General features: G+C 43.5%; 5 protein-coding genes, 1 long non-coding RNA gene and 1 pseudogene across 17 annotated transcripts; 4 read left to right on the top strand and 3 right to left on the bottom strand.

Annotated features, from left to right (window-relative positions):
* The first annotated feature begins 1,866 nt into the window (after positions 1 to 1,866).
* Positions 1,867 to 4,466, top strand: LOC136476125 (uncharacterized; annotated as a pseudogene).
* On the top strand, positions 4,465 to 6,290 carry LOC136476126 (uncharacterized). Its single transcript, XM_066473840.1, has 2 exons — positions 4,465 to 5,695; positions 5,989 to 6,290. The coding sequence occupies exon 1, from the start codon at positions 4,612 to 4,614 to the stop codon at positions 5,686 to 5,688; it is 1,077 nt and encodes a 358-aa protein (XP_066329937.1). The 5' UTR covers positions 4,465 to 4,611; the 3' UTR covers positions 5,689 to 5,695; positions 5,989 to 6,290.
* A 2,409-nt stretch (positions 6,291 to 8,699) lies between these two features.
* LOC136471507 (citrate synthase, glyoxysomal-like) lies at positions 8,700 to 13,251 on the bottom strand. The gene is made up of 13 exons (XM_066469236.1): positions 12,898 to 13,251; positions 12,364 to 12,544; positions 12,192 to 12,277; positions 11,993 to 12,097; positions 11,786 to 11,848; positions 11,522 to 11,631; positions 11,259 to 11,378; positions 11,112 to 11,187; positions 10,473 to 10,546; positions 10,247 to 10,367; positions 9,552 to 9,649; positions 9,340 to 9,463; positions 8,700 to 9,104 (listed from the first exon to the last, which is right to left on the bottom strand). The coding sequence occupies exons 1-13, from the start codon at positions 13,123 to 13,125 to the stop codon at positions 8,973 to 8,975; spliced, it is 1,518 nt and encodes a 505-aa protein (XP_066325333.1). The 5' UTR covers positions 13,126 to 13,251; the 3' UTR covers positions 8,700 to 8,972.
* Positions 13,252 to 30,962: 17,711 nt separating this feature from the next.
* LOC136468819 (protein FLOWERING LOCUS T-like) lies at positions 30,963 to 32,434 on the bottom strand. Its single transcript, XM_066467244.1, has 4 exons — positions 32,243 to 32,434; positions 32,010 to 32,071; positions 31,659 to 31,699; positions 30,963 to 31,219 (listed from the first exon to the last, which is right to left on the bottom strand). The coding sequence occupies exons 1-4, from the start codon at positions 32,432 to 32,434 to the stop codon at positions 30,963 to 30,965; spliced, it is 552 nt and encodes a 183-aa protein (XP_066323341.1).
* Positions 32,435 to 49,059: 16,625 nt separating this feature from the next.
* LOC136476123 (E3 ubiquitin-protein ligase CCNB1IP1 homolog) lies at positions 49,060 to 56,493 on the top strand. 9 transcript variants are annotated; one of them, XR_010763435.1, is made up of 10 exons: positions 49,060 to 49,267; positions 51,810 to 51,922; positions 52,038 to 52,113; positions 52,376 to 52,421; positions 52,508 to 52,538; positions 52,805 to 53,060; positions 53,157 to 53,320; positions 53,528 to 53,795; positions 53,912 to 53,998; positions 56,362 to 56,493. XR_010763435.1 is itself a non-coding variant. In XM_066473832.1 (9 exons), the coding sequence occupies exons 2-9, from the start codon at positions 51,853 to 51,855 to the stop codon at positions 53,916 to 53,918; spliced, it is 915 nt and encodes a 304-aa protein (XP_066329929.1). In that variant the 5' UTR covers positions 49,060 to 49,267; positions 51,846 to 51,852; the 3' UTR covers positions 53,919 to 54,233. The 9 variants fall into 9 exon arrangements, 8 of the variants coding, with proteins under 8 accessions (XP_066329929.1, XP_066329927.1, XP_066329928.1 ...); XM_066473832.1 differs by lacking the exon at positions 56,362 to 56,493 and having other exon boundaries at positions 51,846 to 51,922; positions 52,041 to 52,113; positions 53,912 to 54,233; XM_066473830.1 differs by lacking the exon at positions 56,362 to 56,493 and having other exon boundaries at positions 51,846 to 51,922; positions 53,912 to 54,233.
* Positions 56,494 to 56,897: 404 nt separating this feature from the next.
* Positions 56,898 to 58,500, bottom strand: LOC136476124 (heat stress transcription factor C-2a-like). Of its 2 annotated transcripts, none has more exons than XM_066473838.1 (2): positions 58,026 to 58,500; positions 56,898 to 57,927 (listed from the first exon to the last, which is right to left on the bottom strand). In XM_066473838.1, exons 1-2 carry the CDS (start codon positions 58,275 to 58,277, stop codon positions 57,370 to 57,372), a joined length of 810 nt encoding a protein of 269 aa, XP_066329935.1. In that variant the 5' UTR covers positions 58,278 to 58,500; the 3' UTR covers positions 56,898 to 57,369. The 2 variants fall into 2 exon arrangements, with proteins under 2 accessions (XP_066329935.1, XP_066329936.1); XM_066473839.1 differs by having other exon boundaries at positions 58,035 to 58,500.
* Positions 58,501 to 64,793: 6,293 nt separating this feature from the next.
* LOC136471506 (uncharacterized) lies at positions 64,794 to 68,173 on the top strand. Of its 3 annotated transcripts, none has more exons than XR_010762056.1 (5): positions 64,794 to 65,430; positions 65,547 to 65,653; positions 66,172 to 66,261; positions 67,228 to 67,343; positions 67,772 to 68,173. It is a non-coding gene; the product is annotated as an uncharacterized lncRNA (long non-coding RNA). The 3 variants fall into 3 exon arrangements; XR_010762055.1 differs by lacking the exon at positions 65,547 to 65,653 and having other exon boundaries at positions 64,798 to 65,215; positions 65,301 to 65,430; XR_010762054.1 differs by lacking the exon at positions 65,547 to 65,653 and having other exon boundaries at positions 64,806 to 65,430.
* The last annotated feature ends 2,060 nt before the right edge of the window (positions 68,174 to 70,233 follow it).

The raw sequence follows: 70,233 nt of genomic DNA, 5'->3' as shown, positions 1-70,233 counted from the left end.
TGAAATAGCCCAATCTTTCCGGTAATTCTCTACTATCTACGTAGGTAAATCTGACGGCTAATCTGCTCGTTCTCACTGTCCATCCAATCTAGTCAGCAAAGAGAGTAGCCCACCGCCAGCCACCAAGAAGATGATGGAGGATTCCGGATGGCCGTAATCGTTGCTGCAAGAAGCAACAATAAATGTGAAATGGATGAAAACGATAAAAATGGCCCACAAGCACAAGATTGTACTGTATGGAAAGGGCTAGTGGGCCAGTGCAGGGGCCCACATGGCTGCGATAAGGAACCTACTACCGCAAAACATACAATTATAGTACAATATCATATTTCAGTATCTTAGGTTTAACTAATTATAGATAAAAAAATATCAATATTTACGATATCAAATAAATATTATTAGATTAATTATGAAATATATTTTCATAATAAATTAATTTAGAGCCATAAATATGAATATTATTCGCTAGATTTTTATCAAACATGTATTTTTTCTGACACGTAACTCATAATTGCATATTTTCATGGACAAAGGAGTAGCTCACAAACAGACATTACTTCCCCTTTTGCGGGAGACATTACTTGTCTTCTTGTCTTCACTAAAATACGTCGTCCAATTGGAAACAGATGGATGCGTCTCACAGTCGAATTAGAGAAATATCTCGCATTGCAGGTTGTGGTGCACACGTGAGCCACAAACTCTCATAGCGTGTTTGGCAACAACTAGCTCGGGAAGAGGTATGAAAATTATTGATGAAAGTTGCTGAAGAGAGTTAAATAAAAATTTAACTTTTACTCTCAGTCTTTTATTTGATTCGTGGAGGGAACTAAAAAAGAAGTTAAAAAGTGAATTCATATACCCTATTTGGTGTGCGAGTATTTAATTTTCGTTAAGGCATAATTCTCGCTCATCCTCTACGGAATCGGTGGGAGTTGACCCTGTAAATTCATACTATTCGCATTCCCCTTCGCACAAAAACTCTCACACTCATAAAACAAATAAAAAATTTCTAAACTTCTACCTCTAAACTCTCGCTCTCTCCCTCAACAAAACGTGCTGCTGCAGTGTGTTTATTTTGAATTCTTTTTTTCCCTTTGAGTATAAAAAAACAGGTTTTAAATCTCCGGCTATAGCTGTTTGAGAATGATTTAGCTAAGTTTTTTCATGTACAAGTTAGCCTTTAGCTGCTGCTATTGTCAGTTATAGCCTGTTTTAGGACATAGAAAGCTAAATGGCTTAGCCAGCTATTTAAAACCTTGAAAAACCCGTTAAAGGAAGCCTTCCTACCCTTCTAATCTCTTCTGTACGACTAACAAATGTCAATCAAAATAATAGAATCCCACAAACTCCTGCCTCTAGACTCGTATTACCCTGCAGGACGAAAAGGGTTCCACCTTCGAGCGATTCATTGCTCGGCACTTCCACCTCGCTCGAAGTAGGGGAAAAAATCACGGAAGCACCCGCATGGAAGGCAGGAAAAAAAATCATGAAATCCCCACTACCCCACTAATTACACGGTATCAAGGCATTATTAATATGACCCATCACCGCAGTATGTGGACGAGAATCCTGATTCCTGAATGACAACCGGCAAAGCTACTTTCAAAAAATCAAAACAAAGTAGAAGCATTGCATAAATGGCAAAACCAGCCCATGGGCCCAGGCAGGGTCGACCAGCCCATCAGCTGGTGACCGTCTGGTCCGTCCAGTAATGTGGGGCTCAGTCAGTCCAGCAGCAGCGTTCTTGGCCGTCCTTGTACTAGCACCTTGGCTGATTTTCACCCTGCTACGCGCCCAACCAAAGACCGACGCGCGGCCCCCACCAAACCGACTCGAAGTCACGGGCCCACAATCCGAATATCAACCCAGCCGCTTTCTCACCCCGCACGTCGTCTCCCCGACTCGAATTGGGGATCTGACGCGCGAGCACAAAGCCGCGGCCCCAACCCGACCAAAACCTAGCCAGAGGCTTCCGCCGCCGCCGACCCAGCCGGCGTCTCCACGCCCGCCGGCCGCGATGTACAACGGCATCGGGCTGCAGACCGCGCGGGGGTCGGGCACCAACGGGTACGTGCAGACCAACAAGTTCTTCATCAAGCCCCGCTCCACCTCCGGCGGGGGGCCGCCGGGCGGGCCACACAGGCCGCCGCTCCCCGACGCCGCCGATGGCGGCGGCGGGCTCGGCGGGATGCGCAAGCCCAACAGGGAGATCCTCGAGCACGACCGCAAGCGCCAGGTCGAGCTCAAGCTGCTCGTGCTCAGGGACGCGCTCGAGGAGCAGGGCTACACCGACGGCGAGATCGAGGAGCGCGTCGATGAGGCGCGCAAGGCCGCGGAGGCAGAGGCCGCCGCGGCCGCGGCGGCGGAGGAGGCAGGGAGCGGGCCCGGCGCCGGGCGACCACCTCTACCCGGCGGCAGAGGGTATGGATTTGCTGGCGTCTTGTTGGTTTTGGTCAGTTGACAATTTTCGTGTTAGGTTTCGGTGTCTCGTCATAGGTTTTGGTCAGCTGTCTATTTTCGTGTTTTGGTTCAGAATTGCTGCAGATAAGGCCACATGTCAATTATCTAGCAAGACCTACATATAGTGGCTTCAATATTAGTTTTGGGAGACTTCTTCATATTTGAAGTGTGAAAGATAGCACTTAAAGTGCGATCCCATATTCGAATTTCACGTTCTGTTTATATGTGCTTGCATTTGTCCATCGTTAGGACCGTATAATCATTAATCAGTCCCTAGCTTTGCACATATGGAAAGTCTGGCTTTCTAGACTTGTTTTACTTTCTGTCTATTATACGTTCACCACCATAGAATTGCATATTGATGGAGTGGATAGATGGTAAGATTCTTGCTGTTCTCCTTTAAAAAAAAGATTCTTGCTGTTCTTTCGTGTAGTTTGTTTTAGATAGATGGATGCCTACACTTGGTTTTTCATGAGTTTGTCCTCTTTCAGAAACAAAATTATTGCTTGCAGCTGGTTCTGTATGCGAATTGAATATTAATGGGTTTGTCCTGTGCATGGTGTGATACATCAGTTTCCAGCTTTGGATGTCGAGAGTTTGCTGCATGCCATGATTTCATCCATTCCTGTGCAGATGTGGGAAAGTTTGTCGTTTTATAACGGTTGATTTTCTGTCCATTAGACCTTTTTCTGTTGGATGGCATATTAATGCAGATGATAGACAATAGAAGCTGACCCGCGTACTTTCATGTAGCCTTTTCTTTTTAGTTGGATGCCTCCATTTAGTCTCTGAGATTGTATAGCCATTTGAAAATGAAATTATTGTTTTTGATTAACATTTAGTCTCTTGAGTGTTTTTTTTTTGGTATCTAAATTCTGATCATAAGTTGCCATATTTTCTCAGGTTTACAGACACACAGAGCCACCATGTTGCGGCACGGAAGGAGAAACAACTTGAGACTCTAAGGGCTGCTTTAGGGCTGGATGTTGAGGATGCAAAGAAGAAGGGGGATGTAGAAAGCGATGTAGAATCTGGGGAGCTTGTTCCTGGCAAGTATTATGAGGAACTGGATACTGCTGGGCAAAAGGATAGCAAGGATTCAAAGGATGCTAAGAAGAGCAAGAAGAAAAAAGAGAATGACAAAAAGAGTCAACACAGAAGTTCAAGAAAGAGCAAGTACGACTCAGACTCAGATCACGATCATGACACTAAAACGAAGAAGAAGGGTTCTCGCCATGATTCAGAAGATGGTTCAGAGACTGATTATGATGAGAAGAAGGAAAAGAAATACAAGAAACCTCGTCTTGGTTCAGATGATGATTTTGAAATGAAACGATCGGAAGAAAGCCAAGCGTGGAAAGAATTCTCGTCATGATTCTGAGTCTGATACGGATAGTGGCTATGGCAAGAAGAAAACCAAACATGCAAAGAATGATCAAGGTGAAAGAAAGAAGATACCAGTGAAGAACTCTCGTCATGATTCCGAGTCTGATACAGATAGTGGCTATGGCAAGAAGAAAACAGAACATGCAAGGAATGATAGGGGTGAGAGAAAGAAGATACCAGTAAAGAATTCTCGTCATGATTCCGAATCTGATACAGATAGTGGATATGGCAAGAAGAATGCGGAGCATGCAAAGAGTGAACGCGATGAGAGAAAGAAGGTACCAGTGAAGAGCTCTCGTCATGATTCCGACTCTGATACAGATAGTGGCTATGGCAAGAAGAAAACAGAACATGCAAGGAATGATAGGGGTGAGAGAAAGAAGATACCAGTAAAGAATTCTCGTCATGATTCCGAAGCGGATACAGATAGTGGGTATGGCAAGAAGAAAACGGAGCATGCAAAGAGTGAACGCGATGAGAGAAAGAAGGTACCAGTGAAGAGCTGTCGTCATGATTCCGACTCTGATACAGATAGTGGCTATGGCAAGAAGAAAATGGAACATGCAAAGAATGAACGTGATGAGAGAAAGAAGATACCGTTGAAGAGCTCTCAGTCATGATTCGGAGTCTGATACAGATAGTGGGTATGGCAAGAAGAAAACGGAGCATGCAAAGAGTGAACGCGATGAGAGAAAGAAGGTACCAGTGAAGAGCTCTCGTCATGATTCCGACTCTGATACCGATAGTGGCTATGGCAAGAAGAAAATGGAACATGCAAAGAATGAACGTGATGAGAGAAAGAAGATACCGTTGAAGAGCTCTCGTCATGATTCGGAGTCTGATACAGATAGTGGCCATGGCAAGAACAAAATGGAACATGCAAAGAATGAACGTGATGAGAGAAAGAAGGTACCAGTGAAGAGCTCTCGTCATAATTCTGAGACTGATACAGATATTGACTATAGGAAGAAGAAAATAGAACATGCGAAGGGCATTCGCGACGAGAGAAAGAAGATGCCAGTGGGAAGCTCTCGTCACGATTCTGACTCTGATACAGATGGTGCCTATAGGAAGAAAGTAGTGGAATATGCAAACATTCATAATGGGAAAAACAAGATACCAGTGCAAAGCTCTCGTCAGGATGAGAAGCCTAGAAAATACAAGGAAAGTTTTCGCCATGACTCATATTCAGATGGTCTTTCCCGTGATAAGGAAAGACAACTGAATGCTGCAGTGTTAAAAAAGGACGTGCAAGAGAAAAGGAAACTAGCTAGCTCAAGTGAGAGTTCAGATTACAGCAGCAGCCTCAGCAGCAGTGATTCTGACATGAGTGCAGATAGCTATGAGGAACAAAAAAGGAGTCAAGCTGAAGGGAGAAGAAATGAGCTGACTACACAAAGGCAGAAAGAGGAGGAAAGAAAAGAGCTTGAGAAGCAACAGCAGAGCGAGGTAGAGAGGAAAGAGTTGGAGAAACAAAAGCAAAGGGAGGAAGAGCGGATAGAGATGGAGAAGAAAAGGCAGCGAGAGAGGGAGGAAGAGAGACAAAGGGAGAGAGAGCAATATGGAAGGAAATTCGGAAATGATGTGGAGAGAGACAACAAAAGGAAACTGATAGATGATCGGTATGATCCAAATTCAAGTAGAGTTAGAGAAGAGGGATACAAAGACCGTCAGAACAGAGATGACAATAGATGGCAGGAAGAGCATGGTCGACACAGTAGATATATGGATAGTCATGATTCCAAGAGGTCAAGGCGTGATGATGACTCGCATTACCATTCAAGGGGAGATTATGAACAGCGCTATTCTAGAGATGAACATAGAGACAGAAGGCGTCACTAAATGTAAGGTATATCAACCACCCCACTGTAACTCCCATTGACATACGTGGTGCCTGCATTGTTGTAGATAAGCTCATGTTTTTTGTTATATTATTTCCAAATCATACAACCAGTCTACATTGAGCTGTAGGCTGTAGGTTTTAGAAGCTGTGTGCATATCTGTGTATGTTATGAACTCCTAATATGTTTTGGATGCTACATGCCTACATTTTGGTACACCATCCTTTTGCTCGTATCAAATTGATTGCTTATTATGCAAATATATACATTTATCTCACCATACTCTATGCCTTATGTGCAGCCATATTGGTAATCCTTGTAAAGGAAGAGAGCAGCGCATCTTGAAGAATACCCATTCTAGGTGGACTTATTCTCAGTTCTCACCCATAAGTTTCAGTCCTAGATCTTTTCCGCGGCAGCAAGACCACCAATCAGTACCCCCGCCGCAGCATTAAGCTTTGTTTTTGTTTGTATCAATACTTTTGTTTTATTACGCAAAGAGTAAAGTCTCCAATATGTAATGTGTTGTGGCACGGACATGAATGGCAGAATTTTTTTTGTTGGAAATTGTGGTATGCCTGTTGCCGATCATCACTATGAAAAGTTGTCTTTAGCTTATATTTGATGAGCTCCAGGTTTTTCAAAATTTTGGTGCGCCTGTTGAGGGTTCATCTCATGTTTCATATGTACTCCTCCGGTTCTCTAAAACAAGTCGTTTTGGACATCGACACGGTCTTTAAGAAACGACTTTGACTGTAACTTTTTGCTATAAAATATTTATAAAATATAGTCAATATATACTTTTATGAAACTACATTTCAAGATGAATCTACTTATGTCACTTTTATATTTTTAAACTCAACCCAAAAAAAGTTATTTGTAGTCAAAGTTTAAAATATTTGACTTAAGACAACCTTAAAACGACTTGTTTTAGAGAACCGGAGGGAGTACTGCTCAAGCCTTTTAAGGTTTAGATAAGCCTTGATGTTTGCAGGCTACTTTAGATTAGAAAAACAGCATCAAGTTTAATACTCCCTCCGTTCTTTAATATAAGCCATATAGTTTTTAACACTAATATTAACGTACGACTTAGAGAAGGATGTGAGACCGAGAAAAAAAGGAAAATCAGGCAATCTTTTTTCTCCAAATCAGATTGCTTCCTAAATCTAAGGGATTGGTTGGGGCATGCGGTGGGAATGTTTCTAAACTAATCGGTGTGGAGCTGATATATACCTATATTTTGGAATTTTCTTTAGAAATTTATATGGCTTATATTAAGGAACGGAGTGAGTACGTCCTACTAGATTGTAAGTGGGAACCAAGCATAAAAAAGCTGAAAGGAGAAATTATCAAAAAAAAATTGCTGAAAGGAGAATGCCTACGTTCCTTTGTATAGTCTTAACTCCTAAATAATAATAAAAAGTTATTTTTGTCTTTGTGCACTGCTTGTGCACGATCGATTTTCTCAATCCCGACTGCATGGTGCACGATGTTACGGCTGAACATGAATGAACAGTAAGGACGTGGTGGACGTGAATGAACAGCATAGACGTGGTGTGCAAAAACACCAAGAGACGTTTCCGGTGATTTAGCAATATATACTCCCCCATTTCAAAATAAAAGACACTTTAGCTAGCTATGAATCTGCATTTCAAAATAACGACACTTCAGCTAGCTATGAATCTGCACGATCTAAATTCATATCGTCATCTATTTTAGGAAAGACAAGGGAGCACGGACGTCCGATCCCAGCAGCGCTTCCAGACGCAGCTCTCCATCTGTACGATACGATTCACAGGAGCTCGTTCAATGCGAGCGACTTGCCCCAGCCTTCCCACAACACGCGGCTCACCGTAGCACAGCACGTCCGTCCACAAGCGTGGCGCGTGCCAGCCCCCAACCCGCCCCGTCGGCAACCCCCGCCCCGCCGCACTGCCTCGTCCGCAGCCCCCAGGGCGCCACGCGCCCCATCTCCCTGGCGCTCGGGCCGTGCCCCGTGTCTCTAAAATATGAAATACTTGCGACATGAAAATACTTGAATGCAACATATTTTTTGAAGAAGATAAAGATACACATGCAACATATGTGTGAAACATATACAACATTTAGATTAAACACTTGCAACATGAAAACTCTAACTGCAGCATAAGACTGAAACAATTAAAACATTTGGAATATACTATTACAGCATATGTGTGAAACATATGCAACATTCAGATCAGAACGTTTGCAACATACGTCTGGAACAGATAAAACATTTTGAACAAACACTTGCAACGTACCTCTGAAACACTTGCAACATATGCAACATGTGTAAATATCCCCAATCTACTTTTGCAACATCCATATGAAACAATTGCAACATATCTCTAAAACGTTTGAAACACTTGAAACATGCATTTGGAACATAGGGGAGGAGAGGCCTAGGGTGGGAGTCGGCGGCAAGCGGCGGCACGCTACCACCACCAGCATCTAGCCGTGCTCGTGGGTGCCCTAGGCTCGGCCGGGGACGACCCGAGGCGCCCCGACACATGCGCCCGACGACCATCAGTTGGGGCGACGGCGACGAGTCATCCCAGCGGCGTTGGGGTTCGGGGAAGAGGTCGGGGAGGCACTATGCTGTCAGTGGACGCGAGATAGAGAGCGAAAGATGGGGAGAGCAGAGGCAGCGCCCGGGATGGGGGCGCGGCGAGGGATGGGCGCGACAGGCAGGCCGCGCGATGCGAGGTCGAATCCTCGCAGACCGGGCGCGCGACGGGCAGGGCGAGCAACAAGAGGGAGCAACTGCGGGCAAGCCGCACGTCGTAGGAGGGAGCTAGCAACATGGGCAGAAGTGGCGAGCCGAAAGGTGGCGCGCAGCGTCTGTCCGGACGGATGCCCACATGGGAGCATTATCGCAAAATTAAATATGTTTGTATATCCATGACACAAATATGCCAACAACGTATTTTTGTTTTCACTTATCTCCATGCAAACGAGCAACAAAAAAATCACCAAAACGAGCACATGGTGTCAAGGCAAGAACCCAGGAACTTGATCGTACCTCTTCATTCATCTTAAGTAAGTAAGTCATAGAGAACGCATGGGGTGTACACCAGCAAGTCATGGCTCATGACAGTTTTACATTGTAACGGTGTGGTGTTCTCACGGCATTATTGCCTATATTATACTTTGACAGCAGAAGGCCTACAACTCCAACCAAAGCTAAGCATCTGTGGCCTTTTCAAGCAAAAAAGTGGTCGCTGTTTATTGAGTATGCCGGTGTGTTTATATGCAGCAGATATTCTACAGGGCAGAACCAGCACGGCGGCGCCTAGTTGCGTTTGAGGTGGCAATCTGGCCGAGTTCCTCACTCTGGCTTGGCAACACTCGTTCTCTGACTGGAGTATAATGCCTCAGCCAGACGCCGGTGTATACCTGGAGAAATAACAGAACATTGTCAGCCGAAGAAATGGTATGGTCGTATGGAAGTAGGCAAAAATCTGGTCTCAGGCCATTTGTACCACAAATTTTCTTACAACCAGCATGGCAGCATAGATGTTGAGCGGGAATATTCGCTCTAATAATTTTGAAATATATGACAAAAATAAAGTTAAATGGAGAGAACAGTAACAGTACTAGATAATATGTTCCCTTTCTAGTTTCTACTGACCTGTTGGGGCCTCATAATCTTAGTGTCGGGATCATCGAGTGACTCTTTCCAATGCGCTAGCCAGCCAGCCATGCGAGGAATGGCAAACAGCACAGGGAAAAATTCTGTAGGGAATCCCATCGCCCTGGAAACCAATACAGTAACAATAAAACTACCATAATACCAAGGGGAGGAAAAGAAAGGAAATCAGGTGTCGCTCCCAACCAAAGTACCTATAAATTAGCCCAGAGTAGAAGTCCACATTTGGATATAGCTTCCTCTTGATAAAATATTCATCTGACAGTGCTGCCTTTTCTAGAGCAATGGCCACCTGACATGGCATAAGGAAAAATAACATGTAAGACGAACCCAGTTAGTTTTGCCAAGGCACTCTTGTAGTTGCACAGCCAGATTGCCTATTATCCCCATTTTACTGCAGAATTCTTGGAATTATCTTTTCCTTGAGCAGAATTTTTCATTTATGAGATGGAAAATAATTAAGTAGCAAAATGGCCAATTGTAACCACTTAAGAGTATACCAGCATTGCTTGTGGCCGGTATACTGTTGTGAATGGTTCTATCATTTTGAAACCATGAACATACAGCCATCTATTAGACACTAGGGAAACTAGGGGACATAAAATGTTCAACAGTTTTCTATTTTAGAGCTTCAATGCAAAGTAATTTACAATATATCTTACTCATTCTATAAGTTCAATTTCCTATCTTAGAAAAAAGCTTTATATTGCATCGTCTGCAAGATTACAGACGACAAAGTAACTGTTTACCACCCTATGTACAGTCAGAAACTCTTAACTGGTTACTACACATTGCCAGAAATCTCAAACCACAATACAACTAACTCTAAAAAAAGGTTAAATCCAGAAAACATTTACTGTCTACGATCAAAGCACATGGGAAAGCTAACCTCAATAAGTGGATCCCGTCCAACAATTGAGAACACCTCCTCTGCCAATTTTCTGATGACTTTAGCACGAGGGTCATAGTTCTTGTACACACGGTGCCCAAAACCTGACATCTTCCTCTTCCTAGAAAATGAACAGAATCCTGTAAGAACGCAAAAGCGTATAAAAGGGCAACAACAAACTTAGTATCTCCACCTGAATATAGATCAGGTGGAAGCTATATGTTACCTGTTCTTTACTCCTTCAATGAAATCTGGAATATTTTCCACACTTCCAATCTCATTTAACATTTTAAGTACTGCCTGGCCATACAGCATAACATTTTCTTAGTGAACAGCTTAAGCAAGAACTCCTTATAATCTCTAAAAGCAACAGCTAGTCAAATGTCACCCTATTGCTAGGATGTTGGGTCTTTTCATTTTGACAAAGGACGTAAGAAGATTACCATGCTTGATTATACAAAAGGGGGGAGAGGTATAAATTAGCTCAAAAAGAATAATCCCTCTGTTTCAAATTAGTTGTCGTTTTAGATTGTCCTAAGTTCGTTTCTATCTCTGGCCATCAATTCCTATAAATTCGTATAGTCTAACAAACATGCAAATTATAAGTATTTCCCATGGTGAATCTAAAAACATAAATCTTATGATGTAAGCTATATGAATTTCTCGTTGATGGTCAAAGATAGAAAGGCTTGATTTTGGACAAAGCAAGAGTGACAACTAATATGAAACAGAGGGATATTCATCATCCGACTAAAGGTACTCCCTCTGTTTCATATTAGTTGTCACTCTCGTTTTGTCCAAAGTCAACCTAAACAGATGAAGTAAATTAAGTAATTTCTTAGCTTTTATGCTCACTATGACTTACCTCATTTGCACCACCATGCAGAGGACCATATAGAGCTCCAACACCACCAGAAAGGGCAGTGAAGACATCCACACCACTACAGACATAATATAGCTCATTAGGAAATTGTTCCTTACTATTTGGAGGTCAAGTTAGGAAATGATTTACCTTGAAGCAAGGTGCCTAACAGCAGCTGTAGAGCAGTTCATTTCATGTTCAGCATGCAGAATAAATAGGATATCTAGAGCTCGAGCAAGTCGAGGATTTGGTTTATATGATTTGTTACCCCTGCCAAATTGATTTTCTTTAGAAAACATAAATCAACGTACAGTCACAGAATTGAACTGTTTGTTTAGTTGAATGGATGAAAATAATCATACTTGGCATAATCAAAACATAGAGTTCATAGTATTCAAGGTGAAACAACTTACAAAGAGTCCAGCATGTACAAGAAGTTCTCTGAATAAGATAGAGTATTTGAAGGAAGGATGGGAGGCCTTCCTGCTAATCTCAAGTAGGCAGCAGCTGCTATTGTTGGTGCCTGAACAAGCCAAGTGCATATAAAAATCAAGGTACCATCATTTTAAGTTTGCAAGTTCTCCAGTTGTTTGCTACAATGGAACATATATTACTCGATTGGATAAATATCCTAAGAATTATAGCATTAACTAAAGGAACTAGATAATAAGGCATACCTTCCCAAGTACTCGCACAATTTGTTTATCCCTCACCTGCTTTGACTTATAAAGATCTTGACCCTAAATGAGCAGAATATGTGTTCAAAACATTAAATTCAAATATAAAAATCTGGCTGAGTTCAAATTTCTGGTTAATTGTGTCACAGAAAGTTGATCTAGTTGAATAATCATCTCGCTCAATTGGTGCATTTAGGCGGTACTTACTCTAAGAGCAGGGTTTGCATCTGGATGGAAGACAGAAAGGGTGCTCATTGCACTGGCAAGGACACCCATGGGGTGAGCATCATGGGGCATTGATTGTATGATATCCTGAACACATTAAAAATAATACGAAAATTTACATTTCAATCCATGCCAAACTCAAAAAACTGTCTTGATAGGGAAAATTGGTAATAATTCATACCAGCAGTCCTTGAGGAACAGCAGAATGCTGAGAAATAGCGAATTCCCATTCTGCCAATTGGCTCTGAGTAGGCAGATTCCCATACACTGAATACAATATGTAAGTTAATAAACCAAACAATTTCAATCGGTTACGATGATAAATAACAGGACAGCAAAGTCATATCACTTACTTAAAAGGTACGCCACCTCAACAAACGAACTGCTTTCAGCCAACTCTTCGATTGGATATCCCCTGTAGCGAAGGATTCCCTCGTCCCCATCGATGTAGCAGATGGTCGAGCGAACAGGGGCAGTGTTAAGATAACCAGGATCATAAATCTTAAGACCCTTGTCATCCTTTCCAGTGGTAATCTGCAGCATATTTCAGAGAAGATAAACACCTTAGTTTCTAGCCGGTCCTCTATCATCTCAAACGAAGCGTTGCGGAAAGTAAAGTGTTTTTCTTAGGTTTCTACGTTACAGGCTAGTAGGCTAGTACAGGGCAAATTCAGGCAGACCTAAAAATTCAGCACCAAATTCAACGAACTTGGGTCATCAATCATGATTCCTACAAATTGACAATTCGCACAGCCTGTTCCGACAGCAACCGAGCCTACGACAACAGCAATCGCCTCCTAGAATAGAAGGCTAGAACGCCGAGACCCCCGCGGATCACGGCACGGCGCGACCGCCGGAACCGTCAATTCGCGCTCGCTGCTCAGTACCTTCTTGAAGTCGGTGGCGCGCACGGTGCCGTCCTCGGAGACCTTGACCTCGTGCCGCTTCCGGGTCCTCCCGTCCACCACGGCGAGCGCGCCGGCGCGGGGCCCTGGCGCCGCCGCGGACACCGGCGACCTCTCCAGCCCCGCCGCCTCCCCGGCCCCTGCGCCACCGGCGCGAAGGTGGGAGGAGAGCACGGCGAGGCGGCCCTGCGTGGGGTCGGCGCGATCCATGGCGCGGAGGCGCGGGATCGAGTTGGTCGGTGGGAGAAGGGAGCAGCAGACCGAGCAGAGGGCAGGAAGAGCAGAAGTGGTGGTTGCTTGGACGCTTTGGCTTCGCGCAATTCGATGAGTTTGCTCGTTTATTGACGTATCATGATTTGCTGCTTGGAGTCGGGCGGAGGTGAGACTCGTGCGTGTGGGTTTATCTTCCACGTCACGCGTGGGTTAGCTTCCGATTCGAAGTTTGGATTTTGAAGGGATGGCCCCAAATTGGAGTTTTATGGCCTGTTTGGTTGGGCTCTCGCACGTAGTGACACTCGAAGTTTGGATTTTGAAGGGATGGCCCCAAATTGAAGTTTTATGGCCCGTTTAGTTGGGCTCCTGCACGTAGTGACACTGTAGCTAAAGCTAGAGAAGTAAAAAACGAGCTTCTCCTCTCACAACGGCTCTGCGAGAGAGAAAACAAAGAGAGAAAACCGGCTCTGATGAACAGTGTCCGTACATGACGTAAACAGTGTCGCAGCAGATGGAGCCGGAGCCGCCCGGAGTTGCACCAAAGAGGGCCTTAGTCACGCTTGGATTCATTAACTGCTAAAATAGTTCATCATATAAGGGTTTAAAATTTCTAACCATGCGAAGGTAGCTAATAGCTCATAGTTAAATATTAGTTGTTATTAGCTGATTTAGCAACTAGTGAGATAATTGTTAGTCTAACATTCAGCTAGTAATTAACAGCTAGATCCATTTGGATCCAAAGGAGCTAACTATTAGTTTTATGGATCCAAATATGGTCTTAGACTAATTGACTAGGCTTGGAATGCTATGCTTGATTTCAAAATTTGTGAACCGGACACATCAAACGGGAAGATTACTGCATCTGGCATAATAACGAGCTATGGCTCTGGTACTCAAAGATGTAGATGCTTTTGCCTTTGGTTCATCATCGCTTTGGAGTACCGGTATTGTTCGATAAGGAGTCTATTTTACAATCATCTCTCTACCCGTTCTACTCACTTGATGGTACGCTTCTCAAGTAGGGAATTAGGTTTCGTGGTTACTTGGTTTAACAAAGGACAAGGTTGATTACAAGTTTACAACCCCGAGATGAAAGCATAGTGTGGGTTGTTTGGATAAGCCCAAGCCTGCTAAGTCAATATTTGGCCAATCCAACAAAAATTGGCTAGTACTTGTTTCAAGGCTAATAAATATGGTAGCGCTTCATCAATTTTGGCCATGTTTGCTAACCTGGCCATTCAATTTCCCTAATCACCCACCATAGTCGTTGAAAGCAAAAGCTTATCATATACCTTTGCCTTGCATTTCTTTCAACTCCATCCATCATCTCCATCTTCAAATGTTGAGCACTTGCACATCCATGATCTTTGCCATCACCACCCATCATTCTCATCGCTACAATATACTAAGCTATGATCGATGTATCTAGGCAGGAGGTCAAGTGTAGCCGCACCGGCGAAGGAGCTCGTTGGGGGTCACCAGGGAGGGGCCGCCCAGGGGAGAGGAAAGTAGTTGGGATCTTGTCAGGTGACGGGGTCGACGTTGGGAGCTGATCTCACTAGGGACGGGACCTCCCCAAGGGGACGGCAAGCCAACGGGCATCACCATGGAGCCATGTTGGGTAGAGGGGTCTCGTCGATTGATGGGGCGGGCTAGGAACAAGGATCTCGTCGGGACATGACCTCCCCGAGAGATAGGACGATGGGTCGATGGGCCTCGCACGTGGAGCCATGCTAGGCAAAGGGGTTTCTTGCCAGGGGGGCGTCGTGGGGAAGGGTGAGGAGCTATGCGGATGGAAGGGCCTCGCCGCTGATGGTGGAGTAGGAGGCGCGATATCTAGGCGGGTGCGATTCCACGAGCACGTGAGGGGAGGAACAATTGCAACTGTCGTGGGAGGGTCTGAAGCAGGATCCCTAGGAATGGGAGCTGAGGAGGAGATTTGAGGGGCCTATCATTTTTAGGCTCTAGTAAAGTTCCTACTAGAGCTTGGTTTTTTAGTTTGAGCCCTCAAATTTAATTTTGAGGGTTGAAGTAGCAGTTCTACTTGAGTTTACTCTGTCATGTTTATAATCCTAGCTTTAGCCGTGTCTTCATAGTCACGTAGATAAAAATGATATATGAGTGTATGGCTGCAAATATTCATAGCCCTTGAAGGTCGAAATGTCAACGGGGAATTCCCCGTCGGGGGTTACTACCCCATCCCCGTCCCTGCGGGGGCAAATTTCCCCCGTCCCCGTCCCCATGAAAGCTCACGGGGAGCACTTCTTCCCCATCCCCATCCCCGCTCGGGGATTTAATCCTCGCGGGGATCCCCATCCCCGTCCCCAGGCCACGTCCTCGTCTCCCTCTCGAAGCTGCTACACCACCAGCAAGCACAGGACCCGCTGTGCCGCCTGGCCCGTCCCTGTTCGCGGAGCACCTCCTGGACGACTTCTTCCGCCTCGCGTCGGCGGCGCATGCGCTGCTCTGGTCCACGCGGGACCTCCCGCGAGTCATCTCCTTGGCGCATGCCATGGCCGCCAAGCCCCCGCCCGCCCCGCGGACACGGCCGCCGCCGTCGCGTCGGCCTCCGCGACGGTGTTCTCCAGGGTGTCCACGCTCTCCGTCGTCGCCGCCACGACGTGCATCGAGGTCGAGGCCACCACGCCGTGCTGGATGCTCTCCTCGGCCAGGTTCAGCAGCGCGTCGTTGTCCACCACGCCGAGACACGTGGTCGTCACCACCAGGACCTCCTCGTCCTCGTCCTCCATGCCGCGCATTTGGTGGGTCGTCGACTTGATGCGATGGATGTCGTGCGCTAAGGTAGGGATTAGGGAGCGGCTCAGCGGCAGCGGTGGCTGGGGGGACGGGGGAGGGGATTGGAAATTTGGGAGCGAATGGAAACCGGAAAGGATAAGGTTAGGGTTACAAATTGCCTTATATAGCACATGAATTGGGCCTTAAACATTTCGGGTCCCCATAGTGAACGGGGACGGGGGCATACATACCATCCCCGCCCCCGTCATACCCGATGGGGATGATTTTTTTTCCCATTTAATTCCCTATGGGGAGAAGATTTGTACCATCCCCGTCCCCTAATGGGTGAATTCCCCACGGGAAATCGGGGAACGGGGCCCCGTTGAGATCTTTACCTGAAGGTGAGGGTTGCCTAAAAGTGAGCGATGACGTTACGAGGTGGAAACATTATTATCCTATCATGATAGGAATGGAGGATATGATGGGCGGCACTCTCGAGGAGTTATTCTCGAGTAATTATTAGCAACCATGCAAGTTACATAGTTGGACCTTTTCTTAATCGACAAGGTTACACATGTACCACCCGTTGTCTTAAATTATAGGTCGTTTTGGCTTTTATAGGTACATAACTTTTGCTATGCACCTAAATATATGATATACCTAGATATATAATAAAAGTTGTGTATCTAGAAAAATCAAAATCAATACTATAGTTTTTTTACTATAGAGGCATAGGTGGCTGTCCCAACCGTCTCTACTCTTTCAGATTTGTAGAGGCGGGTGCCTAACCGCCTCTAGTAATGGGATTTGTAGAGGCGGCTGGGAACAGAACCGTCTCTACAAATCTATTTTCATAGGCGCCTAGACTCTAGAGATGCTTCTATAAATGAGTTTTACAAAAGCGACTAGTAAGTACAGCCGCCTCTATTGTTTAGTGCTGGCAAAGCCCTAACAGATAAATTCTAGACATCAGACACCATTATATAAAATACAACTTTCCAGACATACACACATAGATAAAAACATACACCATTCTATACACACGCACGCACGCACGCAACGGTTAAACAGTTAATAGATGGCATGATAGATGTCATCTACAACAAGTTCCAGATAAACAATTAATACTAGATGGCATGATGTAGCTGCCATCTACAAGTTCCAAGTTATTACTTCCAGCCACGCATCCTTCAAAACACTACCAAGTTTACACAACCCCTTTGAAAATGCATCTAGCCCTTTACTGGGTTTTGGATGATTGAATGATAACATGATTAAAGGTCTAACTCAGTTGCTAAGTGTTGGACAGAAAATGGGTTATCTCACATGTATTTGATAAAAGCCAAAATAATGTATTGTTGTATAAACAATCTAGTTCAAACACAAGACAACAATGCAAATGTAACTCATGCAAGGCTTATTCATGGTGGGATTTCGATGACTTATATGAAAGCAAGCACGTTGAAAAATAATTAATGAGACATGAGGGATTGCATATGGAATGGTCTTACTTTTTAGAGCTTGCTATATTAAAAGACAATTATACAAATGATCTTAATGAATGATTCAACAACAAGTGTGATTTGATGGCTTAAGATGGTGAAGATAGCAAGGAAAGGCTTCGAGGTACTAAGCAAGGGTGAAGGACAAGCGACAGCTTGGCAACCGAGGAACCTAGCTAGGGTGAAGAGAAGTACTTGCATTTACTTGAGGTACCAATCAAACCATGATGATCACATTTAAAGTGGAGAATCAAATCTTGGATGAATTGTTGGAAGGACTTGATGCATTTGAAGTTAACTCACAATCATTGAATGGAATCAAGTCACATGCTCAAGATGGCTATGCTCAAGAAGAAAATCAAAATTGACATGTTGACACCCTCACTTGATGAAGATTGAGAACTACGACAATCGGCTCCAAGGATTTCAACTCAAGCGACTCAACTCCGCTTTTCATTTAATCTTGAGTTAATAGGCATGTCGTACTGTTAAGAGGGATGCATCATGTTGATAGATAGTTATTCATAAGTGCTCAAACCAACCTATGTGAAATTTGAGTGTTTTGAGAGTTGAAAAAACTAACTTGTTTTTGCTGAGTCTGGCAATACCGGACGTGTTCGGTATTTGCCCAGCCACAACAATCTTCTTGGTGTTCTCGGTTATGTTCATTGGGAGTTTCAGGAGTAAGAAGTTCCGGCAATCGTCGGGAGTTCTAGCGCCTCACACGCGCCACTAACTTAGTGACCGTTGGTGGTGTGCAGGCAATACCGGACGTGTCCGGTATTCCAACGGCTAGTTTTTGAGTGGGGTCTATAAATACCCCAAGCCTCCACCTTTGGAGGCTACTGATGAAAGGTCATAATGGCTAGAGGAGGGTGAATAGCCTAATAAAAATTTCTACAACAACACTTAACAAACCGGTTAGACAATTATAAGACGAAGCAAGTGTTGCGCTAGCCTACTAAAAATACAAGTCATCTACCATAATTTTAGTTTCTATTGTCTCTAACCACACAATAGCTATGGCACTACACTAAGTTAGTGTGCTCTCAAAGACTAACTAAAGAGTCACACTAACCAAACTAACAAGCTCTCACAACTAGCTACACTAAAGAGCTTAATAACTAGTTTGCGGTAATGTAAAGAGAGAGAGCAAGATAGTTATACCACCGTGTCGAGGAGTGAACCAATCAATCACAAGAATTAAGATCAATGAAGACCAATCACCTTGGAATCAAATGATGAATACAATGATTTTTACCGAGGTTCACTTGCTTGCCGGCAAGCTACTCCTTGTTGTGGCGATTCACTCACTTAGAGGTTCACGCGCTAATTGGCATCACACGCCAAACCCTTAATAGGGTGCCGCACAACCAACACAAAATGAGGATCACACAAGCCATGAGCAATCCACTAGAGTACCTTTTGGCTCTCTATCGGGGAAAGATCAAGAACCCCTCACAATCACCACGATCGGAGCCGGAGACAATCACCACCCTCCTCTCGACGATCCTCGCTGCTCCAAGCCATCTAGGTGGTGGCAACCACCAAGAGTAACAAGCAAATCCTACAGCGAAACACGAACACCAAGTGCCTCTAGATGCAAATACTCAAGCAATGCACTTGGATTCTCTCCCAATCTCACAAAGATGATGAATCAATGATGGAGATGAGTGGGAGGGCTTTGGCTAAGCTCACAAGGTTGCTATGTCAATGCAAAATGGCCAAGGGTATGAGCTTGAGCCGGCTATGGGGCTTAAATAGAAGCCCCCATGAAATAGAGCCATTATACCCCTTCACTCGGCACAATTCAGGGTGACCGGACGCTCCGATCGGATCGACCGGACGCTGGCCCTCACCGTCCGGTCATGTGACACACGCCATGTGTCCCCTCTCTTTGAATACTGTTCGCCCGATCTCAATGGTCAATAGTTGACTAGACGCAGCAGCCAACAGTGACCGGACGCTGAACCCCCAGCGTCCGGTCATTTCCAGTAAGCTTCCAGAAACGATTTTTCCCGACCAGACACGTCCGGTCATGCTTGACCAGACACAGCCAGCGTCTGGTCACATGGTGTCTTCCTTTGTGCTGCCACATCAGCATGACCAGACCCAGCCTTCCAGCGTCCGGTCATTGAGTGACCCAGCGTTCAGTCATAAGACCGAAACGCACGCCCTCTGCTGCCACTGACCGGACGCACCGGTCCAACCGAGACCAGCGTCTGGTCACTTACAGTGACTTCCGTCTTTTCTATCTAGGGCGCCGGTGGCACCGTCGGACTATCCACACTCTACGGGTGGACACTCCGCCGGTGAAGTTCCTAACCCTTGCTCAAATGTGCCAACCACCAGGTGTATCACCTTGTGCACATGTGTTAGCATATTTTCACAAATATTTTCAAAGGTGTTAGCACTCCACTAGATCCTAAATACATATGCAATGAGTTACAGCATCTAGTGGCATTTTGATAACCGCATTTCGATACGAGTTTCACCCCTCTTAATAGTACGGCTGTCAAACCTAAATGTGATCACACTCTCTAAGTGTCTTGATCACCAAAATAAAATAGCTCCTACTATTTATACCTTTGCCTTGAGCCTTTTGTTTTTCTCCTTCTTCTTTTCAAGTCCAAGCACTTGATCATCACCATGCCATCACCATCATCATGTCATGATCTTCATTTGCTTCACCACTTGGAATATGCTACCTATCTTATGATCACTTGATAAACTAGATTGGCACTTAGGGTTTTATTAATTCACCAAAACCAAACTAGAGCTTTCAATCTCCTCCTTTTTGGTAATTGATGATAACCCTTTCACAAAGATATGAATTGAAATTCTATTGAATCCATGTTGCTTGCCCAAGCATATTTACCATGTGTAAAAGGATATGAACAAGTTTTATGAACTTCGTATGGTAGCAATTACTCCCCCTACATATGTGCTAAGAGTTTGGATTGTAGCTTGCATATATGCTTAGATAGGAAATATAGAAGACAATGTCTACCAAATGATGCTAAGGTGTAAAAGATGGACCTTTGAAGCGTGATACCAATTAGAGTGCACCATTATACCATCCTTAGCACCATGGTTAGCTTGATACCGCTTGGAAATACTTAGAAATGAAATCATTAGATATCCTATGCATGCTAGTTTTTCATTTTATCATTCAAACCTACAACTAGCATACACCACACAAGCATGAATATTGAAATTTAAAACTTGTGCCATGCAAGCAAACATATAAAATACACCATACAAGTTCATGAGCTTGCTCCCCCTACTTATGTGCTCAAAATTTTAATTGATCCCTTTCCTTTGTCATATTTCTCCCCTTATGTCAAGTTCTCCTCCTATCACTTGTATCTTTATTTCTCTCCCCTTTGTGTTGTCTTTTCATTATCTTTGTGCACTATTTCTCCCCCTTTGTCATCAATGACCACAAAGGTTCAAAATATAGATAGGTTGAGGTTATCAATGTCAATCAATGGGTGAGGATCATTTTTCTAAATTTGGTCCAATCTAGATCATTTGCCAAAGATATTTAACTCGGTTTGATCCAAGGACAAGCTTCTTCACACCTCTAAATAAGGGTTATCTTGTACCATGTTGAGTTAAACACTTAGAGCTCATTTTATAGATCAAACACTAGGTTTACAAGCCCACAAACATGTCATATGCTACCACTAGATCAAAATAAGCATAGAAGCAATAGTGGTATCATACAATCATCAAATTCATTTGATTTTCATGAATAAGCCTATTAAAATTAAGAAATGACTAGATGCACTAATCATGTCCTTAGCAAGGATGTATGTCATGCCAATCAACTTTTACCTTAGATTGCTTGAAGGAGAGGCATGTCATATGAGTGGGGGTGCATCAACACATATTTGAGAAATCCAATATGTTCAACTCATTCCTTAGCTTGCAAAACATTTTCTCATCCAATGGCTTGGTGAATATATTGATAAGTTGATCTTCGGTGCCTACACTCTCAATACAAATGTCCCCTTTTTGTTGGTGATCTCTTATGAAATGGTGGCGGACATCAATGTGCTTTGTTCTTGCATGTTGAACCGGATTGTTGGTCAATTTGATTGCACTCTCATTGTCACATAGCAATGGCACTTTCTTGAACTTGATTTCAAAATCACTCAAAGTGGCCTTCATCCAAAGTATTTGTGCACAACAACTACCGGTGGATATGTATTCGGCTTCGACGGTTGATAATGCAACACTATTTTGCTTCTTTGATGACCATGAAACAAGTGATCTTTTCAACAATTGACATGTGCCCGAGATACTCTTCCTTTCAACCTTGCATCCCACATAATCCGAGTCAGAGTAACCAACTAGCTCAAACTTTGCTCCTTTGGGATACCACAAATCAACATTTGGTGTATGCTTCAAGTACCTCAATATTCTCTTTATAGCCTTCAAATGACTTTCTCTTGGTGAGGCTTGAAATCTTGCACACATGCAAACACTAAACATGACATCCGGTCTTGATGTGATCACATAGAGTAGGCTTCCAATCATAGACCGATACACTTTTTGATCCACCATATTTCCACTTGCATCACTATCTAAGTTACCATTTGTTCCCATTGGTGTGCTAATGGTTTTACTGTCATTCATGCCAAACTTCTTGATCATATCCTTGATATACTTGCCTTGACTCATAAATGTACCATTCTTCAATTGCTTGATTTGAAGACCAAGAAAGTAACTTAACTCTCCAATTATAGACATCTCAAACTGATTAGCCATCATCTTTTCAAACTCATCACAAAAATCTTGATTTGTTGATCCAAATATGATGTCATCAACATAGATTTGCAATACAAATAAATCTTTTCCAATTTTCTTGATAAAAAGAGTGGTGTCAACCTTGCCCATCATGAACCCTTTAGAGAGTAGGAAGTCCCTTAATCTCTCATACCATGCTCTAGGTGCTTACTTCAAGCCATACAATACCTTCTTCAATTTGTACACATGGTTGGGCTTCTTGTCATCTTCAAAACTAGAAGGTTGCTCAACATATACTTTTTCATTGATGTAACCATTGATAAATACACTCTTGACATCTATTTGATAGAGTTTGACATTGTGGGTACAAGCATAGGCTAGCAAGATTCTAATTGCTTCCAATCTAGCAACCGGGGCATATGTTTCTCCAAAGTCAAGACCTTCAACTTATGTATATCCTTGTGCTACCAATCTTGCTTTGTTCCTTACTGCTATCTCATCTTGATCTTGCTTGTTTCTAAGGACCCATTTGGTTCTAATCACATTGTGTCCCTTTGGTCTCTCTATTAATTCTCATACTTAATTTCTTATAAAATTATTCAATTCTTCATGCATAGCATTCACCCAATCAACATCCTTCAATGCTTCATCTATCTTCTTTGGTTCAATGGATGACACAAATGAAAGACAATCTTGATCTAGTTTGCACACCTCTTGAAATATCACCAATGATGGTGTCCAATGGATGATCCCTTGCAATATTTGTTGGTTGGAGTATTGGAACTTGATTGCTTGCACTTGCTTGATCATTGGGTTGAGATGATGTACTAGCCACTTAATCTTGTTCATTGTCATGAGAGCCACTTGTACTAGCTTAATTTGTATCATCTTGCACATTTGAGTTAGAGAGCACTTGTACTTGATCATCTTCATCATCATTCACTTGCCTAGGCCTCAATTCACTAACATCCATATTATTTATAGCATTTGAAAGTTGAATGCCTCTAACATCTTCCAAGTTATAATTCTCTACTTCTAAACTCTTGGTTTCATCAAATTCAACATCATAAACTTCCTCAAGAGTACCACTATCCAAATTCTAAACTCTATATGCTTTGCTTGTAGTGGAATAACCAAGTAGGAATCCTTCATCACATTTCTTGTCAAACTTGTCTAATCTAGTGCCTTTCTTTAAGATATAGCATTTGCAACCAAAGACCCAGAAATATGCAATGTTGAGCTTTCTACCATTCAAGAGCTCATATGGTATCTTCTCTTTCAATGGATGATAATAGAGACGGTTGCTATAATAGCAAGCCGTGTTGATAGCTTTGGCCCAAAAAGATTGACTAACATTGTACTCACTAAGCATAGACCTTGCCATATCAATAAGTGTTCTATTTTTCCTCTCAACAAGGCCATTTGATTGTGGAGTGTACTTGGCCGAGAATTAATGTCTAATTCCAAATTCATCACATAACTCATCAATTCTAGTATTCTTGAACTCACTATCATTGTCACTTCTAACTCTCTTGATGGTTGTTTCAAACTCATTGTGAATGCCCTTGACAAATGATTTGAATATTGCAAACACATCACTTTTGTCCTCTAGAAAGAATACACATATGTATCTAGTATAATCATCCACTATCATAAAGTCATATTTGTTACCACCAATGCTAGTGTATTGTGTTGGCCTAAACAAATCCATGTGCAATAACTTAAATGCTTTACTAGTGCTCATCATGCTTTTCTTAGGATGGGTGTTTCCAACTTGTTTTCCGGCTTGACAAGAGCTACAAAGCTTATCATTTTCAAACACAACATCTTTCAAGCCTCTAACCAGGTCATGTTTAACCAATCTATTCAATTGTTTCATTCCAATATGACCAAGCCTTCTATGCCATAATCAACCCATACTAGACTTAGTGAATAAGCATGTAGATAATCTAGCTTCATTAGCATTGAAATCAACTAAGTATAGATTCTCATATCTAAAGCCTTTGAAGATCAAGTTAGAGCTATCTACACTTATGATCTCTACATTATCTACCCCAAATATGCATTTGAATCCAAGATCAGACAATTGAGCCATGGATAGTAAATTAAAGTACAAGCTCTCTACTAATAATACATTAGATATGCTCATGTCATTGGATATTGCAATTTTACCAAACCCTTTGACCTTGCCTTTGCCATTATCACCAAATGTGATACTATCATAACCATCATTGCTATTGGTGTTGATTGAGTTGAACATTCTTGCATCACTGGTGATGTGTTGAGTGCACCCACTATCAAGAACACAATGCCTTCCTCTGGCTTTGTAATTGACCTACAAAAGAAGATCAAATCTTTTTAGGTATCTAAACTTGCTTGGGTCCTTAAAGGTTAGTTACTAAGCTCTTTGGTACCCAAATGGCTTTCTTCTTTGAGCCCATCCATGGTTTACCAATAAACTTAGCCTTTACACAATTTGTACCCTTAGTAAGCACATAGAAAGAATTAATCTTAATTGAGGATACATTAGCATTTTTGCTCTTATTTTTGCATTCATGCTCTTTATGACTAACTTGCTTGTAACTAGTGCAAAACTGACTATTGTTCTTCACAAAACTAGTCTTGTGAGGAGTAAAGACCACCTTGCCTTTCTTGGGGGTATAGCCCAATTCCTCTTTATAGAGAGAAGCTCTTTGACTACCCAAGCACATAAGTAAGCGGTCCTCACCACCATAGACCTTAGCCAAGGTGTGAGTGAGCTTATTGACCTCCTTCTTGAGGTTCTCATTCTCAACCACTAGTGAGGCATCACAAGTGAGACCATCACTACTAGATGAGGTAGAAGTGGAAGTGCTACAAGAAGGGTTAGTGGGAGGAACAATGATAGGCATAGATAGTGATGTATCAATTAAATCACAAGTTAAACCTACATTGTAAGTTTCAACATGCTTCTTCTTATGTTGTTCATTAAGCAAAGAAGAATGAGCTTTTTTAAACTTCTTGTGAGCTTTGCCAAGCTTCTTATGGGCTTCCTCTAGCCTCTCATAAGTTGCTTTGAGCTCATCAAGGGCTTGCTTAAGGGCTTTTACCTCCTTATTCAAGCTCTTGCATTCCCTTCTCTTAATGTTAAAATGTTCTTTAGCATCTTCTAGCATGCCAAATAATTCATCTTTAGTAGGTTCATCATCATCACTATCACTATCATTTTCATTTTCATGTTCATTTTCATCATCATGTTCTTCATCGCTTTCATCATCACAAGTTTATACCTTAGTGGCCTTAGCCATGAAGCATGATGGAGTGTCAAAGAGAGAAGGCTTCTTATTGATTGTAATGCTTGCAAATGCCTTCTTCTTGGTGGTCTTGTCATCATCACTATCATCATCATCACTTGAGAAAGCATCACTATCCCAAGTGACCACATATGAACCACCCTTCTTCTTCTTGAAGGCCATCTTATCCTTCTTCTCTTTCTTTTCCTTCTTGTCCTTCTTGTTCTTCTTGTTGTTATCATCATTATCGCTATTGTATGGGCATTGGGCAACAAGATGATCTTTGCTTCCACATTTGAAGCACTTTCTTGACTCTTCTTTGTTCTTGGATGAAGACTTCTTTCTTCTAGCACGGTAGCCCTTCTTTATTATGAACTTGCCAAATCTCTTGACAAAGAGAGCCATCTTTTCATCATCATCATCATCATCATCCCATGAATCATCATCTCCACTTATGTTTTTTGCTTTGCTTTGCCCTTGGATGATGTGGCCTTGAATGCCATGCTCTTCTTCTTTTCATCCTTCTTCTCATCTTTCTTCTCCTTCTTTTCTTCCTTCTCATCATCATCATCTCTATAAGCATCATCGGTCATGATATCTCCCAAGATTTAGTTTGGTGTCATTGTGTTCAAACCGGTCCTCACTAGCAAGGTGACCAACATGCCAAATCTTATGGGTAAACATCTCAAGAACTTATTGGAGAAGTCCTTGTCCTCTATCTTCTCACCAAGTGATTTGAGATCATTGACAATCACTTCCATCCTATGAAACATGTCCGGCACACTCTCATCCTCCTTCATCTTAAAGCTTGCAAACTTCTCTTTGAGAATATATGCCTTTGCACTCTTCATGGCTTGAGTGCCCTCAAATGATTCCTCCAATTTCTTCCAAGCCTCATGAGCTCTCTCAATGTTCTTGATTTGCTCAAAGGTTCTCTCATCCAAAGCATCATGGATGGCACTAAGAGCAATGTCATTGTTTAGGAGAAGTATTTTTTCGGCGGCGGTGAGAGCATCTTCATCTTTAATCTCAATTTTTGTTTCTACCACCTTCCAAATCTTTCTATTGACTGACTTGATATATGTTGTCATCTTAGCCTTCCAATAGGGATAATTTGAGCCATCAAATTGGGGTGGCTTCTTGGTGTTGTTAATTTGAGCCATTTTTGCACCGAAGGTTGTTAAGCCTCGAATCACGGTGACCTCGGCTCTGATACCACTTGAAAGGTCCTAATGGCTAGAGAGGGGGTGAATAGCCTAATAAAAATTTCTACAACAACACTTAATAAACCGGTTAGACAATTATAAGGAGAAGCAAGTGTTGCGCTAGCCTACTAAAAATGCAAGCCACCTACCACAATTTTAGTTTCTATTGTCTCTAACCACAAAATAGCTATGGCACTATACTAAGTTAGTGTGCTCTCAAAGACTAACTAAAGAGTCACACTAACCAAACTAACAAGCTCTCACAACTAGCTACACTAAAGAGCTTGATAACTAGTTTGCGGTAATATAAAGAGAGAGAGCAAGATAGTTATACCACCGTGTCGAGGAGTGAACCAATCAATCACAAGAATCAATATCAATGAAGACCAATCACCTCGGAATCAAATGATAAATACAATGATTTTTACCGAGGTTCACTTACTTGCCGATAAGCTACTCCTCGTTGTGGCGATTCACTCACTTGAAGGTTCACGTGCTAATTGGCATCACACGCCAAACCCTCAATAGGATGCCACACAACCAACACAAAATGAGGATCACACCAGCCACGAGCAATCCACTAGAGTACCTTTTGGCTCTCCGCTGAGGAAAGGTCAAGAACCCCTCACAATCACCATGATCGAAGCCAGAGATAATCACCACCCTCCGCTCAACGATCCTCGCTGCTCCAAGCCATCTAGGTGGTGGCAACCACCAAGAGTAACAAGCAAATCCCGCAGCAAAACACGAACACCAAGTGCCTCTAGATGCAAACACTCAAGCAATGCACTTAGATTCTCTCCCAATCTCACAAAGATGATGAATCAATGATGGAGATGAGTGGGAGGGCTTTGGCTAAGCCACAAGGTTGCTATGTCAATGCAAAATGGCCAAGGGTATGAGCTTGAGCCGGCTATGGGGCTTAAATAGAAGCCCCCACGAAATAGAGCCATTATACCCTTTTCACTGGGCACAACTCAGGGTGACCGGACGCTCCGGTCAGATCGATCGGATGCTGGCCCTCACTGTACAATCATGTGATACACGCCACGTGTCCCCTCTCTTTGAATATTGTTCGCCTGATCTCAACGATCAACAGTCGACCGGACGCAGTAGCCATCAGTGACCGGACGCTGAACCCCTAGCGTCCGGTCATTTCCAGTAAGCTTCTAGAAATGATTTTTCCTGACCGGACATGTCCGGTCATGCTTGATCGGACATAGCCAGTGTCCGGTCACATGGTGTCTTCCTTTGTGCTGCCACATCAGCATGACCGGACGTAGCCTTCCAGCGTCCGATCACTGAGCGACCTAGCGTCCGGTCATGAGACCGAAACGCACGCCCTCTGCTGCCATTGACCGGACGCACCGGTCCAACCGAGACCAGCGTTCGGTCACTTACAGTGACCTCCGTCTTTTCTGTCTAGGGCGCCGGTGGCACCGTCAGACTGTCCGCACTCTACGGGTGGACACTCTGCCGGTGAAGTTCCTAACCCTTGCTCAAATGTGCCAACCACCAAGTGTATCACCTTGTGTACATGTGTTAGCATATTTTCACAAACATTTTTAAGGGTGTTAGCACTCCACTAGATCCTAAATACATATGCAATGAGTTAGAGCATCTAGTGGAACTTTGATAATCGCATTTCGATATGAGTTTCACCCCTCTTAATAGTACGGCTATCAAATCTAAATGTGATCACACTCTCTAAGTGTCTTGATCACCAAAACAAAATAGCTCCTACTATTTATACCTTTGCCTTGAGCCTTTTGTTTTTCTCCTTCTTTTCAAGTCCAAGCACTTGATCATCACCATGGCATCACCATCATCATGTCATGATCTTCATTTGCTTCACCACTTGGAATGTGCTACCTATCTTATGATCACTTGATAAACTAGGTTAGCACTTAGGGTTTCATCAATTCACCAAAACCAAACTAGAGCTTTCAGCTGATTCTGCTGACTTCCATACATGTTTTTGACCCTTGAGAACACTCTCCAACCCTCTCTTAGTGAGTGATTGATTCAAACTTGCAAAATCCATCTTGTGGGTTGAGTGAGATTCAAATTGAGAGCAAGCCACCCTTGAGCACCTGTGCATATTTGTCGATCTCGTAATTTGCATTTGTTACTCTTGGACTCTTTGGTCCTAGATAGCTAGGCGTCGCCGGAGAGCACCCAAGAGATTATGGTGTGCCTCGGGAAATTTGTAACGGTTCGATTCCACCGCCACAAGGGAAGAGATCAACTAGTGGAAGGAGGAAAAGGAGTTGGAAAAGACTGCAGCTAGAGTGACCTTCGTGTGTCCTCTAGAGCTGACCTTCGCTGGGTCGCTCGTAGCCCCCTCAACGAAGAGTAGGACTCGACGGAGTCTGAACTTCGGTAAAACAAATATCGTGTCTCAATCTCTCTTTACTTTTGGTATTTGTGATCTTTGTGTGTTGTTTGAGCTTGTCAATAGGTTAACAGTAGTGGTCTAGAACTTGGATTGAAAAGAGAAATCAATCGGAGCAAGTTGGGGCTGGCTGGGCAAACCCGTGAATACCGGACGTGTCCGGTATTTGGCATCTACGCTGAATTTATTTATTCATTGCACTAATCCTTGTGTTGCATGCTTGTGGCTCCTAGTTTTACTTAGTACTTGTCATTTACTTTGTGGTTGACTCGTGAGGGGTTTATGTCTCTAATTTGGGATTCTAATCGTTTCTGTATTTTGAAGGGTTGAATTTTTAGGAACGTCTATTCACCCCCTCTGGGTGGCATCCTCAGTCCTTTTACCCTTCAACATCACGCAACCAATACATGCATTTGTACAGGCAAAAGAACCAACACACAACTACTGTCGTGCCTCATTTCTTGCGGGACCCCTTCTTATCTTTGTAGTACTTCATCTCGGCCTTGAAGTCCTCAGCGATCTGGTTGTATAGGTGATCGAACCTCCTACTTGCTCGACGCTTCATGTCCTTGCAGTTCTACTCGAGAGGTCATTCATGTCGTCCCTCGCTAGCAGGATCCTCCAGAAAACGTCGCTCAAGCCATCATCTCGTCCTCTTGGTCGGAGTGTCCTCAAAATCATCATAATCATCCTCTTCGAATTCACAAGTTTCCTCCTCGTCCTCACTCTCAGCAGGTACATTTATTAGAATAATATATGGTAAAAAACATATATCATTCCTAACTTTCCATATTCTGGTGTCCTCCCCGAGGGATGGGATGATGGGCCAATGGCCACGTGTGTGGAGCCATGCTAGGCAAAGGGGTTTCTTTCTGGGGAGCCGTGTCATGCGGATGGGTTCTTTCATCAGGGAAAGGCCGGGGGAGGCGATGAGCCGCACCACTAGGGTGAGGGGCTACGCTAGTGGAAGGGCCTCGCCGTAGACGATTGAGTAGGTGGCTGTCTCTGGGCAGGCGTGATTCCACGAGCACAAAGGGGGAACAATTGCAACTGTCGTTGGAGGGCCAAAAGCAAGATCCCTGAGAATGGGAGTTGAGGAGAGATTTAAGAGGCCTATCATTTTTAGGGCTCTAGTAAATGTCCTACTAGAGTTGTTTTTTAGCTTTAGTCCTCAAGTTTAGTTTTTTTAGGGTTCAAGTAGGAGTTCTGCTTTGCGTTACTCTGTCATATTTATAATCTTAGTTTTAGTCATCGTGTCTTCACAGTCACGTAGATAAAAATGAGATCTGAGTGTGAGACTGCAAATATTCATAGTCCCCGAAGATGAGGGTAGCCTAAAAGTGAGCAATGACGTTGGTAGTGTCAGCTATCATGAGAGGAATGGAGGATATGATGGGCGCCACTCTCGAGGAATTAGCAACCATGCCGGTTAGTTAGATTTTTTTTTTTGAATCAACATGGTTACACATGTATATGTATCTTACAATATTACACCCAACAGTCGGCACGCCTTACATATGTATGTAATACAATAATAATTTCATGATTGGACACACGTATCTGATCGTTGCCCTGCATATACAAAAGGCTCACCTTACATTTACATATATATGTGTATTTATATTTATAATCTGCTGGTACAGCACACCACCAAGCAATATGCGCATTTTAATTAAGAAACACAAACATCCCGATATTATGTTATCGAGGACAGATAATCACATTACAGTATGTAGGCTATATAGGAGCCACTGATGTACGTGCGTGTATAGCATGCATCCTACTTTATTCGTTTTTATATATATATTTATAAGAGTGTCGTCGTCGTCTACTCGTCTTATCAGATGTAGACGGTGATGCTGTCACCCGGCCCATGCATGCATGCACAACGCACGTACGTACTGCAAAGTGTGCGTGCAATAAAGCTTAATTATACTCCGTGTCTCGGCCGGCGATCATCGTCATCAAGCTAATCAGCATGTCGGCCGCCGGTGTAGGGCCCGGTGAACCTCCGTCCGCCGGAGCCGTTCTGGCGCTGGCAGTTGAAGTACATGGCCGCGACGGGTGCGCCGAGGTTGTAGCGGCGGGCGAAGCCGCGCGTGCTGAAGTTGTGGCGCCTTGACGGCGCGTACACCGTCTCCCGCCCCAGCTGCCGGAACAGCACCAGCACCATCCGGTGGATCCCCGTCGTCGGGTTTGGGGCCTCGTAGCACATCACCTCCCGCCCTGCATGCAATTGTACAATATTTATTAAAACATTTATTTTATATATACATGAAAATATCCTACAATAGGACTTGTTTGGACCTAGTCGGATTGGCTTCAATCCACATGTGTTGGAATGGATAAGAGTGGAACTTGAACTAAATTTCACTCCAATCCACTCTCAACATAGGCCTTGTTTGGATGCATATGTATTCATCTCAATCCACATGTGTTGAAGTGGATTGGAGTGGAATTAAACTAAATTCCATTCTATTTCACTCCAACACATGTAAATTGAGGTGGATACACATGCATCCAAACAAGACCATATGTGGATTGAGGTAGATCCGATAACATCGCAGTACATGGATACTACCTCGGCCTGGCCAACAAGATGTTAACCATCAATACTACAGAGACATGCATAGGTAGCACAGAACAGCATCGTATATATACTTACCGTAGGTGTCATCAGTTGACGCTGGAATGTCAGTCACCATCCTGCATGCATGGACATGAATAGATCAAAAGGATATCGTCTGATAATATATGCACAACTTGCACATATAAACAAAATGATAACGAAACATGCATATGCACGGCGATCAACTCATGATGTTTTGTGTGTCGTCCCACTCGCATTGACACGCGTGCTGCATGCACCTCTAAGTGCAGCATGGATCGGAGGTACGGTTGCATCGATGGTTCCAGCACAGCTGTATGTACGTGGGCAACAAGCCAATAACGGTAGATATGCTATGAACGTAGCTAGCTGCTATATATAAAGCTAGGGCTCTGCTAGCTCTCTCACCAGTGCAGGTACTCCCTCAGGGTTGGGTTGCTTGGGTTTGGAGCATCAGGATCAACCATCACCTGTATAAACATACACCGATACACGGCACAATTTACAGTCAATGACACAAATTTGCATCCATATATGTTAATTAATCACACATGCATGCACACAAAACTCCTGCATGCATGGACAGAGGAAACTACAACTACTGCATGGACGACGACGACGACCAGCTAGATAGAGCTTACCAGGGTATAAGCAACACGATAGTCATCTCCTCCGATCTCAACCCTCGGCCTCTCAGAGACCGTCGGAGAACGAAGCTCCATGCCACTAACAATGGGCATACCATTGAACAGCACCATCAGATCAATGGAGCTGTAGAAGGGGTCCAAGACATCTCCAATGACACGAGCTGTAACCAAGGAATCGTTGGCCATTTTCAGTCTTCAGTTGCAGTGTGACGGCTGGTATACGTTTCTCTATATGTGTATATATAGGAAGCCTGGAGTGCTACTAGCTGTGTCTTGAAGGTACAAGCTGCACAGTGGTGTGATATTTATAGTGTGCGGCATGGCGCAAACCATGAGAGAACCAGTTGTGTATCGAATATGTTGACGAGGATAGATAAACGTACGTGGGCTCTTTGGAAGCTTGGAGACTGCTGGATATTCTTGGATTCTCCTTTGATTTGAGAGGGCCAGTAGTGACAGATTCTCTCTTGGGAATTTGAATTTTCATCGTCACTTCACCTTTGACACAAAAGATACGGAGGATCTGAAACTTCTAGCTCCATTTAGGACTCAAAGTCAACTAAAAACATTGAAACACGGGTGGCTATTAGTTCCAGGCTTTTAGTCGATATCATGTTGGACTGAACTTCTGCTGTTGTTCGCGTCTGTCGCTTTTATTTCCTTTCATGGATGTAAGAGTTTGAGCCTTATGGCTTCAGTTTGTAATGACTCTCAGCTGTAGAGGCTGGAACTTGGTTCCGTTATCTAAAAAAAATATTTTGATGATCTCTTGATTACTCATGTCATCTATATACCTTTTTCTCTGTTTCCTAGAACATATTTATTTCTTTTCATGGGTTTGACACATTTAAATTTAATCAATACTCTCCATCCAGTTGCAGATAATGTGAAAGCCACCAATTACGCTTTCTTTCCCCTTCTTCCTTCTTTAAATTTAAAGTATGTATATAGAAATAGCACACACAATTTCACAATAGTCTATCTGATGGTGTAAAGCAAACAAGTGTAGTGTGGATTTAATCATGGTGGGAAGATCAAACTCTTAATTAGTTGATCTTAATATATCATTTTTTTTCTCTTCTGAGAAGAAAATGATTTATGTACGTTGAAGGATTCTTAACATGAGGGGATCCCCCTATGCATTTTATTTAGTTTAAATTATCCCTCTAAAAGTATTCAATTTAAATTAATTGATTGAATGGCATCTTATTCAAATTAATGTTGGCATCCTATGCCCAGTCCTCCATTAAAGCACACGCTGCAACACATATGGAATTGGCATGTGCACGCTCATGTGTAACAAGTCATACGGTTTGAGTCATCCAAGTAAAGCGTGGCATGCGTGTTTAGTAGAGACACAAAGCTCTAATTCTTTGGGGGTCATTAGGTCCACTTAAACTTGCTAAAATGGACTAAAATTGTAAAATTCAAAGGAAGAATTGGAATTGGGTGGAAGTTGTGCCTTTGCTCTCGGCTGGCTCTTCATGTTATATAGGCATGGAGGATCCCCATGCGTGGGATTACAAGATATCAAGTTCCATCTGTGACAATTGATAGGCTTTCTTAGCTTACACAAGACAGGGATACAAATCTCATCTCAACTACCTAATACAACATCAAGATAAACTACCATGTCATGTCAATCACAAATTACACCAGAAGGGATATGGTACATATAATCACTTCCTATTCTATATAGCCCCTCTCAGTAACAACTGATCTAGGTTGAGATTGAGCTTAAAGTTTCCTAATTGTGTCACTGACATGCCTTGGCGAATCCATCTATGACTTGATCTCTTGAAGGAACGAGAGGTCAATTTTGTTGACACTTTTCTTGACATTCGTTCTCTAATAAAATGACAATTGATTTCTATTTGTTTAGTCGTGCATGCATGCAACACAAGATTCACAAGATTGACAGATAGATACTTGGACCCAAGGTTTTCACACCATAGCTTGGCCATGGGAGGGCGTTGAACACCAATTTCCTAAAGCAAGACCTGAATCCACATTATTTTTGTAGTTGGATTAGCTATTGCTTTGTATTCTGGTTCAATAATTAACCGTGATATAGTAGCTTGCTTTGTACCACTCTATGAGATCAAATTTGACCCAAGAAAATAGCAAAACCTCCCTTAGATCTTCATGATATAAGGGAATTAACCGTGATATTGTTACGGAAATTGATTTTTGCCTTCCTGATTTGCTACGGCTGTTACGGGGATTGAGTTGATCGCATGGAGCGAGTGCGCGTTGCCTTCCTGATCTGATCGTATGGAGCGGCTTTGGTATCGCACCTGTGGACGGAATAGTTATGAATGTTTTAGTTGTAGAGAAAAGAGATGTCTGGTCTACTAAGAGTCCAATACTAAAGTGCACCTATATTACTTCTATTTTGTGTATGGCATCATGTGGACCCAATTGGGTCTGCTTCAAGAATCGACAAATTTTCATTTGTAGACAAGGGAGTGCTTACCAATTGACAATCAGACATTCTAACTCTTTCCAATAAGTCTTCAACATATATTTCTCTTGGATTAAGATAATCCCATATCGTACCTTATTTACTTTAATACCAAGGAAATGGTCTTTATTAAATTCAAAAGAATCAAGGAAGATCAAAGTTTCATAAACAATAGGAAGCAGCTGGATTACCAAGGTGACTGTGCCATCTATTGACATATGGCTACTAACTCTGTATGCATGTTTGGTGTGTGGCATAGGTGGAAGATGATATAGCCCCTTGCTACATGTTCATCTAAGCAGAGTGGACATCATATCCTAATCCTTCATAAAAAAGAAGTTACGATGGAATAAACTCTAAAAAGACATTATTATCAGAAGCAAGACGATGAATATAAACAAGTTTTTTGGTGGTTTTAGGAGCAATCAAGACATTATTTAGATGGAGATTACATTTAGGGGTATGAATAATAGATTGGCCATTGTAACTAATGTCCGACGCACGGCATCAATGTATATCTTGAGTCAATTCTTCTATGTTAGCAATTGGAGAAATGTATAATTTAGAAGCGCGTCTGTAAATACTTTGGGATTTGTTTAATGATGGGTAATTTAAATGTATATATAGAAAGTCACTCAATTTAAGTTATTTTAAATAATAGCAAAGAAGGGTAATATAGACGCAAATCTATGTTGTTTATCGAGACTATTTTTGTCATGGCATAGACTAGATGCTTTAGGTTATTTTTATTAGTAACATATATGACTAGTTTAGATACAAATTTAGGGATTAGTTGTAGATTATTGTTTATCATGGCATACATAGGTAATTTAGTTGAATATTAGGGGTTGTTTAGGTTATTTTTAGTAACATAAGTGGATAGTTTAGTTGAAACATTAGAGGTTAATTTAGGATATTTTTTATTTTTACGAAGATGGGTAACTTTGATGAAGATTTAGGGGTTAATTTATTGTATTTTCATAATGATAAAGATGGATATTTTTTCAAAAATAAAATAAATCCAATAGTTATTATTATTTCTGCTTATTGAAGTGTTTGACTGATGACCGAATGTTTTTTAAGGGAAAGGCATAGATTCCTTTTTTCCCCCTTCATCTCATGGATCGATATAGATGCTCAAAGGAGTGCTAGTTATAGCAATATACTAATTAAAGGACTGTTTGGGACTACTCTGCTCTATGTTTTTCAGTTTATATTTGGGATTGCTTCACAGAAACCTAAGGTTTTTGGAGCACCTCTTTGGGTGCTCTCACAACTCCACATTTTTTTCTCGGAGCAAAGTTTGTGGAGCTGCGCCTGTTTGACTGAAAAACATAATGCGAAGCAGTCCAAAACATGTTTTAAGATATGTCTCACGCCATCGATCATATTTGCGCTGCATATACTAGTACACTTCAAAAATAATAATATGGCCCTCAATCATATCATTTTACTGCTATATTGAGGGCAAGTTTGGATGTGGCAAATTATCGGCTGTCTAAAATTTGATGCCTTCGGCCGGATCGGTCACTTTCAGAAGTAGTAAGGCAACTAAATATCTAGGACGGAGTATACTCCAATTTCCTCACGCGCGTATTTGGCTGCCTTCTCTCCCCTTTCCAACACTAGATAGCAGATGAGTGGTTCATCCAGGCGGGTCACGTCGACATCGGCTACATTGCCAGGTCGCATAGCAGAGACTGCAGACCACAGACCACAGCGCGGCGGCCGTCCTTTGTTGCTGGCTTGCTGCTGCTGCGATGACCGGGGAAAACCGACCGTGTGTAACGTAGAACGGGTCGAGACAGCCGTATTCGTAACACACATACGCGGTGGGTTCTTTCCGCTGTTTTCCCTTCTCTTTTTCTCACATACGCGGTGGGTTCTTTCCGTTGTTTTCCCTTCTCTTTTTCTCACATACGCGGTGGGTTCTTTCCGTTGTTTTCCCTTCTCTTTTTCTGTTTCCTTCCATCCTGTTTATTAATATTTAGTTTTTTTATTTACATGTTTCTCTTTCTACTATACATCATTATTTTTCTATTAGAAATTTCCCTCATCGTGTTACATTTCTCCTTTAATTTCTACTAATATTTTGTGATTGCCTCCTACACCAGTATACTTTGTCGTCTTCTTTAATTATGTAGTCAATTTATTTATATTTTTTCTTTCCTCGTGGTTTCAAATTTATTCTTAATTTTATTTATCTCTCCTATTGTCTATTAAATTCAGAATAAATTTCTCGGAGCTATAACATTTGTCTCTTGAACTTGGGTACATAATTCTTCTGACCTTCTATACATGAAATAATTTTATCATGAATCTAGAATGTTTTTCTCATGAACTTAATTAGCACCAAAATCTTTTCTGCATGTTGTTTCAATAATGTTCCAGCTTCCTAAGAAAAATAATTTCCTACAAAATATCATCCAAAATATTTCAATCATGTGACAATACACACATGAATCATAGAAAAGTGTATGAGTTTAGATCTTCATGAAGAGCTAGCTTATCATTCTCCAACTTTTTACTAAGTATTTTTTTTCTATGAGCTAGATGTTGTAACGTTGTTGGAGCTGCCCTTAGGTAGAGGTGTAAGCAGAGACACGTCAAACGCATGCAAGACCGACCTTTTAGATATGTGAGATGGCAGTGGTGGTGCTAGGGCTAAGTCCCAGTCGAGGACAACACGGGCATCACGCTGTGGGTTGGGACACTATGGAGGAGGGGCGAGTGTCAAGAGTAAACTCGGGCATTGGAGGGACAAGCAGATGATGGGAGGAATGACGGACTTAAAAAACTTACCATATTTTATTATTTATATATTATATATATATGTGTGTGTGTGTGTGTGTGTGTGTGTGTGTGTGTGTGTGTGTGTGTGTATAGAGATAGAGATTTGAATGAACCCAATCTATCCGATTTCATATAGAATGGAGCCACAAATGAACTTATTTTTGGTCTCTATATGCTCCTTGCTCTCGGTACGTGTAGCAGATTTGGAGATGCTTACTACCCATGACACACTTTTGCCCACTATTATCTGCTGTTAGTATCGTGGACACATTATCTGTTGGTAAAAGACCGATCTTTTAGTGTCAACTCATCTGTTGCCTCTATCTTTAGGAATGATCGATGTGACCTTATGTTTAGGAATGCATGCATGACACATATTTCAGTGTTTATCACTTAAAATGAGTTCAATGATGGTAAAACATTTTGGTAGTTATTGGAGATGCATATGGACAAATCTATAATGATTAGACCATTAAGGTTCGATTCTCTGTAGCTAAAGCAAGAGCAACGACGTCTGCAAACCCCTTTAGCAGGCCAGTAGCAAACAGCCGCTACTTTAGTGCAACCGAACTGCCGAACAGACTCGATGCGGTACAACGTCGACCCGTCCATATCAGTAGAGTTCATTTACGTCAGTATCAGCAAAGGTGACACCGATATATGTTGGATACACTAACTTCATTGGTATGTGTAATTCCAATACAAACTACCTGTGACTAAGGTATAACAAAAATTCACGTATTGAAGAATTAAGATGGGAACCTAAACCCAGCCCCCGCGTCGCTCTCCAAAGCAGCTCAGGCGGAGCCTCGCCAACCCCGCTGTCAAGACTGTCCTCCCCGGCACCTCGCCCTTGCCGCCACCGGAGCAGGCTGCCGGAAGCCTGCGCAGCCACAAGGATGGTGGCGGCGGGGCCTTTCTCCTCCTCCTCCTCCTCCTCTCTTTTCAATGCGGGTGGCGGCCATGGCGTGTCGTCTGGCGGCGGCTTCCTCCAGCGCGGGGCCCCACCACCGATCTGGCGCCTCCTTCGTTAGATCCGGTGGCCCTGTGGCCGGATCTAGCGAGGCCCAAGGTGGAGAGGGCCCTCTTCGTGCGTCTAGGCGGGTGCTGGTCATGCCCATGGTGGCGGCTCCGGCCCAGGGTGCGGGAACGGTGCCGAATCCACAAGAGGCAGCGTTCACAGGGAGTGTTGCGCCCTGGGATGCGCGCGGAGGCGGCGGCGTCGAGACCGGTGCCCTGGTGGTCGGATCTGGCGTCCACATCGTGATGGTGACGCATGGCTTCGTCGGCTGTGGGATGCTCGGTGTGGCGGGTGCTTGAGCTGGTGACGACCATGGCGTGCGGATGGTCGTGCGGGCAGGCGACTTGCGGGGCGGCAGTCACGGGGCAGCGTCCGGTGCAGTGGACAAATCATAGCCTTTGCTGTACACAGGGTTGAGGCGCCATGGTGAAAGCTTTGTCCCTCTCGGGCCGATGACGGCGACGCCTACGGGCGTCGTTTTCTTCCTTGGAAGCATCATCGAACGGTCCTCTCCCCTTTGCGCGGCGTGTCCTTCTTGGGTGAAAACCTTGACCTTCTGGCCAGGCGACGGCGGCGCCAGTGGCATCGTATCCCTTCTTGGAGGCGTCGTCTTTGGAAGCTCACGCTCGGTCAGTCTGCGGCGGCGGCCTGTGTCGCCGTGAGGAAGGTGGAGGCCTAGTTGAGGATTCAAGTTTGTGGTGTCCACAGCGGAGGAAGGTAGTCAGGAGGAGGGTGTTGGCACGGCGATTGGAGGGTGTCGCATCTACTTGCCAATGGAGGGCGACGGTTTCGTGGGACCATACGCCAGTTGCGACCACGAAGTTGGTGAGGAGACCGTCGTGGGAGGCGCCCACGGAGTTGACGATGTGGCTGACGTGGGAGGTGGTGGCTAGCAGATTTGCATTGCCGAGATAACTTGCGTTGTATGGCGCCGAGCAGTTCTGCACAGCGTTCTGACTGGCTGTTGGAGAACGTGTGTGGCACTTCTACCTTTGATGAGGCAGCTAGGTCCTAGAAGCTACAATGTGCGCGCTTGAATCTCGATGGACGGGATCGGCTTGGTGAGCGCCAGAGGCAGCTTCTCATGCATTTGGTTTGGCAGCTTGCAGCGGGCTACGGGGGCTAGCCCTGCGTGGCGGTGGCTAGTCCGGTGTGGTACACCGTCTTGACGGGCAGCGCAAGCGAATCCGATTGTGGGAGGGCTACATGGCTTGCAACGACCTACGACGGCTAGTCCTACTTGGCAGTAGGCTAGCCCGTTGTGGATCATCGTCAGTAACGACGGCGCGAGCGGTGACGACGGTGTTTTCGTCCTGACGTCCTTAGTGGTCCAGGGGTGGCGGTGCAGTGTGGTGGTTTGGAGTTGTTGGTGGTTCTCTTTTTTCTTCTTTTTCTGAGTTGAGCTTCGGCTTGTGCAGTTCGGTGTCGATGTCCCAATCCGACCGACTAGTTGTTTTCTTCCTTTTTGTCGAGTTTGTTTTCCGGCGTGTTTGTTGGTCACTGTTGTACCGTTGTGTCCATTTTGGCCTTATCTTCTTTTTAATAAAAATCGGCAGCCCTCTGCCTGATTCGTTTAAAAAAAAATTCACATATTGGGGCGGTAAAATACTCTGATTTTGCCTTGCCAACTAACTCACGATTGTAAAGCACAAACCTTCATACAAATCTAGAGCATAAAAAGTTGTTGTGTTACAGCCCTCTAAAACATTCATTTGAGATTTACCTTTTCCATTTGAAATTAATTTTGGCCGTGACAAAACATTAAACATATTTACCTTTCAACTCTAAATCTTTATCTTGTAGGAGTACAAGATTCTGCGGGGTGAGGTCAGACATCGTAATACTTTCAAGATTCTGCAAGCAGAATGTTCAATGGTTTTATAGAGGGAAGTACACTAAAGCAGATTCGAAGGTCGCCGCCGCATTGCCACTGTTGAATAATCGTTTGCGGCCGGGTTGCTGCTCTCCCTGCACCGACACATGATGCATGTAGAAGAGCAGGTCGATCTGATCTTAATAAGGCCATGTTTAGATCGAAAGTTTTTTCAACTTGATGAATAGTACCACTTTCGTCTTATTTGACAAATATTGTCCAATCGTGGACTAACTAGACTCAAAAGATTCATCTCGTGATTTCCAACTAAACTGTGTAATTAGTTATTTTTTTTACCTACATTTAATACTCTATGCAAGCGGCTAAAAATTGATGTGATGGAGAGAGAGTGAAAAAACTTGAAATTTTGAAGGGAACTCAACAAGGCCTAAGTAAATGTCCATCTGAGTTTGTTCCAAGCTCAATTCCTTTCAACTTTGACCAATATAATATCTAAAATTTATACAGAATGATAATAACACTAGATTGATACTATTGCACCTTTTTATGGAAAATATCTTCATGCATACGAAAGATACTATTTCTTTCATTTAAGAAGCTACACAATATATATACGTATATTGTTTGCTAATCGAAGTGTCGTATTAAACAATTTCAATATCATATAGCGGGCAGTGGCATGATAGCGGGGTAAATAATGGACGGAAAGGAGATAATTATGCCCTCGCTCTGCAAATTAACATATAACATGTAGTACAGCATATATATTATATATGTATGTACTCTATTCTAAACAAGTTTAAGATTACATCTAAAACATTTTCTGTTTTTGATAGGTCTGATTCACGTCATAAAATCAATGCTTTCCCATACTCTACCACGCATCACCTTCATATTTATCCTATATCGTCAGTACCCATTATTTGCTAAGACTACTAAAAAAAGATTTTTAGGAGATAGGTCTTCTGACTAACAGATGTCAAACCGCCTCTGTAAATCATCAGGCTGATCTCCGGCAAACACCCGCCTCTGTTAATCTATTACAGAGACAAGAATCTTAAGAGACTATCTCTGTTAGTCGACTAGGTGGTCGTCTTAGACTACCCACAGTATGTCCTTCAAACCGATGCTGAAACATTCTTTCTGCTGACCAAGCAGCGATTTGCACACTGTGTGAGGCGATACTGAATGAATACAAAAAAGCTAGCACCGATGATTCTACTTGCCACGATGCTTGGTCATTAATATGCAGTTTCTTTGGCTGCATGTGTCTTCTATTGTAGAGTAAAACCAATTGTTTCTTGCATTTAAAATGTTCAGTGGTCCCTACACAACCGATGTCGAACGCTGTGACAGAAGACAAGTTCTGGCATCGCACGACAACGAAAGTTTGAGACCTCGGTAACATTGTGGCTAGTGTTAGGATTGCCTATCTCGGTAACAGAGACAAGCTCCTTAACATGGCTCCTCTGAAAATAGCTATTGGCAGAGGCGGATATTCACGTGCCCTTAAACCCGGCTTGATCCGCTTCTTTTTTCATCCTGAACAGTATTTTCCTCTCACAAATTCCTCCAGATTCATTCCAGATTCCTCCAAAATTTCTTCCAAGTGAACGGAGCCATTCTAAGGATGTTGCCTCTGAAATCGCTTAACAGAGGTGGCACTCTAAACAAGCCCGTCACTAGAAACAGTTGCATAAAAATAATTCATATGAAGTCGAATAAAGGCGAACTTATATCAAAATTTTAGAGACCAATATGATCTAAAACTCTGTATTGACAAGTTTTTCATTTGAAACTATTTAGAGTCCCAAGATTTTGTTTCAATTTCTCAAAATTGAAGTTTATTTGTTAGAGTTTTCGAATGGTCTCAGATGTTGACATGGTCTACACCAAAGTTTTAGTACTCAATGTGATGTACAACTTTATAGTTGACATGTTTTTTTATTTGAAGTCGTTTAGAATCAGTAATTGGTGTCTAAAATTCTTAAATTTTGAGATCCAAAATTTAAAATTTCCAAACGATCTCGAATGTTGTCATGATCAGTACCAAATTTGTAGTGGTTGTGCTATCTATAACTTTGTAATTGATAAGTTTTTTTTATTTGAAGCCATTTAGAGTTTCAAATGCTCATTTTAAGTTCCCATTTTGAGATTCAAATTTTTGATATTTTTCAAACAATCTTGGATATAGACATGACATATACCAAAGTTGTAGCGCTTGGCAAGATCTAAACTTTGTAGTTAAAACTTTTAGCGGTCAACATATTCAATACAAGATTACAAAAGTGTTAATATAAAAAAACAACATCCTATATTTACTTACAAGTAAGTGTGTAATGTAGCGGTAAAGAGATGTCATATGAGACTAGAGATAGACATAACCAGAGATAATAGGTTCAAATCCTAGAGAGCACTCACTTTTTTATGGCATTCCTGCCTCTAAAAATGCTTCTCGTACTATCTCTATGTAGACGAGAGTTGTGCGGTAGGTCTAAGTAGTAATTGGGTCACACTTAGTTGTATTCAGCTATAGTTCTGATCAAAATCGAATAGCGTTGTGGAGCTACTCTTCAGGGTGTACCATATATTAGGGACCCCATTAGTGTTTAGGAACCAATTACTTAGCCTAGGGGCTTGTGAGATAATGTTTAGGACCCATTTGTAGCCCCAAAAGACTCTTTTGTAAATACAAACCCCACCAGGAGAAATAATGAAAACATCCCATCTCACCTCCCATATAAAAGAGACAGAGGGAAGGTGGAAGGGGACACTTTTGCCTCTTTCTCATTCTCTCCACGCTCACCTCTCTCATGTTTGGTCCTAGACCAACACTTTTCTTTAATAACTCATCACACAAGCAAATAAATTTAGGGTTGTACTCAAACAAATTGCACTTGCACGCAAGGAAAATATTTCCCAAATAGATGACAAAATTTCTTAGCCCGGACAAATGTACGCCGAAAAGAATAAATGGAACAACCTTGTCTCCATGTCGATACTCTCTTTTGGTTCCCAACAGTGATGCATCTTTCACCGGTCCCACCACCTCCATATGTCTCGGGATCACCCCACACCGCCGGAGCCCACTTGACATAGATCCCTTGCCCACAAAAAGTTGGTCCTGGCGGTGGACACTAGAGGGTGAATCTTACCGTTCAACCCAAAATAGAAATTAAATTACCGGACGACCATTAAGTTTTCCACATAACCAACAAAAATAAACCCAAATGAAAAGATGTGGAAGAAATAAGTGTCATATTGTTAGGATTCCTCAAAAGGAAAGACAACAAAAACCAAGAAAAGCTCCAAGAGAAAACAAGAAACGGTGCAAGAAACCCAACAAGAACATGACAACCACTTTGCAGGCAGCGCAGCTGAATCAACTCCCTGCACCAGGCGTGGGTTTAGGTGAATCCACTGTCAGCCGCTCCTCTTGGTCCTTATGTTTAGTGTCCAATCAAAACCTACTCGATGGCGGGCAGGATCGGCTCCCGGATGGTGTTTGGACCAATGGGGGCAACAGTGTCTACAGAAGCTCAGCCAGCAAACAAAACAAAAGCTATCACGGTGACAAGTTCAACGCTAGTCCTTCTGTAGGAGTCAATGGATTAGTGCATCTATGTCCATGATCCCACACCGGGCTTTCCTCTTGATTACAACTTCTTAACATGTTGACGTAACAATGCTCGTCATCGGGAAAATCAACTAATGCATTATCATAAGCATATTGTACAGTAGTTATATTGGTAGATTTTTCAAATATTTGTTGAAACCTGCAATTTATTGACTGAAAAAGTGAGGGTGTACATTCTCTTTGAGATGGTGGGAGCATGCAAAATCATGAGTCGGTGAAGAGTAGACATATCTTCTTCTTCCTCCTCCTCTCCTCCTCTATAAGCCACCACCAGTTGCCGGGATAAATGTGCGTTGAACCCCAAAGTTTTTTCATCTTTAGTTTGCGATCAAGTGGATCTAAGATTGCTCAAATTTGCTCATGATCTCTATAGTTTTGACTAGCGGTTTGTTCTGCTATCGATCGAGTGACTGAGTGAAGTTGACACGAGGTAGACCATAGACAACAACCTACATTTGATGACAAGGATGGCTTGAGTCAAAGGTGAAGCTGGCTCACTAAATAAGATGGACTTAGTACTCACTATAATGAAAAGCTTGAACCACTAGATGTCATCGATCGACTCTTACCTCACTGATGACAAGGACAAACTAGTAGAAGATCAGACATCGCACATTCGACGCATTTGGCCCGGCATTTTAGTGACTTGCTCCACCCATAGGCATCGCCGCATAATGAAGAGGTGCAAGCCAATGGACACTAGATCAATTCATGACACAAGGGGCTTCCTTATTTAATCCTACTAGGTTCACTAGTTAACGTACCCATACCCTGGTCAAGAGTAAGTTCAAACAACCTAACGACCCTAAATCGTATAAGATTCATGATGCTAGCTCTCTTTATAATGTTGCTGGGGATATAGACATTGGGCATCACAAGGAAGCCTTACTCAGTTAGACAGAGATAGGGTCAGTACTTAAAAATGATTTCTAAAGATGCATCCATTGTTCCTAGATGTGTTTGTAAAAGTGAACCATGAGAGTCAGAGAAGAGCTTAGAAAGAAATGTTGCAGAGTGAAGTAGATGAGTTGGACTCTTGGAGTGAATAGAGGGATCTATCAAATCAGGAATGGTCAAAGAGATATGACCTAGATAAACAACTGCAACAACTGCTACATGAAGAGGAGTTGTATTGGCAATGTAGAGGGGGGAGAAGTGGATCTTGCTAGGAGACTCTAACACAAGTTTCTTTCATAAGAGGTCTAATGGAAGAAGAAGGAAGAGTAAGATTCTATCTCTAGAGGATGGAACAAGAGAGCTTGTAGAGGGGAAGGCTCTAAAACAACATATAACAGATTTCTACAAACAGTTGTTTGGGAAAGAGGAAGTAGCAAACATTCATATTCAAAGAGCATTATGGCGGTTGGAGGGGAGGATATCTCAAGTGGAGAATGACACTCTGGTTAGACCTTTTTCTCTAGAGGAACTAGACATGGTAGTTAAGGAGATAAAGAATAACACTGATCCTGGCCTAGATGGCTTCTTAGTGGAACTTTTCAGATCTTTCTGGCAACAACTTAGATTGTTAATAAAAGAAATGTTGATGATTTACACAGTGGAGGTTAGAGCTGAGGAGATTGTACTATGGGGTTATTATGCTACCGCCAAAGGTGAAACCAGCTGACACCATCAAGCGATTTAGGCCTATTTGTCTGCTAAATTTTATCTACAAAATAATTACAAAGGTGCTTACTGTTAGGTTGACAAAAGCAGGTGGGAAAGGTGATCAATAAGTTTGAAACATGCCTTCTTGCCTATGATTCTCATGGAAGTTCTGCATGAGTTGGGAGTGACCAAACAGCAAGGGTACAATAAGTGCTGGAGAGGAAGGGTTTAAGTAGGAAATGGATTGAGTGGGCTATGCAAGCTAGTCCAAGGTGGTAGAGTGGCTATAGATTTGAATGGTGAAAAAGGACCTTTCTTTAGGAGTTTTAAAGATCTTAGACAAGGTGACCCTTTATCACCTATCCTTTTTAATTTGGTGGTTGATGTTTTACCTTATTATGTAAAGCTAGTAGAGAAGGGATAATGACAGACAGACAGGGCCTGGTTGAAAGGTCCTAATGGCTAGAGGGGGGTGAATAGCCTATTAAAAATTTCTACAACAACACTTAGCAAATATGTTAGATAATTAAACGGCGAAGCGAGTGTTGCGCTAGCCTACTAAAAGAGCAAGTCACCTACCCCTAATTCTAGTGACTATGATCACTAAGCGCACAATTTGTTAAGTCACTACACAAAGTTAGTGAGCTCTCAAAGGCTAACTTAAAGAGCCTCACTAACCACTAGACCCGATACAAGCTAGCTCTCAAAACTAAGAATGTAATACAAGAGAGGGGATATGATAGTTATGCCACCTGTATCGAGGATAGAGCCAATCACAATATGATGGAGCCAATCAATCACGAAATCCTCGGACAATGATAACACAAGACTTTTTTACTGAGGTTCACTTGTTTACCGGCAAGCTAGTCCTCGTTGTGGACGATTCACTCACTTGGAGGTTCACGCGCTAATTGGCATCACACACCAAACCCTCAATAGGATGTCGCACAACCAACATAAGATGAGGATCACACAAGCCATGAGCAATCCACTAGAGTACCTTTTGGCTCTCCGCCGGGGAAAGGTCAAGAACCCCTCACAATCACCACGATCGAAGCCGAAGACAATCACCAACCTCCACTCGACGATGCCTCGCTGCACCAAGTCCGTCTAGGTGGCGGCAACCACCAAGAGTAACAAGCGAATCCCGCAGCGAAACACGAACACCAAGTGCCTCTAGATGCCATCACTCAAACAATGCACTTGAATTCACTCCCAATCTCACAAAGATGATGAATCAATGATGGAGATGAGTGGGAGGGCTTTGACTTGGCTCACAAGGTTGCTATGTCAATGCAAATGCCCAAGAGAGTGAGCTTGAGTCGGTCATGGGGCTTAAATATAAGCCCCCATAAAATAGAGCCGTTGGCTCCACTGTCCACTGACATTCGGGGTGACCGGATGCAGCCAGCCCAGCGTCCGGTCACTCACTGAGCTGAGCACTTCACTATCCAGAGCTGATCGGACTCGGGACTAGGGGCTATATATAAGGGACAAGCGTCACGTCAGGTCACATTTTGACCCATTGTAACTCTACTCCCTTAAGCTATATACAGGGGAGTAGGGGCCCTCGCGATCGGGGTCCCATCTACTTCATTCTAGCACGTAGCTAGGAGGCAAAAATAGCCATGTAACCGAGCATGCGAATACATAGAAGAAGCATCACCCCCAAGTCTCCAACTGGACTAGGGCACCACGTACCTTAAACCAATATAAATCATGTGTCTGGTGTGCTAGCATCTGATTTATCTTACGTGATTAGCTGCTAGGTATTGCTGGAGCTAAGTATTCTAACACTATCCGTTCTAAATTATATGATGTTTTTGGCTTTTCCTAGATTCATAGTTTTTGCTACTCACCTAGATATACTGATATGTGTACATATATGGTAGAATCTATGAATTTAAAAATGTCAAAACATCTTATAATATGGGACGAAGTAAGCACATAGGATTCTGATCCTCACCACCTTGCTTCAAGGTCATTCATTTTGAATTAGAAAATCTATGTAGCTCTCAATCTCTACTGGCGCTAACGAGGAAGACTTCTGCTAAATGAATTGGCGGTATACCTCTCCGAATCTCCCCCACCAGTTCAAATTAACGGTACATGTTACCTCCTGTTTAATTTTCGATAAGTTACATCGATATCCCACCGAGCCAACCGGCGGCATAAGCATATGCTATTAACCAGGAGCGGAGCGTCTTGGAGGACGTTGGCCACTTGGCCTTGGCCCCTATCTTCTGATGAAGAAAAGAAGAATACTCACTCCTCGCTCCGTTCCTAAAATAAATGACGTTTTTATTTTAAGACTTCTTATTTGACTGTTTATCTTATTCAAAAATTTTATATAAATATTATTTATTTTGTTATGACTTATTATATCATTTGAGATACTTTAATACTGACTTATTTATTTTATTATTTACACAAAAAATAAATAAGATAAACGGTCAAACAAAGTGTAAAAGTAAAAACCATCACTTATTTTGGTACCAAGTGCGTACTGTACTCTGTAAAGTATGTAGAAAACACTTATTTTAGGATGGATTAAGTACTGTACTTTGTACGGTCTGCAGGAAACAAGACAGATCCCATGACCAAAAAAAAAAAGGAGAAAAGAGCATGGAAAGCCGTGCATGTTCTAAAATGAGCCCCTCCTTAGGCATGTTTGGTTCTAAATAAGTCACCTACTTATAAGTTAAAAAATGAAATAAGTGACTTATTTTGCCAAACATCACCAACTTATAAGTCAGTACTGCTTATAAGTTTTAAGTTGGTTCACCCCTGCTTAAAACTTATAAGTCACCATTTTCCACGTGGGACCCACACCTTTAATAAACTTATAAATCATCTACAAGCCAAACAGACATGACTTATAAGGATTCACTCACCTAACTTAATAAGTCATCTGACTCCAAACAGGGCCTTAGGGGGTGTTTGGTTCCTTAGACCGGATTTTAGTCCCTATCCCATCGAATGTTTGGACACATGCATGGAGTATTAAATATAGATAAAAAAAATAACTAATTACACAGATTGCGACTAATTTGCGAGACGAATTTTTTAAGCCTAATTAGTCCATAATTTGACAATGTGGTGTTACAGTAAATATGTGCTAATGACGGGTTAATTAGGATTAATAGATTCGTCTCGTAAATTAGTCTCCATCTGTACAATTAATTTTTTAATTAACTCATATTTAATCCTCCTAATTAGTATCCGAACATCCAATGTGACATGATCCGAACACCCCTAGTTTCCATTCACCCTCCGCCGCTGCCTGTAACAAAACTAATAAAAAAATCACACGCTTGCAGCCTGACTATAGAAACCTGGGCCTTCGTACGAGCTCGGCCCAAAAAGAAAGGACGCCGCAACTGCTCGGATGCAGGACGCTATAACGTAACGCCTACCCTTTTTTCTCATCACGTTCCGACATTCACACCCCGGAGTGCGCGCGCTGCGCTCACCCTCCCTCCCTTCCCCTCTCTCACTCTCTCTCGATCTCGCGCGCGGCGCGGCCTTGCTTTCTGGTGGCGTCGACTGGGCGGCCGCCGCCGCCGCCTCCCTGGTGTCCAGGTCTTCGTCGGTCCCTTGGTGTCTGTCCCTTAGCCTGGTCTTCGTCGGTCCCTCGCCATTCGCCGGCGACGACCACCAACCCGGTATGCCCACCCCTCTGCTCTCCCTTCAAACCGAGCACCCAAACCCTAGCTAACGTAATCTGTCTGGGTTTTTGTACTCGGATGTCATCTAATTACAAGTGTATACATGTCCATCCTACTAACGATTGGGTCCGCTCCTGATCCATAGTGCTGGTGCAACGGATCGTTAGGTTTTGGAATTCGGTGTGTTGTGAACATAGTAAGGCTTCGATTTTGGCGATCAGGGGGAAATGGGGGCGGGTGGTTAGTAGTTTTGCGGGCAATTGAGTTCGGTGTATGCAATTTGAGCTGTCACTGTTTTTGCGTGGGTTTTTTAGTGCGAAGTTGTATTTGAGAACGCTTCAGAGCGCAGAATTTGCTCAGCTGCTGAGATTCGTAGACGTTCTAGCTGTTGGTTTTAGCTACGAATGCTGTTTCTGAGGGGCAATACGCAAATTATTTATGTTGGTTTATGATGCTAGTTTTCTGCAGCAGATGATACTTAGTTTGGGGCTGAAATGCTGTGCCCTGTGTGTAACTACTGATTTCCCTTTTAGTATGGCTAATAACTCGTGACCTCTAATTTTACTGAGACAAATCCTTTTGTAGTTCGGTGTTGAGGTTAATAAACTGATATCAAACAGAAAACGACCTATTCGAAGCCACAGTTGATCGAGTCAATTCATTTGCTTGCTTGGCTAGTTGGCATGCTCCATTATATTTGCACTAGCTTGTGCACATGTTTTTGAATAAAAAAGCATATAAAGTTCTCTGCAATAGTTGATTGTCTAGAATGCTGGAATTACTCCAAATATTTATCCAACAGTGTATTTTCAGCTTATTCCTTGCATTTCTCAGAACTTATCTCTGCTTTGGACCTGGGTGACTGAACAGAATTGATGTGAGACCCTGAGATAGACCAAAAGGCATTGTTGTTTTTAATCTTATTGGTCAGTAATTTTAGTGCCCTGACCAACATATGCTAGCCTATAAATAATAAAATATGGACAATGGTTTTATGATTGATAGAACTTACAAAATCGGTGTAAACTGGATTTTCTCTGTTTTGAAGGCTATTATCAGTGCACAGCTAGTTACCGTAACCGTAACACATCAGGTCATCTTGCGGCATGGAATTGTTCATGTTAGGAATACCTTATTTAACTCTTTTTACAATCAGAACATGAAAATCTAGATTGACAAAATGTATGAAGGCCTATCACATCATTTTTACGAAGTTAAATCTTCAGTTATGAGAAAGATGCCATAGTTCTTGCTTTTTTACATACTTGCTAAAATCTGGATTAGATTTTAGGAAGGCATCGTGGCAAGCTGTTCCAGAGTGTTGTTTTAAGAAGACTGATTAGATTGTTATTAAATTAATGGGCTAATAACATACAGCATAAGTGTTTTGAACAATGAAACACTTAAAGGTGAAACTCATGACTACAACATATGTGATACAAAATTAGATGATGTGTTTTGTGGAAGATTTAAAGTAGCTCTGGATAGGACAATTTAGCACAGAATTTTTACTTGTTTTACTCATCAAAATCTTTTGTAAAAAAAACTTTCTGTATTGTGTCCATGGAATTGTGTTATAATGAGCCTCAATGCTGGGCATATAATTCCAGAACTGATTTTATTTGCTCTTCTTAATTATATTGCTTATGAAATTCTGTGCCTTCGCCTTCAGACTTGTCCAAAGGTTGAGTAGCGAACCACTGGTGGTCCTGAACATGTTTTCACTTCTCAATATGTAATTCGTACAGTTGGGCTCAAAGGACCAGTCACTGAGGAAACTCCCACTAAGTTAGTCACACTAGAAAATGGTACATGCTACCGTTAGGTGTACCACTGAAGGGAATGAAATTGTTTATCTTTATATCCAGGTTACTAAACAAGTGAGTTCAATGGATAATATAAGCGTTTATCTGATTTTATCTTTTCCTCTTAAGTGACACACTTCGCCATTGGCCAATTACATTGCGGCCTGTCAACGTTGGTCCTTCCTACCACTGAAGGGAAAGATATTATTGATGAATAAAAGCATCTCTGTGATGTATGACCCAATGCAGTGCAGTATAAACCTAAGTAGCAGGAACTTGAATAAAACTGCTTGTATTTGTTTCAAAAATACAAACTGTTGCTTGATTATTCACTATTTTCTTGTTTGTCTCATGTTAATATTTAATCTTGCTGTTAGATATGCCTTTTTTATTGAAAAATTCAAGTCTTGGTGGAGGTCATGCTTTCGTAATACAAACTGTTGCTTGCTTCATTATACTATGTTATCGACAGTAGTTCCTTGTTTCTAAGAAAAGATGTGTACTGTTCTGTAGTAAGACCTAAAACTATTGCACTCAAAGAAGATAAATGCCCACACCAGTACACCACATGTCAGTGATTTTCAACATATATTGATCTTGCTTTTTTTTATGATGCTTCCTATGTAGTCTTAATCCATTTCCAGTTGGATTTAGTTCTGGGATTTGAATAATGCACTAGCCGTTTATCTTTGTTTTTCTTTTTCATCTCTTAAGTCTTATTTCCCTGCCTGTAGGCTCAACTGCTCTGTAGTTAATCTAATAATTTCTAGAAACAAAATGAAGTGCAATGCTTGCTGGCGGGAGTTGGAAGGGCAAGCTATATCAACCACCTGTGGTCATCTTTTATGTATGGTTCCACTCTACTACCTTCTCTCTGATGAATTAGGTCCCGATTCTAAATAAGTTACTCTCTAATTATTACAGAATACACAATTTAATGTAGCTGGTAATTGCTTATTTAGCAGGTGCAGACGATGCCAAGAAAATACTCAATAATGATGGTGCATGTCCAATTTGTGATCAGGTGCTCTCAAAAAGGTCAGTTCCTATTTAATGGTGCATTCATTATTTGATTGTGCATGGTTAATGGTGTCATCTTTCCTGTATGAATGTCTGATACCTAATCATGCAAGCATATTTCTCATGTCTCCTCTCTGTGTGATATTTAACTGTGCCAAAGCATGTCAACCAAACATACATGATTGTAGCGCATGTTATTGAGCATTCTTCGGTTGTTTTAATACTGTGTATGTTCAGGCAAAAATTAACTTGAAAATTTTGATTCATTTCCTTTTTACAGCCATATGAAACCTATGGATATAAATCCAAGTGACGATTGGACAAATGTAGGTATCCCTTTGATACATAATAACAGCTAGAAATTAATTTTCCTTCTATCCATCTTTTCTGATGAATGTGCTCATGGCAACAGATGGCGATGGTTGGAATATCCCCACAAATACGTATCCTTCATTTCCCATTAACCTTTCACTACATCCACAGTGGGCTTTGTCTTGTACTGCTTTTTTTGATAGCATAGTAATCTGCATTTTCCAATCTATGCCTAATTACACTACATAACATGTTTAAGTAGCACTATTATGCAACCAATCTTAGAGCATAAATGGGGAACTTGGTAAAGCATAACAATGGCATTACTTTTGTGACCTGTGTCTGCTTAAGAAGTTCGGTAGGTATCTTGCTTTTCCTTAAATATGATGAAAATCAGTTATGAAGAGTGCATACAGAAGCGTAATGTTCTACATTGGACAAAAGGAACTGGAGATGCAGTACAAGATGAACAGAATTGTCGGTCAATGTAGGCAAAAGTGTGAACTTATGCAGGCAAAATTTACTGAGAAACTGGAAGAAGTCCATACCGCATACCAGAAGATGGCCAAAAGATGTCAGTTGATGGAGCAAGAGAATGAAAACTTGAACAGAGATAAGCAGGAGCTGCAAGAAAAATTTGCTGAGAAATCCAGGTTAGTAATGTGCCAGTATTCTCTTGACTCTTTAGAGGAACAAATTATGTTCCATCCTGTATGTATGAGGATTCATGGTGTCCTAATCCTATCCAGGCAGAAGAGGAAGCTTGATGAGATGTATGACCAATTGAGGAATGAATATGAGTCGCTGAAGCGTTCTGCCCTTCAACCTGCAAATAACTATTTAGCAAGACCTCAGCCAGACCTGTTTGCAGGCATGCCCAACATGATGGATGGTGACAACCATCTGAGACAAGGTAACTTAAAACTTCTGTGCACACAATTTGCTCTGTTCATTATGTCCCTCATACTGGTTCTATCATTATACTTTTGCTCTGTTCGCACAAACTACTTTTGTTATGCATCAAAGCCTCAATTATGTTAGGTGCAACGCTTTGATTCTTTATACTGTACCTAGAAACTATGTTAGGTCTCCACAAAAACAGCTCATTCACTGGTTGCAGGATCGGTTGATCTTCCTAAAACTCCAGGGCAGAGAGATGAGGGCTGGGGTCCACCACCAAGGCAACGTCACTCCACCTCCGGTCCCTTTGAGCTGTCTACGGGGTCTCCTGCCCATGCCATGGCTCCTCCGGCTGATATCAGGCCCAGACAGCAGACACGGCCCGTCTTTGGAGCTACAATGAACAATCCATCCAGCGCCCTGCGAAACTTCATAATCTCGCCTGTCAAGCGTCCCCAGGTGTCCCGTAACCGCCAACACATATTCACGTAATGTTCTCCCTTTTGCTCATGCATACTGGAAGCAGTATTTGTTCAAACTTTACTGACCGCGTGGTTATTGAGTTTCTGCACTGACGGATCAAACCTTCAAACTGGTGTTTCAGGCTGTAGAGAGTGGGAATAGCTGACGGCCGGGGTGCTCTGCATTGGAAGTTAAATTGTCGGAAGCTTGCCGTGATCCTGTAAATTCTGTAAGATGAGACAGCCGCCCTCCCTCACTCTTAGTCCAAGCCTTTTGGGTTGGTATTTCGAAAGTTAGGGGACATCCCTTGGAGAATGGATATATGGTTGGTTATGCTAGAAACCTCTTATACGCAGACTTTGTCCATTTCCACAGTTACATGCATAGCAGGAAGTTTCATCTATACCCCTAATCTAGCCACAACTGTGGTTAACATTTTTTCTAACTCATCTGAATCTGATCAGACCAAGTAATCATGTGCACTGATTGAGGACCTAAACGAGTTGTTTCGTGGTTTGGAACTGGAATTACTTGATGTTGTCCTAAATAAACTCCAAGTGGACTGACTGTGCGTCATGGGAGCTCCAGGACTGCCTCGGAGTGGGTGCGGCGGCGAACGTGTGAGCTACTGTGGACTGACTGTGCACGCGGCCGAGGCTCGGTCGGTGCCGAGGCTGCACCACAGTGGGGGGTCTCGGCGGACACAAACCCCGAGATAGCCGAGACCTTGGTGCACAGTGCCGATGCCCTAAGAGGGCGGCTGATCTGGTGTGCTGGCTCAGAGGCGGTGATGACCCAGGCCAAGCTGTCCGTGTAGTGTTGTTTTCGAGGCGGGGATCGTGGGGCACAGTGTAGTGTGGGCGCTGATCGTGGGCACAGCATCAGAACACAGCGGCCGGTAATCCCCGCCGTGCCCTGTCCCAGCCGGTATGGCGCTGATGCGACCTCATGTCCCGTCGGCCATTCTGCGGTGTCGAGCCATCGTCCGGCTGAGATTGCGGGAGTGGTTGACGTATTAATGGGACATGACGTGCTGTCGGGAAGACCGGCCGAGGCGGGGGTTACGGGCTATGGATAAGCTGGCCTCGCGCGATACGGAGAATGAGGCCTCGCGCGAGACGGAGATTAGACTCCTTGCCGAGGCCTTCCGTGAGAGGCCTTGCGCGAAGCGGAGATTGCACTCCTTGCCGAGGCCTCCTGTGCGAGGCTCGAGGCGAGGCGGAGAGCCTGGTGGGCTTGGACGTGGCCGGTGAGGAGCCCACGACTTACCCTCTAGCTTTGTTTTTTGATGGGACTTAAGTGACCCCTTTTGATGTACGCTCAGGGTACCCGTTCTATGGTACCCGACAAGTAATTTTTTATGATAAATTTAAATACTTCATGTTTCATATTCTATATACAAGAGACATCTCTTCAAGAATATTCATCGATAAAATCTTATTTACCATCTTGTCTTCTATGACATTTAATACAAAGCTTCGGGCCATTGTATTTGTTTATAGAGCAGCATATATATCTCATATGGTCACGTAATCTTGAAATTCAATGTTCAATATTTCTGACATTTATGCAATCATAATATGGAATGCCTTCTAAAATTTCTCATGTAGTAAGTCCCACAAGACCTTTAAGATTTATTATGGCCACATACTCATTCATGAGAGTAATATCAGAAACTATAATGCCTTACTCTACTTCACTTCAGTGGTAGTAGAATATCCTACTAGGATTGAACAATGACCATGCTATAATTCTATTATTCAGGACAAGTCCAGGATATTCCTTCTTCATGAAGATATGCATATTATATCATTATAACTGGAATCATCATGTGCGTATGAGTTTACTACGTGTAAACAAGTAGCAAAGTGCAAAAAGATAACGGATGGTTATACAAAATATTCTTAGAAGCATCCTAGCATTTTTCAGGATCTAATCATGGTACATGCTAATTTTCAGAATTAATTCCAAATAATCATTTATCCCAAAAGAAAAATCATTATGCTAGGAAAAAACAAATATGAGTCTCTCAAAGGTTGATAAGTCAAAGGTCTACAGAATTTAGAGATCTCATATACCTTATACCATGTTTATAGTGTAATCTTTCAAGATTTATTCTTACAATTACATGGTATATAATTCATAATAATATTGCGCTAGCACTTTTCAGAATTAAATTCAAAGTGTAGAAAGTTTTTAGAATTAATCTACTGTTTAATTCAGAAAAATAAAGCTAGATAACCAACAATTAAATTGCAGATCTAATGTTGTATACAAACTCTTATACATGCGGGTATAAGAAAAATACAGTAAATAAACAGGATGTCTAGGGTTAATTATTCTGAAAATTCTAAAGGGTTGTATGCAAATACACCTTAAATATACAATTTTTCAGAAAGTATAAGATCTATTCTGCAAGAATATGAAACTTATATAAAATCTGCAGGACTCTAGCGTAAAAAAATTCAGATTAATACGAGTCTTTCTTATTTTTCTCGATTTATCTCACGTGGCCCAATTTATACGTGCACTGATTTTGTTCCGTTCTTTAGTCCTGGTCCACTAAGATCTTGTGGCCTTTTTCTTCTGTAGCCTGATTCGGTCGGGTGCGCTTGATGGCTCGTGGAGCGGCCGCGGCATAGCGTGCGTTTTAACCAGGTACTCAATGGCCTGCAAGGCTGTGGCATGAAGATTGCCGAGGGCGCTCGAGTGACAGCGGGCCGGGGATGAGTAAGCCCTTGTTTAATTAATGAAATTTTTTAGAAAATGGTACGGTAGTACTTTCGTTGTTATTTGATAATTAGTGTTCAATCATAGTCTAATTAGGCTTAAAAGATTCGTCTCGTGAATTTCATCTAAACTGTGTAATTAGTTTTATTTTTTATTTATATTTAATGCTTCACGCATGCGTCCAAAAATTCAGAGAATCTTGAAAAATTTTGCAAAATTTTGAGAACGCACTAATACGTAAGCCCAAAGCCACGTGCGTGCAGGCGATTTTGTTAACCATCATGCTCTTCTGCAGGTAGCAAGGCTACTCCCTCCGTCCAGTAGATTCAGCGAGATAGCGACCGTTTCTTGTGTATCACTTATGGCACAGTACATGCACGCGAGGGCAGCACTAGGAATTCGTTGGAAACCCTTTCCTTTTTTTAATTAATTAACCCTAGATACATCGTAATGTATATACCGGACATGTATATATATGTACTGCATATACAAAATCATATGTACTGCGTGTACAACATTATAATAAACAATAGCCTAGCTTCGTGGCTACGGCAAACACAATCTGCGACATACGATTCTTTCGTACATTCGCCCGTCCGCTTGCACGCGTGCCTGTACACACGGGGTGCTCCGGCGGTCGCCGCCGGCGCCCACGAGTCACAAGGCACGCACGGACGGGATCGGCTTGTATTGTACCAGGCTACCAGCCCGGCCGGAGAGCTCTCTATCTTGGGTTGTCTAGGCCTCCGTCAGCGTCCGCCGTTGGCACGAACAGCCCAAAGCAATTCGGGAGGGGTAGGCGGGTAACTAACGACGAAGAACGCACACGACGACAAGCGACCACCGCTCGGATTGCCGCCCCGACCGCCATCAGTAGCCGCTGTTGACGGGGAACACGTACGGCGGTGGCTGCAGGTAATCGCCGCAGAACCCGACGTCATCTTCGCCTCCGCCGGTGCTATAGAACCCGCCGAAGTCGAAGGCGCCGTCGCTGGCGCCGCCGCTGCCGCCGGCATCAAGCAGCATCCGCGCCCTCTTGATGTTCGCGCCGTCGTCCGACTCCGTGGCGGCGAACCCGGCTGCGTCGCTTCCGGCGGCACCGCCGCCCCCGGAGACGAGGCGGCGCAGCACCTGCGGGTCGCCCGCGACCTTGACGAGGAACGCGAGCATCTGCTTGGGCCGGCGCTCCGTCTCCTGCACGCGGCGCCACATCGCGGCCACCTGCTCCTCGATGGCCCGCTGCTCCCGCCGCAGCCGGACCACCTCCATGGCCACCGCGTCCTCGTCCACGGCGTTGCCGCCGTCGTCCTTGTTGCGCTTGCCGCCGCCGCTGCTCCGGCGGACGATCTGGCTCAGCAGGTGCGCCTGCCCGCGCAGGAACGACACGTGCGCGAACTCCCACCGGTCCGGATCCACCTTCCGGAAGCCCTGCAGGGTACAATTCAACAGCAGGCCGTCGATCAGGTTCACCGGTCAAGAACAGAACAATCACCTGATCGAGTATTCGACTCGAGTGACCAGTATACAGGACAGACGTAGGTGTTGAGCTGGCGCACGAAGCTGGAGAAGTTGGAGTGCTTGAAGTGCGCGGGCAGCAGCTTCTGCGAGAAGACGAAGGGGTCGGCCACGACGACGCTGTTGTTGTCCCTGCCCCACGCGATCACGCCGTCGGTCGCCGGGTCGTCCACCATGCGGTACGTCTTGGCCACGAACGGCGCCACACCGGCCGCGTCCACGCCCGCGCCGCCGCCGTTCGTCGCCATGGTTGTATTGTCCATTACGCACAGTCCCTTCACTGCTGCGCTGATCCCAACAGGTATACTAGCGGCGTGTGGCTGTATATATATAGTATATATACTCTCGCCGCCGAGCGCCGACGGTGGCTAGGCTAGGCTATTGGCGTGTTGGTTGCTATTTGTGGCAATGGTGGTGGGCGCGGAAAGGGAAAGGGGGAGGCGAGTAGGCGAGTGCCGGAGCCCGAGATGGGCAAGGCGAGGAGGGTGACGAGCGGCATCATATACTACTTGTGGTGGGGTGGGTGCTCACCACTTCATCAGGATCAGGAGGGGCGAGAGAGACAGCTGCCAAGTCAGGCCGGACGCGTGTCCCAGGCCTGGAGCCTTCCTGCAGCCACAGGTTCCGTGGACCCCCGGAGCCGCGCATGTCTCTGCCTGACCGCTCGCCGAGCTTGAAAGAGCGTCGGCCGCACGGTGCCGCGGGGCCCTTTGCCCGTGTTTTTTTTCGGCCGAATCGGTGGCCTCGTGGCCTGGGGATCTGGTTCTTCGGCGTGTTCGTTTTGTCATAAACGATCGGGACACGGCTTTCGGTCTGGCCCGGACCGCAGGAGCCACTGTACGGCAGAGAAGAAAAATGCCCCGCCCTCTGGAAAAATCTACCCCGTCCATCCGTCGTGAGGGTCACCTCCATCCTTGCAGTTGTGTAACTGGTGTCGGTGAAAATTCGTCAGTTCCGTCGTGCACAATGCACGTGTCAAATCCTTTAAACCCATCCATCATCGACCTTCACGAGTGGGGGAGTGTGCTGCTGCTGCCTCCTCCTCTGCACCGCGAACGGGCAGTCGGGGTCGAGTTGCCCGTTCGGCATTCCCTTCCCTCCTGCCTGGGCACCCGCGTCCGTGGCAGCAGGTAGGCAGTGCCCTCCTCTCCCGGGCGCACACGTCCTCCGCGCAGGCGGCAACGGCAGGTCAGTGGCATTCGCAGGCGGCAGCGGCAGGTCACTGGCATTCCCTTCCCTCCTGCCTGGGCACCCGCGCCCGTGGCAGCAGGTAGGCAGTGCCCTCCTCTCCCGTGCGCACACGTCCTCCGCGCAGGCGGCAGCGGCAGGTCAGTGGTCGGTCTTCTCTTCGTCGTAGCTGCTGCTCCTACCGCTCCTCTTCTTTATTAGCAGGTGTAGGGGCCGTGCCCTCCCGGGGGACACACGTTGCCACGCAGGCGCAGCACGTGTACGTACTACACAATCTCTTAAAAGACGAAATCTGCGCAAATCTAGACGGGCTGAAACGACAGTGGATTATAGGAGCAAAGGTAATAATACAGTCGGCTCGCTGGTCGTAAGGTTTTTTTTTTATCTTTCTCTTAGCTCATTCATATGGTAGTTAGTTCTTTATAGTTAATATATGGCCCACTTATCTTTTTCACATACTTTTTTGGTTCTTGTGTCCAAACCGGCTGTAAGCTTACAGCTCTCTCATCCCCTCTCTTCTCCATCTCAGCATTTAGTCGGCTTACAGCCTGCTATTATACTTGCTCTAAGCTAGTACTGCTGGTTGATTTGATGTGAAAGAAAAATATTATTACAGTTTATAATCCCGATCTTATAAGCCCAAACAAACACGTTATAGCATCCTATTTTGCCACGTGTCCTTCGATCACGAATCCGCAGGGTCTCTCACCCGCTAAGCTACGAACTGGATCATCGGTCATCGCGAATTCTCGAGAACCTGCCTTCCCCTGCGCGACTGCGCCTTGAACTGAACTGTCCTTGCTCGTGCAGTCGTGCTCATGCGCCGCCAGTTGCCCTGTTCACGCGCCGCCGGCTACCGCACTCTCCGCACCTCGTCGGATGCGTCAGAACCCGATTTCGTTGCCGCCTGTTCCTCCGCCCGCCCCGCTCGCACCTGGCCGCGCGGCGCGGCGCGGCGGGCTCGATGCTGAGAGGAAACAAGATGCGAAATCAGGATGGCCGCGCTTCTCGGACTCGCGGCTGATTGGCTGGGCGGCTACGCCAAAGACGTCGAAGCCATGGTTGTCCCTTTGTCGGCCGCCACGGCCTGGTGGCAGCACGTAACACCCGCGAGCTGGAGCCGCACAACTGACCACAGGAACAAAAACCTGCATCGGTGTCAGCGCTCTGCCAAAGGCGATGCTGGCTCGGCAAGCTCTCCACCACCACCAGCAGCTCTCAGCTCCCGACCTCTCATGCTCTTACACATCGCCTAACGTGGGACGGTGGGAGGTCTGAACACACAGTACCTGCCCACACTCTGTTCGATGAAAAGCGCCTCAAGCAGGCCGTGTCTTCCCAGACATCCTTTTGCGTGCAGCAGTACAAGGTAGAGTAGATCTCATCGAGGATTGATTATCTATTCCTTACCCACATATAAAATCTTCATGCATTTGGAGTAGGACTAAGATATATGAAGCTAAATAATATAGATACAACAATTGCCTTACTAAGCACAAAAAACTTTTCCGATATAGTTTTTTACTGAAGCTAAAGTTTACCTGTTTTTTTTTTATACACAGCCTGTTCGGCTCGGGTTGAAATAATCGTATACGATCGTGGATTATTACTGCTGACTGGTTTGGTGTGAGAGAAAAATATTGTTCTGGCTGAAAATTTACGATTGTTTACGACTAAGCGAACATGCTGACAAAGTGTGTAACTACATTTCTCAGCTGAGCAGCCCTTTTTTGGATTTTCAAGTTGTAGAAAAATTGTTCACGAGATTTTTTTTTAGAAAGACGGCAAGAGCTTTGCCGTATTATTATTAGACAATAGAAACAGAAAAAGAAAAAAAATACAAACTAGACCATGCGACTCAAACGCGCCACTAAAACGGTCTCATGACCGTCCCCTCGACCTGTTAACCAGCTGACCCGAAACAAGAAACACTCAACTGAGACAAAACCATGAAACAAAACGGAAGAAGAAAGCCTGGCCGAACTATGGAGCAGGCACTACGAATGATGGGTCCACCCATTGTTTCCTGTTGCCAGCTGGTACTGCCCTATTTCTTCCCTGCAAAGAAGAGCAACTTGTCTTGGCTGCAACGATTTGTTTTGAAAAATTCTTCTGTTTCGCTCCTTCCACACGTTCCACCAGAAGTAAATCATTATACTGTCAAATGTTTTCCTTCTGTCTTTGTCAATCTTGGCGCATGTGTTCACGAGATTACCGAAGCACTTCACCCACTGAACTAAATCAATAACCCTGAATCATAGGAATGATATAAAAGGAAACCCCTGCCAGCAACTGAATCCCTGAAAAGTTTCATGCATGTCTAAATGCCCCTCTTGTTTTTGTGTCTTCAATATAAAAGCCACGAAGAGTACTGCTGTTGTATAGAAAAGCAATGTAATAAAGTACATTGTTTATTAGTATACCGGTGATGCCTGCTTATAGTTAAGTTTTAGAGGTGTCTCCAGCTTGCAAGGCTACATTATAGTTTTGCTTACTACAAAAATTAGCAACTATTGCCATTTTTATTGAGTGTAAGCCTATTTTAATTAGCATGAGAATGCTATTATGTTTCTGTCTTCAGTCTGAGATAAATTCTTTTATAAATGAGAAAATAGTTCTTGCATATATTCTTGAAGACCATGACGCGGTGGCGTTGGTCCAGTGAGTTCTCCCTATCCACAGATTGAAGAAGAAATCGGTGTTTTTCAACAACATTATGCATCTTTTTAAGTGTCTTCAGCATGTATTTGATGATTGATTAAAAATAACAATTTGACCACATCACCACAAACACAAACCGGTACTACGTGTTAGAACTTATCAGATAATGAGCAATGAATTTCTCAAGTCCATCTTAAGACACATCCAATAACAGTAACAGGTAGAAATTTGCTCATGGCTACTCTTAGTGACCTTATTTTCCCTTTATTATTAAGCTTATTTTTGATAGGCAAAGCATGAGCTCAAAAAATGGCTTTGATTATAGAGAACTTATCTTTGGCTGAACTAACTATCAGCTTCAGTAAATTACCATCCATGTCTGAAACGCCTTGGTGACATACAGCTGCTGCGCTTCCACGTCCAATGCGTCCTTCCAAACGGGCTTTTCTGTAGGATTGGTCGCTTGGGGTCTGTGCTGTGGACACTGGCGAAGCTATGTACGCTGTGGGGGGTGCCAATGCACCCACGACAAAACCAAAATTAAGTGCTAATTATCTCAAATCGCCACACGTGCACCCCCCTCAATCCTGTGTCATGCACCCCCCACGGCGCAACATCAAAGTGTGAAAGCTTGACTCCTCGAGCAAACCAATTCAAGCCATTCATGGGCCTAGTGCCAATAAACCTGAGCATGCCAGGATCAAGGGCAGACCAAGTCCTGCATGTATGACGTAATTAGGCCTAGGACTGGTCAGTAGGGGAGTCCCCTACCTATTTTTTTTTTGCTTTTCTATTAAATGAAAGAATGGTACAGCAACAGAGTTACAAGGCCACCAAGGCCCAAAGAAAAAAAGGGAGAAGAAGGAAAAAATTACATGTAGCTATCTTTCCAGGCACTAAGTGAAGCACTCTTTTCTTGTTTAGCCTTGGTACACACCAGGCCAAGCTCCTCTCTGAATTGCAGTTTCCATGTGTTGACATTGACTTGTCCATTGTCAAATATGACAGCATTTCTAGTAGTCCAGATCACCCAACATGCAGTTATGAAAAATTCTCTGAAAATGGAGAGGCCAAAGTTGGTTCTGGCTATAATCACCATGTCAAGGGGTGGCAAGTTCAGGTTCCAAGTTATGGGGATGCTATCCCAACATTCCTGACTGAAGGGACATTCGAAGAACAAATGAAAGCAGGTATCCTCCAGACCTCGGTTGCACAAAACACAACTGTAATCATCAAGCGTCATATTTTTCCATCGAAGCAGGTTTCTTCTACTGAGTCTATCTCTGAGGAGGAGCCAAAAGAAGAATTTATGCTTGCCCAGGTTGCTTGATCCCCAAATCCAAGAGAAAAGAGGGGAAGCTTCAATGTATCTGATTAGGATCTTATAGGTTTTTTTGGTGCTGTATCTAGCATTTCCCCAGATGTAGGTCCACACATCATCTATGTTATTACCATCCCAGGTTACATAATTAGGAGCTCTCATTTAAGAATAAGAAAAATGAGCATTATTTCATAATTAAGAGCTCTCATTTTTTTAGATAATTAATGGGAGATGCAGTTATATAGGTTTGATTTATCGAACTATAGGGTTTAATAAGGATTTAGGATTTAAAATTACTTGACCACGGTAGTATGTCATTTGAATTACTAATGTTATTGGATTAAGTGGCAAATAATCGATACTAATTTCCTATACCGAATGTTAGTTGTTTGATAACCCAGCCTATTGTATATATTTCTTGATTTTGCATAGCTCTCTCTATGTTTATATATAATTTTGCAGGACCGATATATTACCTTAGAAAAATCAAACTTTAGCGTGTAAATATTGCATATCAAGTTTAAGGCTCGGTTTGATAGAGCTCCGATCAACTCCTTATACTAGAAAGTGCTGTACCCCTCATTTTAACTCTAGCTTCGCCACTCGCTGTGGACACGGGGAAAGCGAAACGAGACGTGCGGTGCGGGGCCAGGGAGCCCTTCACTGCCCACCGCGCGAGCTCTGCTCGTCCGTCCATGGACCAGGGGGCCATGCCACTGTTTGTCGTCGAGCTGGTGGGGCCAAGCCCCCGGACTCGAGGCCCCCCCAGCCGCGGCAGGTAGCCCGGGATCGAAACGCCTTCGCTCGGCGCCCCAACCCCTGTCGCTGTCGCTGTCGCTGTCGCGGTGAGAAGTGGAGAACGACGGGCTCTAGCGCGGTGCGCGTGTCTGCGTCAACACCGGGGCACGCGTGGCGGGCAGGTGCGGCGGCCTACTATTTCAAGGCCGTAGCGTCATCACCCTGTCTTTCTCAACTATGCGTTCCTGCTGCTATCTGTTACCGTATGTAGTAACGTCATTTGACCGTGACCTGTTGCACAGTGCACGCTAGCTAGACCATACGTTCGGACTACCATTATATTAGCCTTGTCTATGTGGTTGTTTTTCTTAACCAAATCTGTATGCGGACGGTGGGTTGGTTTGAATCAGCAACATTTAGGGTGAGTAATTGTCAAGCCGTAACATCAGCATTTGTCTTTTCTTCTTCTTCTTTTGTGCACCGTTATCTTTTTTCAGGATCTCGTGTTGTCAGCTTTGGGATCCTGACCAAAAGTACAAAAAAAAGGCAGTACAAATGTAGCAGAAGTACACGCACGTCACAAGCACTCAGCGCGGGGGCAGTCACTGTGACCACCTGGCAATCCTGGGCCTGGTTTACATCGTGGTTAGTAATCAGTTTGATACTGTATCACTTTCATTTGTATTTGATAATTATTATTCAATTATGACCTAACTAGGCTCAAAAGATTCGTCTCGTAATTTACATTCAAACTGTGTAATTAGTTATTTTTTTATCTACATTTAATACTCTATGTATGTATCTAAAGATTTGATGTGATGAAGAGAGAGTGAAAAAACTTACCATCTAAACGAGGTCGTGGTGAATTCCACTGCCGATGAATAGTGCCCTCCCGTTTCCTACACTCAGATCACTGCTCATCCACAGCCTTCCTCGCCTGACCGTCCGATCAGCCGTCCAGCCGCGTGATGCCTGCCACCATCGCGCGCGCGCCCCAATAGCCCTATCTACGCGTCCGCATCGCCCACCAAAAAAATACCGCCCCCAAAGAAAGAAAAGAAACCTGCCTCGAGCCTCCGCCGCCGCCGAGCCGTACGCTGCTGCCGCTTCCGCCCACTGTGCGACGCCGGAAAGCCGCCCCGCCTGCGCCCTCCGCTTGCCGACCGGCGCGGCCAGGCCTCGCAGGGCGCCGCTGCGCCCTGCCTCGGTGTTGCCGCCGGGCCGCTCCCTTCCTTCCTCTTTGTTCTGCCGTGACTGCGGTCTCCGCCTCCCTTCTTCGTTGCAGCGAGCAAGGTCGCCTCTCCTTCTCCCGCTCCCCTTCCCTCGACTCCCTCTCCTTACTGCGGGGATCTGCCCTCCTCTCTCCTCTTCCTTGCAGCGAGCAAGGTCACCTTTACGGCTGCGTGCGTGCCCAGGTGGGGAAAAAAACTACTCTTTTGATTGTTTGCGCAGGTCTGTATGCCTATCGCCTTCAACGTTGTCTCACGCTGCGCCCCCCAAAAATCCAGGTGTTCTTGGTGGACAACAGCCAATCTTGGCCTAGACGTGTTTCAGTGTTCTCGTTGCGCAAATTTTACTTCCCAAGTTATTCTAAACTAAATCCTGACCTACACTGCTAACATAGGTTGTGCCATGGCGCATAAGAACTAAATAAACTAGCAGGGAACCCCGCGCTCTGCGCGGGCAATCGTGGAGAAAAAAGATTTGTATTGAGGCGTTAAAAAAAAACAGGTTGGTACTGTTCCTTAATGGGTAAAATACTGTTCATAGTACCACCGTTACTGTTTATTTAAAAACCGTACTGTTCGTCTGCGGACCTGGTACTGTTTATTAAAAAACCGTTACTGGTCATCCGATAGTTGACTGTGCCGGTAAAAAAACCCGTTACTGGTCATCCGGATAGTTGACTGTGCTGGTAACAGTGGTTTGTGAGAGAGATCGGAGATCTGAGATTGCACGCTCTTTATACTATAGTATAGGTTTATGCTATAGTATAGATATCATATGCCTTCTCTGTCTCATGCACAATGTAGTCATATTTGTTATGGAATCGTCCTATTTCCACCCTGGTTATTTCAGATAGTTTTCCCTAAACGTAAAATTACTTTAGTTTCGTATACTTCTCTATGTCTTGGACTGCCTTCTTGAGTCCTGCTCATCAGTCCTAATTCGGTGTCAACATGTTTGTCAGTGCTTACTCATTTATCTACTGCTTGCGGTTGATTCACATTCTTACTGTTCTGCCTCAGCTCTGGACCATTGCATTGGGGCCTTATAATGCAGCTCCGGACCCATACGGTGTCTCCACTCTGAAATTATCATGGGATATTACAGCAAAGGTTTGTTCCTTCTCGCTTCTCAGGGTTGGTGTTGTACTTTTGAATTTGACCATCTTATTTTTTAGTGACCAAAATGATTGTGATTTATCAATGAATTGCTTTGCTACAGAATGTTTCTGTCAAATTGGAAAATGACGAGACATTAGAGCCACAGACTAATTTGTTAGGGTTATAAAAACAATCTGCATTTCAATTACCATGTGATTTTCCTATTAGCAAACATGATGACTCGAGCACTAATTTGTTTCTAACATGTCAAAACATAAATATTACCTGCTTTCCTGGATGAATGTACTGATGCAATTTTCAAATGCTCAATCTGAACATAAAATTCTCCATATGAACATGGCAAAATATATTTCCTTTCCACCACTGAATTTTGGTCCATCTCTGCATCTTCGAATGCTGACGATTTGGAATAATGAAGATGCTGATCCACAATGAAGTTGATTGAAAATTTGAACTGCTGGCGTCTTACAATCAGTTTTCTGTTGTTGATTAAATCTGTGTTTCGTCCATGAAAGAGCCACGCTACATATGCCCTAATGCGTAATTTGGATTGGTATAAATTTTTTCTATTGCTACATTAATTATATTAATCTGTAACGACAAACATATTTTCCCTGCATAGTTGTTTACTCATATTTTTCCACATATATCAGACCTCTGTTTGCAGTTCGGCTAACTTTCTATTATGAGACCTGTGTTTCCCTCCTGTTTTTAGATATGCAAACACCTTTCCTGCTGACATGTTCCTTTTAAGTTATCATCTCAGGACTACGATGTACTTAATGCAAACCATACTATTTTCTATACCTGTAGTTTTCATATTGAACATCATTAGATGTACCTTAATTGTAGGCTTTGTAAATGTTATGACTGATCGAATGGCATAAAAAATCCATGTAATTGTGTTGGTCAGTGGGTTTTTTATCCTGAACCTGGCTTCCTCATTTTTCTCAATAGGCAGGGGTGATGGTTCTCAATGCCTTACCATCCGGCACACCTACTGCACCGTCAATGACAATGATTATTTAAGACCTTTCGATTTATTCAGATTTTTTTACATGGCCCTGCCCAAGGTATGCACAATTGTTAGCCAAGCCCTATATTTCCCTCGATGTTTCTACACATGAAAAGACATTACCTGCCAATATGTTCCTTTAAGTTACTATTTTAGGGTTATGATGTGCTGAATATGCAAACCATAAATCTTGCTTGACTCAACGATGTTTTTATCCATCTCTTATCACTTCGTGGAAGACTTGGTTTCCTGCTGCATGTCAACACGCTGAGTCCATTACGCTGCTAAATCCATTGCTATATATTGCTGCTACGGCTTTCCGTACCTAACCATGGTAGTATACGACTATACGCCTTTAGAGCATTGTCCACAGCGAATAAGATCATTGAGCAAATCGATTCTTCATACCCATATAGCCAGTTGCCTAAAATTGGCTGTCTGCTCTTAATAATTAATTAATTTATTTGTTTGCTACATGCATTGTAGGCACTGTTCCACAAATGAGGACATACGCAACTAATGTACTCAGATTGGCCAGATCTTCTCACTACCCTCAATTTTCGTTACCATCAGTCACCCCTAATTTGTTATACTCTAATTCAGGTCTTACCGTGTCAGGTTCAGTCCAGTGTCTGCTGTCCTCAGTGTGTCTGCTATCCTCATGTAACAATTCAGGTCTTCGGCCCATGGCGAAATGAGTCTCCAGATCCAACTGAACCATCCCTGTACTATGGTAACATTATCCTATGAAGGCTCAAATAACATCCTATCTGTAACTAATTTTACTAATCTTTTTGTTCCATGTATAATCATATGATGTACTACAATTCTGGCTTGCTGGCCCGTGCGAAGCACGGGGGTACCTGCTAGTGAATTTATGAAACTGAGTTCGTGACTTCGTGTATACCAGCCTGAAGCAGCCCACAAGACACATTTCAGTCACACACCCACGCGATACGTTCACCGCCAACCACCAGCTCATACCCAACACCGGCCCACTACCATTTCGGCCCAATCGAACATGGGGCCATTCTTTTCTATCCGCATCCTCCTATTCTTTTCCTTGCTTCCCTGAACATGCATTTGTTCCCTATGAGAAATGAACCTTGTCCAGCTGCATTGGACGCGTGTGCAAGAAAGATGAATGATTCCAATTTTTTTGCACCCACCACAGCCATATGTGATATGTAGAGCTCGGTTTCACGAGTGCGAAAATGGTGTGGACCTTCAATTCAATTATTTCTTCCAATTTCCCGTGCTCCAGCTGACTAGAGGGCTATTCTTTAAACGTTAGCTAGAAACATTTTCTTTAATATACCAAGAGAAAACATCCCAAAGAATTGAATCTCCTAGGAATGACATGTTAGTCAAGAGCACCTCGACAACTAAGTGTGGTGAAGTGTGAGAAGGATTTTTTTTAAAGGAAGGATTTTGTTAATTTACAATTGTTACATCAAGTTGATACAATCCCGACCTTTGTATAAAAGCACACAGTCTAAACAAAACAAAGAGAGATGAGTTAGGAATCAAAAGAGAAGGAGCGCGAGGTTTGCTGCAGGAAGAGATGGTGGACTACGATGAGTGTCTGTCGTCATCGCGTTCAGAGGAACACAGGCACAGGAGACGGTGGGCAGAAATGGATGGGCCAGATGGAAGAGAGGCAACGGGCCAAGGAAGTGAAAACAGCCCATGGTGTATGTGTTACGGTTTTCCATTACAGATTTTTAAACTTGGACCTGTGAGACCTATGTTCGAACGTGTTTAAAAAAAAATCTAGCAAACTCACCAAACACGACCTTAGGACATGCATATAGGGTATCTGTTTACCTTTTAAATGTTTCGGCAGGCCTATTTTCACAAAATATTAAGTATGATGCTATGAATAAAATAATATACCCTGATTATTTAATACAATTTTGTCCCAAAATATTCAGATTTTTTATAGATATTATAAGGGTTTAAAAATATAACCCCTAGGCTTGCACTAGTGGTAACTATTTTTTCTTAGAAACTACTAGTGTTTTGAGATGTTTCCCAGTAGAATAGGGCCCTACTGTTAGAATTGATCTCATCCGTCTCGACCCAACGGTCGAGACGGACCCCTTGACCATGTCCTAATCGGGGACATTCAGCCATCTAGTGGCTAGTGGACCTCCGTCGCACAGTGCCTATAAAGAGAAGGTGAGGCAAAACGGCTCTTGATACGAGGTTCACTGCCGCCGCCACAACCCCACCGTCTAACCCTAGTTCGATCGTGAGGGAGGCACTGCCAGCGGCGGGAAGCGCCACTGCCTTTGCCACCACCGCCGGTCTCCACCGCTACACCAACCGTCGCTGCCCGTGCGCAGATCTTCACCGGTGAACCTATGATGGCCGGATCCGTCTCCTCAATGCCTACCGATGGTCTGTGCCTAACCCTAACTCTCCCTCTCCCTCTCTGTCCCTCTCCGTACACACCATTTCTACGAGAAACCCAATTAAACCCCACTGATCTGCGCCACGGATGGTCCTAAGATATTAACATTGGTATCAGAGCCATGGTTGCTAGCGTGTGATCTAGATCGGGGCAAAGAAAAGAAGAAAGAAAAGAAAGAGAAACGAACTTCGGTTAGGAGAAAATGAAACCCTAACCCTAAAGAAATTGGACGGTTCGGGGAAGTCTTACCAGGGCTTCCCCGCCGCCGTCACTACCGCCTCACACGGGATGGAGCACCCGCCGTCGGCTTGCTAACGCACGGGAAGAGAATCAAAAGAACAGAAAAGAAAAGAACGGATTAGATCCTTTCAGATCTGAGCACACAGACTAGGGTTTTCCTTAACCCTAACCCTAACTGGGTGAAGATGGAAGGGGCTCGGTTTCAAGACCACTTGATCCGAACCCTAAACCCGCGACTCAAACTCGGGGAAGAAGAATAGGGCCCAAAACCCTAACCCTAGATCTCCAACCC

The sequence above is a fragment of the Miscanthus floridulus genome, chromosome 8, assembly GCF_019320115.1.
Source record: "Miscanthus floridulus cultivar M001 chromosome 8, ASM1932011v1, whole genome shotgun sequence".
NCBI lineage: Eukaryota > Viridiplantae > Streptophyta > Magnoliopsida > Poales > Poaceae > Miscanthus > Miscanthus floridulus.
Note: the sequence above shows the minus strand (reverse complement) of the source record. Positions and strands in the feature narration are given on the sequence as shown.

What these genes read in the sequence shown, in the direction of transcription:
- LOC136468819 (XM_066467244.1), bottom strand. Translation starts at nt 32,434, where the DNA reads ATGGCCAACGATTCCTTGGTTACAGCTCGTGTCATTGGAGATGTCTTG. An exon ending in CTGAGGGAGTACCTGCACTG is followed by an intron (nt 31,700 to 32,009) that starts GTGAGAGAGCTA and finishes CCATGCATGCAG; the next exon opens with GATGGTGACTGACATTCCAG. An exon ending in GTCAACTGATGACACCTACG is followed by an intron (nt 31,220 to 31,658) that starts GTAAGTATATAT and finishes AATTGCATGCAG; the next exon opens with GGCGGGAGGTGATGTGCTAC.
- LOC136471507 (XM_066469236.1), bottom strand. Translation starts at nt 13,125, where the DNA reads ATGGATCGCGCCGACCCCACGCAGGGCCGCCTCGCCGTGCTCTCCTCC. An exon ending in GCGCCACCGACTTCAAGAAG is followed by an intron (nt 12,545 to 12,897) that starts GTACTGAGCAGC and finishes AATATGCTGCAG; the next exon opens with ATTACCACTGGAAAGGATGA. An exon ending in ATTGAAGGAGTAAAGAACAG is followed by an intron (nt 10,368 to 10,472) that starts GTAACATATAGC and finishes TTCATTTTCTAG; the next exon opens with GAAGAGGAAGATGTCAGGTT.
- LOC136476126 (XM_066473840.1), top strand. Translation starts at nt 4,612, where the DNA reads ATGGAACATGCAAAGAATGAACGTGATGAGAGAAAGAAGATACCGTTG.
- LOC136476124 (XM_066473838.1), bottom strand. Translation starts at nt 58,277, where the DNA reads ATGGACAATACAACCATGGCGACGAACGGCGGCGGCGCGGGCGTGGAC. An exon ending in TCAACACCTACGTCTGTCCT is followed by an intron (nt 57,928 to 58,025) that starts GTATACTGGTCA and finishes TGTACCCTGCAG; the next exon opens with GGCTTCCGGAAGGTGGATCC.
- LOC136476123 (XM_066473830.1), top strand. Translation starts at nt 51,853, where the DNA reads ATGAAGTGCAATGCTTGCTGGCGGGAGTTGGAAGGGCAAGCTATATCA. An exon ending in GATCAGGTGCTCTCAAAAAG is followed by an intron (nt 52,114 to 52,375) that starts GTCAGTTCCTAT and finishes TCCTTTTTACAG; the next exon opens with CCATATGAAACCTATGGATA. An exon ending in TGACAACCATCTGAGACAAG is followed by an intron (nt 53,321 to 53,527) that starts GTAACTTAAAAC and finishes CACTGGTTGCAG; the next exon opens with GATCGGTTGATCTTCCTAAA.